General features: G+C 25.9%; 3 protein-coding genes across 3 annotated transcripts in view; 2 read left to right on the top strand and 1 right to left on the bottom strand.

Annotated features, from left to right (window-relative positions):
- The first annotated feature begins 11,016 nt into the window (after positions 1–11,016).
- Positions 11,017–19,157, top strand: LOC145829437 (neutral amino acid transporter 9-like). Its single transcript, XM_082937221.1, has 11 exons — positions 11,017–11,152; positions 11,225–11,293; positions 11,553–11,710; positions 12,708–12,884; positions 13,134–13,226; positions 15,199–15,441; positions 16,156–16,262; positions 16,327–16,431; positions 16,754–16,902; positions 17,804–17,893; positions 18,637–19,157. Exons 1-11 carry the CDS (start codon positions 11,079–11,081, stop codon positions 18,803–18,805), a joined length of 1,434 nt encoding a protein of 477 aa, XP_082793347.1. The 5' UTR covers positions 11,017–11,078; the 3' UTR covers positions 18,806–19,157.
- A 1,021-nt stretch (positions 19,158–20,178) lies between these two features.
- On the bottom strand, positions 20,179–40,471 carry LOC145829468 (guanine nucleotide-binding protein subunit alpha-12-like). Its single transcript, XM_082937271.1, has 8 exons — positions 40,299–40,471; positions 39,874–40,020; positions 39,081–39,284; positions 35,831–35,881; positions 30,933–31,064; positions 28,476–28,580; positions 25,898–26,091; positions 20,179–22,313 (listed from the first exon to the last, which is right to left on the bottom strand). The coding sequence occupies exons 1-8, from the start codon at positions 40,428–40,430 to the stop codon at positions 22,169–22,171; spliced, it is 1,110 nt and encodes a 369-aa protein (XP_082793397.1). The 5' UTR covers positions 40,431–40,471; the 3' UTR covers positions 20,179–22,168.
- Positions 40,472–58,270: 17,799 nt separating this feature from the next.
- The window catches only part of LOC145829597 (organic cation transporter protein-like), a 12,007-nt gene continuing 539 nt past the window's right edge, over positions 58,271–69,738 (top strand). Inside the window, exons 1-14 of the mRNA XM_082937438.1 lie at positions 58,271–58,448; positions 58,954–59,067; positions 61,191–61,320; positions 62,564–62,667; positions 63,118–63,272; positions 63,617–63,741; positions 64,053–64,157; positions 64,501–64,605; positions 64,665–64,777; positions 65,158–65,240; positions 65,549–65,701; positions 66,891–66,999; positions 68,809–68,927; positions 69,052–69,738. The exon at positions 69,052–69,738 is cut by the window's right edge and continues 539 nt beyond it. Coding sequence (XP_082793564.1) covers positions 58,303–58,448; positions 58,954–59,067; positions 61,191–61,320; positions 62,564–62,667; positions 63,118–63,272; positions 63,617–63,741; positions 64,053–64,157; positions 64,501–64,605; positions 64,665–64,777; positions 65,158–65,240; positions 65,549–65,701; positions 66,891–66,999; positions 68,809–68,927; positions 69,052–69,179 — 1,689 coding nt within the window. The 5' untranslated portion in view covers positions 58,271–58,302 and the 3' untranslated portion in view covers positions 69,180–69,738. The remainder of the gene's footprint in view (positions 58,449–58,953; positions 59,068–61,190; positions 61,321–62,563; positions 62,668–63,117; positions 63,273–63,616; positions 63,742–64,052; positions 64,158–64,500; positions 64,606–64,664; positions 64,778–65,157; positions 65,241–65,548; positions 65,702–66,890; positions 67,000–68,808; positions 68,928–69,051) is intronic.

The raw sequence follows: 69,738 nt of genomic DNA, 5'->3' as shown, positions 1-69,738 counted from the left end.
TAGTTTAGCCTAATGCCTTCTTACATGTTTATATTAAAAAAAACTACAGAACTTTTTCAACTGATGATTTCGTTTGATTGAGTTCAAACGTGAAAAACTTTGTTTTCTTAATAAATTAGAAAATTTGAGTAAAATTTATGTATATTAATAAAAATAAGTAATTATTGATTTCAAAAATTGTTTTCAAAATGATACTTTAACGTAGATTAATATTCATTGTTTCTTTATCAAATCATTAATACAAAAGGTTTAATAATCGTCGTTAATTAATACTTTATTGTTTCAATATTAAATTAAAATTTCTATATTTAGTTTTATTGCAATATGTTAATTGCAATATGATTATAAAACATACGCAATTAAATATTTATTAAAGTTACTTAAAATTGTATAGTTCTTTTATATATTGATATTATATCATATTATTAGTAAATTAAGTTTGAGTTGCATTATTCTAATTTAGGTTAACGTCTTAATGTTTTTTTGCTGCTAACGTTTTAATATAGCTAATTAAATTTATATATGCAATTTTCGTTGTTCTAAAGTGATTATACGCAATATGTTGTAAAAAATACATACAATTTAACATTAAATATAAAAAAGTAAAGTTGTCTATTTGTTTTCATATTATTATGTTTTAAATAAAATGATTATATGCGATATGTTACTTTATATTATTTGTATTTTTAAAAAAATAATAGAAATATAAAAATAATACTAATATTAGTGTTACATTATTAGTAAAGAAAATTTAAACTTAAATATTTTAATTTAATCAAATATATAATGTATTATGAAGCTAAAGTTTTAATGTATTTCTCTAAAACTATAAATTTAAATCGCATTACATAAAAATATTAAAATTTTAATAACTTAAAAGAAAATTCAATTAAATATATTTTATAGATACTTTAATTTGTATATTTCTTCTATATATATCAATATTATATTATAAGTAAACTAAATTTGAACTGAAATATTTTAATTCAATCAAGTATATAATGTACCATGCAGCTAAAGTTTTAATATATTTCTCTAAAAATATAAATTTAAATCGCATTATATAAAAATGGTAAAATATTAATAATTAAAAAAAAAGTCAATTAGATATATTTTAAAGTTACTTTAATTTGTATAATTCTTTTACATATATTAGTATTGTATTATAAGTAAATTAAATTTAAAGTGAAATATTTAATTTAATCTAATATAATAATGAATTAAGCAGCTAAAGTTTTAATATATTTCTCTAAAACTATAAATTTAATTCGCATTATATAAAAATGTTAAAATTTTAATAAAAAAAAAGGTCAATTAAATATTTTTTAAAGATACTTTTATTTGTATATTTCTTTTATATATATTAATATTATATTATAAGCAAATTAAATTTAAACTGTATTATATAAATTGCAATATTTAAATTTAATTTTTGTTTTTATTTTATGTTGCATGCCGCTAAATTCTTAATAAAAAAAATTAAACTGAGATGTTTAATTTCCGTTATATTATAGTCATTAAAACGCAATATTTTAAAAACTATTAATACAATTTAATGTTTAATATATCAATTTATTTTTTTAAATCTGTTTTGCATATTATTATAATATATAATAATTACAGTTATATAATAATTATTATTATTACAAAAGATATCCGTCGTGCAAGACGCAATAATCGATAGGTTCTTTGTATCGTATAACACGTCTTAGGACCAAAAATTTTTTCCTTTTTTTTTTGTCGGTTGATAAACTACATTATTAAATTTTCATCTTAAATTTAGGCCCTGGTAAAGATACAATTTGAATATAAGTTTGTAAACATGGATATAAATATCAAAATTATGTAAACAATATAAAAAGGAAATTTTACCTATTCTGAAACCCACTGCGCTTCTACTTTACTTTCCCTTTTCCTGTACTTATTATAATATTTATTATTTATTTACTACCAGGTCCGAATCTTTACAATGTGCAATTAAATAAAGTAAAGTAAAGAGTCTTTTCTTTACTAAAGACATTAATAAGGTACGCTCTATAAGAGGTAGACTTTCTGGTAAAACTAACAACTTTAACCCTACGCACCTGCGTAACGTCAAACTAAAAAACAAAATATATAAAATCAAAACTTTTTAGAAAGAAAATATACTAAAACAATAAAAACAGCACAAATTATTGTCAAAACTATTTTAAAGACTTAATTATTTAATTTTAAAGTCTCTTAAATGCAAATCAACTTATAAATTATTTACAAAACAAATACTCGTGATAAAACACCAAATAAACTAAAGTAAATTTATTAAAACCTAGAATCTAGATATAAAATTGAAACACAACTGAAACAATGTAACCACAAAATAAGCTTTTAAATATATAACATATCTCGATATGAATAAAATGATAACATTAACACACGAATCAAGATACACACTACACAGTTTTAAGCTAGAGGAAACATTTGTAAGGCTTATTAATAAAGTTTAAACATGACTTATACGATTCAAACTTTATAAGCATATACAGATAGACCAAAGTTTCCTAATTTTTTTAAAGACCTCCTTTTAAGAAATTAGAAGAGCTATGGCCCCCCTCAAGAATATCTAGTGTAATTTTCAAATTATGACCTCATGGCCCCCTAAACTTCTTGAATTAACCTCAGAGAAACCCTGATATATACTAAGCTTTTCTAAATGTAAATTTAAGCTAAATTAACGCATAAACACGCAAGTGGAGGCACATATTTTTAAGTAAAAGAAAAACTCTGGCTTAAATTTATTAAAACAACATGTACTTACCACAGGGGATACATTTAAAAACTGTAAAGGAAAGCTAAAGTTCTTTTATATCCAGTTTATAGTACAACTAACATAACTTATGACTAACATTAGCTTCTAAAGTAACTATTTTTAATAAGACATTAAACAACGTTAACTTACAAATTTAATACATACAGTTTAATACTATGAACAAGTTTAAATACTAAACAGTGAAACTTCACTTAACTACTACTTTATATAAAAAAAAAAGTATAAGTTTAAACTTTATGCAACATCAAACGCAGACTATATACAAAGCATTTTGTGTGGGACTGTGGGGCCTAGGACGCGAACATCGAACGATGTAAAACAGTTTACAGTGAAACTTAAAGAAATTTCACCTATTACAATTGAATTTAGCTAAAGCTAATACTTTGTAGGAGAAATTATTCTTAAGCATTTGTTAATTTTTGTGAGTGCTTTTATAACTTCATTACTTTATTATTTTAATTAAGTAAGCCTTAGAAAATTTTATGGTGGAGCAATTTTAGTTGAACATTTAAAAGGAGTTTTAAACTTTAATAACAATTTAAAATATATGTCCAATTAAAGCTTTGGCACAATTGTACAGATGTAATAGGTTTAACCTTATACTTTACTAGTTCACAATTTTATTTCAATTAGTGGTTAAGTTAAAACCTTTGCTTGAAAGAATACTAGCCTGTTTGTTGAAATAACACATAATCCTTTTTTGTGTATTTTTCTAATACTTAACAAACTACAGCTATTATAATTTTGTTTTGTTTGTGCTTAAACTTCAATTTGAAACAAATATAAACCTCAAAAACAGTTAAAAATGTTTGCCCGATTCGTTTGTTAAAAATGTTATGATGTTTACAAGCTAAAATCTTTATACTACAGTATACTACCGCTTAAGTACGCACTTTTTTTGGTACGCACCCCGCCTTAAGTACGCACTTATCAAGAGAGAAAAAATCGAGAATCCATTCTCATTTTAGCATTAAAAATCCTAAAAAGTTCCCTCATATTATCACGGGAGACATATGTTGGCTTTGGTGGTGCAACTTTATATTTATCCTTAGACTTGTTCCATAGAGTCATTTTCTGACGCTTTCCGTCCATTTTTCTAAATTTCTCTAAATTTTTCTAGAATTTCTAAATTTTTTTTATTCAAAAACTTTCAGAATAGCTGCAAAAGAAAGGCTAAGTTTAATGTGACATAATATGAAACTGGTTAACCACAAAAACTAGTTACAAGTTTTATAAAGTCAAAATAAACATATAAAAAGAAACAACAACAACAACAACAACAACAAAAAAAAACTAAAGTTAAAAAAAAATTAATGAGCATCTTATCATTGTGCACTTATACTATCAATGTTTCTACTGATATAAACTTTCTTACAAAAACAGTCCTGAAAAGTTTTTTCTTCAAATAAAAAAAAATCAAAAACTTTTTAGCTAATAAAATAAATGTATTTATAAATTATGTAGAAACTTTTTATAGAAAAAATAAATCATTTTAAAATCTATAAAAAAATTTGCAGATTAGAATTATGTATTAAATGTTATTTAAAATGAAAAGACTTGTTTATTTGGCTTAATTATTTGGTTGCTAGTTGTGAGAAAGAAAGCAAATAACTAAATTTCATATTATACTATGTCGTCAAAAAGTACGCACTACCCGTGCTAAGTACGCACTTTTTGGTCGGGTTCAATTTGCGTACTTTAGCGGTAGTCTACTGTAGTTAAAAAAAGTGTGTGCCATTGGTGTTTCTATCTCATTTAGGTTAGTTATGTTTTTAAAAAACTAAATCTTTAAGCTTATAAATTTTAAATTGTATACTTTATGTTTAAACTTGGATTTAACAACAAATTAGTTAATGCTTGTTGTTTAAATCTGTTTGCCTCGATTCCTATGTTAAATTTAATTTTATGTAATTTTGAAGATTTTAAACTTTTAATTAGAGCTTTATAAATGTATGCTTATGCCATTTTTAGTTTTATGTTTGAAAGGAATTTGTGTATTTACTAATTATAACACATAATTATTATAGATTAATAACTAACGATAGTTAATATATTATTTTAATAACTATATAATATATTAATATTTGTTAATCACTCTCATTGTAAAGTTGAGTAAATTAATGAGCATTGATTATTAAAATCAAACTTTAAGTCCACATATAACATTTTCTTATTATTTAGTTTAAGTTTATTGTATTTAGTTTTATGTTTTTCAGAACTCCTTTGAACTGTATTAGTTGTTTAATACAGATAAACTTACGTCAGTTACATAAAGAAAAGTTTCTTGTTATTACACTAATGTATTGCTCAATTTTTATTGCGTCACACCGTTTCTCTGCAGAGCAGTTCATCAGACACAAAAAAAAAGAAGTAAAATAAAAATATAGAACGATGAACTTAAATAGAAATAGATATAAAACTTATTTTAATTTCAATTTACGACTTACCATTAACATGTTGTTGATAAAAATTGAATTCTTTTTATTATCGTGTATTCAAACGAACTTGTTTCGTTATAATTTTTATTAATCAACTATTAGCGAGTAATTTTCGAATATTTCAAAAGCATAATAGATGTTTATATATATCTTTATTAATTAAAATTAACAATTGACCACTAGCTAACTTTTAAAGTAGATTGAAAAACTATAATATTTAAATACAAATAAAAAATACAATCACTTAAAACTTCTAATAACTTCAAAAAAAGTATTTAGTTTTTATGTTGAAAGATACCGTTTAACTTTAACGGTTAATGTTTTTGGGGATTTTTTGTAATAGTCATCTGTAAATTTTAGTGTCTTTTAACATGTTTGTTTTTAAAAACAGCATTAGAACTAGAACACTAACAATTATTTAAACAAAACTTTAATTTCATAGTTGAATATAAGTTGTCGGATTAGAACTGTCAAGGTTCGGATAGGATAATAGAATAATTATGCATAAATGTTTGTTTGCAGTAATTTAAATCTACTCAAGCATAGCCATTATCCCAAGTACTTTAACACGTTTATTCTAAACCTTTAACCATTTTTAAAAGTATGTAAATAAAGACCAGTACCCACTTTTGCGGTGTGTTAAAACTTCTTAGGTCACTGTCCTAGTTTTGAACTAATTCGAAAGATAACACTTGTTTTACGGTAAAAAGAACGTAGGTAGTACAAAAAGTAAATGACTAGTAAAACGGCTTTACTACTATGCAACTTGCAATTAACTTTTCAAAAACCAAATCAAATATTTCATGTAATTAAAGATACCTAGTATGAAAGTAGTAAGTTTTTAACTTAAAAAAAAAACAAATATAAGTCTTATGTATAATTTGTTTTAGAAGTTTGTTAAATTTCTTATTTCTGTTTCATATTTTTATTATAACTATTTTGTTAAAAGTTTTTATTTCAATTAGCTTAAAATTTTTTAGTTGAAAAATAAATTTTTAACAAACTAAGACAAAAAAAGTATTTTGTAAAACTGGAATAACATTTTTTTATACAATATAACAGTTTTTTAAAGTAACTTGTTCAAGAAAACTAACGATATTTTACGTGCTAAAATAGTGAATTTGGATAGTTTTTTGTCAAAAAAAAAAAGAATTAAAACCAAGTATGTTGAAAATAATTAAACAGATTCAGTAAAAAAAACAGCTATATCAAATTAACCAAAACTAAGATTATTATTTACTAATTTTCTATGGTTTTTCAAAGTTTTTCTTAATAAATTTTTATTTGTCAAGCTTGTCTCGTTTCATTTTTATTAGAAAACATCTTTAACCGTAAGTTTTAAAAAATAAAATTTACTTATGTTACAACCTTTTAATTTATCACTTTTAGGGTCAATTTTTTTTATGTAAACTCAAATTAAACCCGCGGGCGGATTTGGCGGCTTTTTCCAAATTACACAAAAAAACTGCAATAGAAAATTGTTACCAAAAATTGTTCATAATAAAACGTATGTTCAATAGTTGAATTTAAATTGTCGGATTAGAACTGTCGAGTTTGGAATTTAAATAGTAAGATAATCGTTTATAAACGGTAGTTTGCAGCAGTTAAAAGTTACTGATGCATAAACTTTTTTTTTCCAAATATTTTGAGACGTATATTTCTAAACCATAAACTGCTTTTAACTGTTGTTTTTCAAGGTTACAGTGAAGCTAAAGTTTTCTTTAGCTGTTTGTTGAGACTTTTTTTAGGTAATTTAATAGTAAAAACATAAAATGCGATTAAAACCTTTAAACTATTAGATTTTAGTATAAGAAAAGTTTTAAAATTGTAGAAGTTGTTTGTTATGGTTTATTTTTTAGATTAATTTTTAATTTCTTTAATAGTATAGTGCCTCATGAAACAAAAAATTAAATTAAGATGTTTTGCTTTATGAAAAAAGCTAAAACGATTTTTATTTTTAATTGATCTATGCTTCTATTTTAGTGATAGTTCTAAAAAGGTCAACATTGTTTTTAGGTAAAGTTTAGTGATTCTAGTTTATTATAATTAAATAAGAGATGATTTATAGTAATAATTATTTGAAATTGTAATTACAAACGCTTATCAATCTTAAATAACTGTGATTGTTTTTTAGGATTGGATATTTTTCCCTTCAACAAAACCGTTATAAAGCTTTAACAACAAATAAGTTAGAAAAAAAATTATACAAGGAAATAACCAAATTTTTATTTAAACTGGAAAAAAAGGTATAAAAGTTTTATTTACTATTAGTGTTTGTTAATAAAGATTCAAACAAAAAAAAATGTTGGGATATTGAGTAAACTATTTGCAAAGTACTTGATTTATTGAAAGTTGAAAATTTGAAATCATTTTCAACACTAATAGTAATTATTATAAGTTGTTTTATATAATTATTGTTCAATCTTATAAATTACTGTAGTCTTTTCTCATAAATTAATGTTTGTGAATTATAGAATTTACTGTACATGATTAGTAATAACTATTTTTTAATTTAATTTTTGTTTTATTTTGGTTTTATTTTTGTTTATTTTGGTAATGGTTAAGGACATTAGTCACTACCTTTTGCAAAGATAAACATTTCCTAGGAAAAGTGAGTTTGTTACGTCATACGTAACTATACTTGCCTCTTTATTCAACTTTTAATAAGCCAAAATTAAAAAAAAAAATTTAACATTAAAAAACGTTGGTGACACGCCATTTGAAGAATACTCACAAGGCTAAAATCTCAACTGTAAAAACCACAAAGTATGTATGGAAAAAACATGAATCTTAAACCAAATCCCAAAGCATGCGTTAAAAAGCGCTTTAAAAAATAATCACAACATTAATCTAACCATGTGATCACTGACTTAGAAAATACACACCTAATTTATACTCTTTATATTCTATTTTTAGATTGACTTATTTTTTAGATCTCCGCAGAACTGTATTATAAGTTTAACATTGAGAAATGAAACATGAATTAAATATGACTTTAACATGACTTTCTAAAATATTTCTCACAATTTTAGGTTTATAAGCGCTGATGAACTCTTTAACCGGAACATTGTTTGCGGAAAACAAAAAAAATAAAAAATTGAGAAACGACGTTAGTTTTCGACAAATTAAGTTCATTTCAAAATGTTGTAGAAAATCGAAAAAACATTACTAGCTTTTTTTTTTAAATATAATTTCGGCTTAAAATACCTGGTGTAAGTAATAACTAAATACAAAACTTAAAAAGTAATCTTCAAAATCAAAAAACATTTTATGCGTTCAACTTTTTTACTTCTTTAGGTTTTTCATTAGACTTTATGTTTATACATTGCTTAAAATATTTAAAATCACTGTTTTTAGAGCTTATGCACTTTAGTTTAATAATTAAATTGTCCTAGACAAGACTTTAAAGGTATCTAAGAGGTTACGACTCGATAACCGAATGGTTCTTCGTGCACCAGGTCCTAGGATTAAACATTTTAAGCGTCTATTTTGTCGTTCAATAAACTAATAAAACTAATAATAGTACAAAATTAAAGATGCTAAGTGCAGAACATATAGAAAAGACTACTTAAATTAAAAAACTTGTTTGCCAATTTTTTTACATTAAATGTTGAAAACTTTAATATAACAACTAAAAAAAAAAGTTAATTTTGTAAGAAAATCTTGTTTTAAAACAATTCTAAAAGTGTATTTTGCAACAAAATCTATTAAATTAAAAAAAACTTATCGATGAAAGTTAAAAAACCTGACTATGTGTTTCAACAAAAGCCTTCTAGAATTATTGTATTCAATATAATTTTACTCTTTTGTATTTAACCATATTTTAAACTTGTTTTTTGGATTTCAAAAATCTTACAGCATAATCAGTTTGAAATAAACCTCTATAAGTCGTTAACTGTAGAAATTAATCAGTTTAATTTTGCAAGTCTTTTTATTTTTAAAACAAATAATGTGTTTTTTCTTATTAAAGAGTTCTGATTAAACTTAAAATGCTAAAATTAATTTTATTTTAGGTGATTAGTAATGAAAATTAAGTTTGATTGCTTTAGGTATAAGTATTAATAAAAAATTAAGACAGACAAATACTAAAAACACAATTAGAAAACTAGTAAATAAGTTAAATGTAAAACTGAAATTTAGACCTCGTAACTTTTAACACTAAATGTTTTCATTTTATAAATATGTTCTTTCAACGGTTAAAATTTGAATCATTAAACAAACATAACATAATTTGAACTTATTGTTTTTCTTTAACTCCTCAATTAGCTAGTGTTCTTACCAAAAATGTTTAGTTTATTTTAAAGATAAAACTAAGTTGATGCTTATTAATTCTAAATTTTCGTTATGCTATCAAAAATATTGTTCTAAAAATTGCTACCAAGCAAATTTCTTGACTTTGAACAAACTAGCTACAATTTTGATGTGACAGCAGAAGCAGAGGTTAATAATCTCAAAACTGTTGTCGCTGCAGTAAGTTGAGGTTAATGAAATGTGTTTTTTATCAACCTTCTGAAATTGCTGACGTTATTGAATAAGTTATTATTGCGAACGTTGCTTTGTTAGTTTCTGTATAAGCTTGTTATAATTGTAGAAATCACATAACAAGAAAAATAACGTATAAACTAAGAGTTGATTTTTTGTTAGATCTAAAGTGCTTTTGTTTGTTTAAAACAGTTAGAACTTTTTTTTTAGTTTTGTAGAAGTTGCTTAATTTTAAAGTTTATCTACTTTTTATATAATGTGAAGCTATGCCTTTAAACAGTTTGCTGTTTTTTAGCTTGCACTAGTTATATGAATAAATATAACACTAATCAATTTTAATTAAAGTTTTTTAAGATTACATACATTTTTTTTGAAACTAAAGTGATTAATTAAAAATAATTTTCAAAAAATAATTAAATATGTTTGACAGTTTTGATAAAATCAAACCCACAAATATACAAAGCTTATCTGGTATGTAAGACTTCATTAAAAAAAAAGATTTTTTTTTTCATATGTTTTTAAGCATATATTGTAGTGCTAGAATTGTAACTTATATACTTAACATTTAGTTAAGTGAATAAAAAACAACTGTTTTTCAACTTTCTTACAGCTGTTTCAACGCTTAATTGCATCTCTTCAGAGCAATTAAAGTTTTATTGGCAAAATTTTTTAAAGTTTAGAAAAATACACACTATGAAGTATTAAATAAGTTTGATAAATTTAGTTAGCCTATTTTAAAAAACAGTGCTTGAAACAACTGTAAGCAAATTGAAAAGCGGTTGTTTATTTTATTCTAAATTTATCTCTGCAGTTTGCATAAAGAACTTTGACAATTTATATTTAAAAAAAAACAACTTATATTTTTTAGTTTATATGTTTTAACATAAAAGTAAAAAAGGAGCTTGTTGTTCTTTAAACAAAGTTTTATATTACCAAAAACTGAAGTTGTAGAATAGTTTTTTTTAAAGATATTGTATTCAAATAAATTTTTATTTTAGAACAATAAATCGAGAAAAGCTGCAGTAACTACATAAAACTCAACTTTCTTATTCAAATTTAATATTTTTTGAATGATTTCGTTCAGCCACAATTTTTCAGTATGTTTACTACTACAAAGTTTTTATTTACAAATTTTCCATGAGTAAAAGTTTACCGAAATAATTATATGCTGAAATTTTTAGCATTAAATTTTTTAAAATTATATACGTTTATAAACAATTTTGACAACTAAGGAAACGTTTAGACTAAGTATTTTTATAACAGGTGTTAGATTTAAACAACCAGTGTATAGAAACAATTAAAACTGTTCAACCCAACTAAACTGTGACTAAGTTTTTCAAAAGGCAGGTAGAATGACAGTAAAGGATGAAATAAAAGCAGAAGACTCGCCGTTGGTTGCACAAAAGCCGTTCAACGAGAGTTTTGGGTTTTTTTTTTTATTAAAATGAAAGTATATATAAAAACTTTACAGATAAGCTTAACACTGCCACTAATTAAGGTTGTACAAGGATAAGAAGGACGAGGATGATGATAACGAGAATAGAAAGCAGGGCGATCTCATTTCAATGTGAGCAAACTATTTTTATGTTAAAGCGCAATTTGAAGTAGTTTTTTTTGTTTTGAAAAACTTAGACTATGCTACTAAAAATAATGTAATAGCTTATTAAAATGTTGCATACAATTAACGAAATGTCAAAAGTTAAACTATTAATCATTTTAAAAAATCCAAGTCAAGCTAAAACACAGCAAGCTGCATAAACAGTTTTGTATCTTCAATAACTTTAAAACACGCGTTGAATTAGTTAACCCAAGCGTTAAAACAACAGATTCACCACGTGGAATATGATGATGGGGACTTCCCTACTTACGATCCCATGGGCGATCCAGCAAGCAGGGCTGACCACGGGACTGATCATCATCGCATTGCTGTTCACCGCCGCCGTCTACTCAGCCGTCGTCCTCCTCAAAGGCTCTAAACATCTCGGTAATTTGTGAATTAGTTGATAAAAAAAATTGAAATAGTTTTACCGTAAAAATGTTTTATAGTTTTTTAATGTTCGAAGCGTGTTAGTTTTCGTTTTCTAGTTATTAAAATAATGCTGAATGAGTGATAATATTAAGTGGCACCTAACATATTTACCTCTATTTTTTTTTGTAGTTGCATAGAAAAAAAACAGCTTTAGCTTTTATCATCTACTAGACTACATGTTAACCTAATCTACAAGAGTTTATATGAATAAAATTTATCAACAAAACTAATCGTTAGACTAATAGAAACAAAAAAAAAACTATCATACATAGACATAGTCTAGGTATACATAGACAACAAAAATAAAATATATAGTTGAATAATGATATCTTAAAATTATTTTAATGAATACTTGATGTATATTTTGTGTAAACAATGTTTCGCACAATGATCTCATCAGTGCTTAATCTAATGATGATATTAAACACTGATGAGCTCATTAAGCAAAACACTGTTTGCGTAATATAATTTATAAAGAATTAAATTGTATTGATTCACGATGTATAAGTAGAACTTTTTGTTTATTGTTTTTTCAATACATAAGAAAATATAGCTCATTTTGTTTTTCAAATTCTTTAGCTTTATCATTTTTTCTGAATAATCTTTAAAACTAACATTATGTAATTGGTAGTTTATTGATTCTAAAACAAAGTGTTATCAAATAAACTTTAGTTTTATAGTACCTTTTATGCTGTTTAAAGTAGTATGAAATGTGTTTAGGGTAGTAGTTGATCAAAAATAAGTAGTATAAATTGCTATTTATGTTATTTATGTATTAGCTCCTTTTAAAGTGTATCTCTTGATAAACTTGATTGTTATTACGTATTTAATAATAGTTGATTAATACTTGTTAAAAAACTATTTGCAGATTTATATACTGAACAAAAGTTTTTTCTAATGGACTGATTAATTTTTTTCAAACTTTTTTTTACACTTTAATTTTATTTTTTAGACGTGGAACCGACAACCAGACTGATGCCTGAATTCACGTTGTCCTGCCAACGGTTGCTAGGCAAGTGGACCTTGTACGTCAACATGGGGTCCACGGTAATTCTGCTAGGTGGCGCTCTCATCGTGTACTGGATAATAATAGCCGATTTGTCGCGAAACGTTGTCAACTCTATTTACGGTATATAAGTTTACGAATTGTCATTTAATTAATAATTTTTCAAACTAAATATTTGTTTAAATAACATTGCGTATAGTTAGCAAAAATTATATTTTTATAAATATGTAATCACAAAAAACAAGTGGATATAATTAATTTTAAAGTTTTTAGTTTAACCTTAAAAAAATATGACAGCAAAAATACAAATTTCTAAACTAAAATACTTATGGTTAAAAAAATAGTTAAACCAAAAAGATAAACGTTTTACAGCCGCAATCCACAACCCTGGTGAAACCGTTGCAGTCCGTCAAATCAGCACAAATTTCTCCGGTAACTTTACCGCTGGTAGCTACAGGAACATGAGTTAGCATTTTATAAATTTATTACGCAAAAATTGAAAATTAAAAATATGTGGTGGTAAACACCACTTTCAGGTGCTTTAATTAAGTTCACCTTATCTAGGGTTTGTGGCCTAGTCGGCGTTTCAAAGGTTTATTAGTGGTGTTTAATTATTTAACTTAATGGCCTCCACTATCCCGATACATGAGCATCAATGCTCACTAGCAAAAACGACTTTGTAATACAATGATACGTCTATTCTACAAAAACAAAAAAAAAGTACATATACAGACAAGTGAACGTTTACTTTTATTTTTATATTTAAAAGCACAAACTTGGTCAATAGTGCACAACGAAGCATAAAAAGATTTGATAAACACGTACAAACCTTAGATAAATTATTTTTTGTAAGAGTTTGAAAAGTACAAAACGTAGCTGAATGAATATAATAGAAACCGACAATGTATTGTTGTAACTCTTAATACTAAAAGAAATAACTTAAATAAATTTGCTCTTATGAGAAAACTGAATAGTACAAAACTCACTAAACTTCCGCATAAAATATAAATATAAAGTTTCCTAGAAATTTAAAGTTAAGTTAACATAAAGGGTTGCTTACACCACTTCGATCATCAGACCACAAGCTTTCGGTAGACTGATAACCATGTTTCGTTTTTATTGAAACTCGTCAGTCAGGCGCAACTGAAAAACTTTCAGTCGTCAATCTACAAACTGTTTGTCATGTTTTATCACGAACCTAACTTTACATCTTATAAAAGACAACTTTTTTTTTAAATTGCTTACTTTGAAAATTATACGGTTTGTTAAGTTTTAAAACTGTTTTCAAGCAAAAGTTTCCTTATACAAGAATTATAAAAAGATTTATTAAACACGTTTTAGATCTTAGATATATGAAGGTTTTATAAAAACAATAATAGAGTTATTTTTTTTAAGTTAAATATATTGCCCAACTTACTGTAAAATAAATAGCTTATTCAAATGTAATAATAAAGCCTATTTCATTTATTACCCAATTTCAGTGGAAAAAAAAACGACCTTGTCAAATATTAATAAAATAGTAAATTTAATTGTAAAAAAAATACCTATTTTATTGAAGATTAACAAGGTCGGAATTTTTTACCACTGAAACAGAGTAATAAATGAAATAAATAATTTGCAAATTTATATTATTATATTTAAAAGTTTGAATAAACAAAACGTAGTTCAATGAATTTAATAACAAGTGAAAATATTTTGTTTTAGTTTCGAAAACTAAATGAATTAACTTAGTTAAGTTTGCTCTTTTGAGAAAGTTAAAATGTACAAAACTTAATTAGTTTGCGCATTAACTGTTATCAAAACCACGATTTATCTCAAATTAATATAATTCTTAACTGTCAATAAGGTTGAATAATGATACTTTAAAACTTTTATTGCAAATTGGAATTCGAAGTAAACTTAAATAAAATTAAAGAACAATATAACACAAAATATAGTATTTGTAATTTGCATGGTAGTATTATGTACTGATTTACGCTACTTATTTTTAAATAAATACTGGCAAAAGATATTTTCAACTTGTGTAATAAAGTTACGTGTATAACCTAAACTTTGTATTATAAAAAACTAAAAATATATAAGCCATGCTTGAGGGTAGCATTATATATTTATTGTTTATTGAACGACAAAAAACACTCAAAAAGTTTGGTCCAAGGACCTGGTGCACGAAAAAACCTTTTCGGTTATCGAGTCACACACCAGAACAGTTTAACGTCATGTCCAGGACAAGTGTCCAGGAAAACTTAAAATAGTGTGTAGTGTTTTAAATTTGTTAGGTTAACATAAACTTTAAAACTTTATTAAGTCAAACACATTTTTTTAACAATAAATAAATCACAAACGCTTCACGCCATCTCAGGGGTAATACATCTAAAAATGCAGTATACATAAGTTTAGTAAAAAAACGAGTCAGTATTAAATCTAACTAAAAATTAAGCCCTTCTTGGGAGCAGCGATCCTCCGAACACGCTGCCGGAGTGGAGCAAGAAGTTCCTCTTCCCGATCGTCTTCGTCCCCGTCTTCCTGCCCATCCTGCAGATGCGTGACGTCACCTGCTTCTCCCGTCTGACGTCAGCGGGAACGATCAGCTTGTACGTGCTGTTCGCGTTCGTGGTAACCAAGTGCTTCCAGTGGGGGGTGAACGTGTCGTTCGATGTTGAGAGCAGTTATTTTGTGGCTCGTTAGTTTCTACTGATTTAATTAAAATATAAGTTTTCTGATTAAAAACAAATAAATACGTTTTTTTTGGTAGAATTTTAAAACTAAAATAAAGTGGATTTTAATAGTATTTCGATCTAAAAGAGCTTAAAGGGTTTGACAACTACTATTTCGTAGCTCATTGGTTCTACTATGTTAATTTGATTAAAATGTTTTCATTTAATTAAAAAATAGTTTAAGATGCGTTTTTGGTAAAATGCTAAAATTAAACTAAAGTTACCCACTAAAACTAAAATTTCTATGTTTTTTATAGTATTTTTGTTTAAAAGAAATATTTTGACATCGATTGTTTCGTGGCTGGTGAGTTTCTATTTTGTTTGTTTAATTAAAATTCATGTTTCTTTTCAACATCAAAATAACTTTACAACTTTTAGAGATGCTTTTTTGTAAAATGCTAGTGCAAAGTTAAAGCCTTTTTTAATAGTGTTTCATTTGAAAAAAACGAAAGCTTTAAAAGAAATTTAAAATTTTCTAAATGTCTAACAAAGTTTCATTTACTCTCACTTCGTGTAAAGTGAAAAACGTTGGACACTGTTGAATTTTGTTTTAAACAAAATGCTACCACTGCATTTTCGTTTGAAAATATAAAATATTTTTTGTTTACTGAATCACAGTGTAAGTTTTAAGAAGTTATTACTTTTTTAACAGTTTATTTATAAAATTATCATTTACGCAGATTACACGCCAAATTTTCCAGCCTTGTCGGGTCTGGCCTGCATGTCTTTTTTCATTCACAACTCGCTGACCACTGTTTTCAAATACAACAAAAACCAGGGTAAAATCGTAAGTTATTCAAAAGTTGGGTTCATAAAGTCCAAACATAATTTAGTTTTTCTAAAAATTCCAGGTTCACTGCATGGTCAAAAGTTACCTGCTTTCTTTGTCTTCATATTTGCTCGTCGGCCTGGGAATTTTTCTGTGTTACCCGGGAAAAAAATCGGAAATAAGTCAGGTACATTACTCAAAAGTCATTTATTACTTTCTTAAGAAATGAGTATTTTCAACTTCATTAATATCATTTTGAGCAGATGTCAATTTATTGCAATCAACAACACTTTTTTTTGTTTTACTAGTTTAGTTGAGCAAAGCTTTCAAAATTTTATTAGTTTCCATTGCAGAACATAATAAATACTCACAAAACTAATAAATCAGACAAAAATACGAGTTAACTTAAAAAACAATCAATAAAACTAATCATAAAAAGTATTTTTAATTGCAATCAGTTTGTATTATAAAATATGTAAATGTATATCTTTGCATCTATTTTCGAGCAGAACTTTTTAAACAACATTCCTTGGGACGACAAGTTTTCAATCGTGGTTCAAGTTTTATTTTTATTCCGCATGATGACAGTGTTTCCAACTGTTAGCTACATTTTCAGAGTTCAACTTTTCAACGTCATTTGCAATCAAGACTACCCAGGGTTAGTTGTCTAAATTAAGTTTAGAATTTAATTAATTTCATTATTTTACAGACTTATAAGTAAAAATGCAGCTTTTAGTTATATATTATTGTGTATGCTTTTTGCTTTTTACTGATTTTTCAAATAACTTATTTATAATAATAATAAAAGCTATTGCTACATAAAGCTTTAAAACTTAAAATATACCTTTATTTTAAAAACTATAAATAAAACTAATCATGACTACACAGGGTTATTTGTCTATTTAAGACTACAAATATAATATTTCATAGTATTATATTTGTGATATTTATTTATAATAATAATAAAAGCTATTGCTACATACAGCTTTAAAACTTTAAATATACCTTTATTTTAAAAACTATAAAATAAACTAATCAAAATTACACAGGGTTAGTTGTCTATTTAAGACTACAAATATAATATCTTTTTTTAAATATTACCAAAAAAAATTGAATTAACAGTTACTTAACTTTTTGCACGGCTTAAAATGTTTTATTGGTTTTACATAGAGTTTGCTTTTTTTTAATGTACTATAGAAGGCTGTTGCTAAATATAACTTTAAAACTTTCATATACTTTTACCTAATTAAGGTGTAAATCTGTATATACAATCATTAAACTTATGGTTTAAAAATAAAACATTTTGACTTGAGAATTTATGTTAAAAGTTGTTATTAGATATATTTTGATTTAGTTATACTGTTCGTGACAAAAATTATTAACTTAGTAACCGACAAAAAATTCAAAGTTAGTAATTTAACTTGTCTAAACTTCAGCACAAAAACGAATGCATTTTGTTTAGTTTGAACTTGTATATTTTATTGTTGATAGTTTTTACATGAGTCAAAAAAAAATTAGTTAAATATTCTATAGTTTAATGGAAAGTACATTGCTAACAGGAAGAAATTGAACTTCATATACAGTGTTTGTGTGATAACACCTTGTGTCTTGTGCGCCATATTCTTTCCTAATGTTGGTGATATACTCAGGTAGTTTTTTTTTTTAGTTAATAAAACAGGGATTACACTTACTATAACTTAGTGCTTAAAGTAGTAACTTTATCGCTTATATTTAAAATTTGTTTTATTAATAATTAAGTTGTTATTTTTGTATTTATGCATACTTCTTATTTAAAAAATCAAGCGTAAAACTTAAATAAACTCACATACTATATTTTACGTCATTTTCGTAATTACAAAACTTTTTTTTAAAGCATGTATTACAAACTTTTGGTCATTTTTGTCTATAATAGGCAATTATGCTTCAAAAATCTTTGTTAGACTGTTTTTTATCGAAATTTTTGACCACTGAAATAAACATAAATAAGTGTCAGATGTTACAGATTAGCTCAGAAACGGGTAACAATTGCACGGAGTCATTTTTGCACGAGCTTTAACTGTTATACTTTAAAACTTTTATAATCCTTAATTACTTTTTTAAACGTTGTTTTGCAATAAATAAATAAAAATTCTAATTCATAACAAAAATAGACTTTTTTGTTTAAACTAAAGTGCAAAAGAGACGCTTCATGCACTTCTGACACCTACCGGTTGATTTATTTATTCTTCCATTTACGCGTGAAAGTTTCACAGATACGTTGGTGCGATGAGTTTAGAACTTTTTTAAGTGTTTTTAAATATTGCTTAAAAGTTTTTACATGATAAAAAATATTTTCACAGGTACGTTTTTAATGATATTTTCAGAGGAACGTTTTTAAATGGTATTTTCGCAGGTATGTGGGGGCGGTGTGCGTCGTCTTCATCCAGTTCGTCCTCCCATGCCTCACCTTCGTCTACATTAAGAAGAAGAGATCAGAAGTGTGGAAGCCGCATCTCGTCATCGGGATCATTTTGTCGATCATGTCCGTTGTGAACGTCGTATTGCAGTTCTTTGTTCAGTAATTTTCAGCGGTTTTTGTTGCTTTAAGTTAGTCAGAATTTGAAAAATAGTGTTTTTTACTGTACATGATCAGAAACATAAACTGAACATATTTTATATATATTTGATAGCATATATAAAATTATTTCTTGCTTTATTTTGCTGTTTTTTGTTAAGTAATTCAGCGTCTTCTTCAAAAACACACACTAAACGTTTTTCACATACCTTGATGTTTAATTGTATTTAAATCACAAAATACGGTTTGCATACCAGGACGATTTGAGAAATTTAAATGTTATAATATTAGTACTGTTATTTAACTTGGTATTCCTTTGATGTTTTATACAATTTAAAAACTATGAAGTGTTGTTTTTAGCCCTATAAAAATCGTAACTGTTCAATTAAACGCTAAAAGTTTTATTTATGACGACTTTTTTTTTTTAATTTGAAAGAAAAATGTGTCTTGCTCTTTTCAATTTTTAAGAGCTAAATTATGTTTCTTATTGTTTTCTAGAAAGTTTATTTTAAACACATAACGAACTTTTTGTAATCAAACATGAAAGTTAATTATAATATTGAAACTTTTTATTTATTAATGTTGTTTATTTTACCATCAACTATACAGTTTAATGGCATTAAACCTTGTTTGGTATATAAAAAAAGTTTTTAAAAACTTTTTAATCAAATAACATGATACGGGTTCACAGAAAAAACATTAGTCTTTAGAAAAAAGTTTTTAGTGAGAAAGTATTAAGACTGTAAAATTTTGTTAGTATATTCGTATTTAATTAAGTACCGAAATATTAAAAATAACTTAATTTTTTTACCCTTCTCTTTATTAACCAGCTTTTAATTTTTTATTTAGTTGTTAATAAGATGTAACTGGCTTATAGTAAATTCTTATTTTTCATTAGTTAATAGATCAAAGTCAGTTTTAATCAAACCTAGGTGCTGAAAATTAAAATGTAGTTGAACTTGTAAACTAAAAGCAACCTCAACTTAACTTTGTGAACTCTGTATATATCAAACATAAAAAAACATTACCTTTAGTATATACATACCAGCTTAAAATAACTATAGTTTTAAAACATCAGCTATTTGTTTTATTGATAAGCTTAAAAGATTATACTAAAAGATGTAATGCATCATTAGTAAACATTGCATCAATAAAGAAAAAGTTTTAAACTTAGTTAATTATAACTTTTTTATAAAGGTTTTATTTTGTTTGAGAGTTTATTATTGAAAACAAAATTATAAACTATGATGGCAAAGAACAGTTAAAGATTTAAACGCAGAAAATATTTTTTTGAATTTATTTCCAAAGTTTGCTAAAATTATTTGTATGTAAGATATACCAAGTATCCAAAAAACTATCTAAAAAATAATACTTTACTGTAAACAATTACCAATATTAGTTTGCTTTTTTTTATTTTGTCACACAAATATTACATAAATATTTAATCATAACTATTAAAAAAAATAGTTTGTGAGAAAAAAATTGAACTTCGTTAAAAAACAACTTTAAACTAAAAAGGCTTTTAGTAACATACAAGAAACTTGATACAACTTTAATGTAACCATTAAATAAATACTGACAAGTAAACAAATTTTATGATAATAATTTAACAGCAAATAGTATAAGTAAAACTTATTTATTAGAAAAAAACGGAAAGAATTGTTAAAATCCAAGGTAAGTTGTTACGAAATCAGGATGTATGTGGTTTTATTAAAGAAATACTTTAGAAATATTTTTGTTAATATCTAAGCTCTACTAGACCACTGCATAAAAAACAGCAAACTAGGTTATTAGTACATCGGAGTTATTAATTAAAGTATCCTGATATTTGTCTTAATTTGTATCAGTATATAAATAAATGCCAAAAGAAAACAGCAGCATTAAAAGATAGCATAAAATAAAATTTGATAAGAAAAAAAAACGCTGATTGTACATAAAATACCATCTCAAAAGTAACATTTAATTATAAAAAACTTTGATAACAATACACTTTTTTCTACTATTGCTTCCATGACACAAAAGTTGTACATTGAAACAAAACTAAACTGACCAAAGAAAGAACAAGGAACGCTTCGTATTTGTCGTTTGCTTCTTTATAGGTAGGACAACATAAGGTAAGCGTGATACAACTATGTACTTAAGTCTTAAGAACTAGCATTTATTCTGTATCAAATGTGTTTTGAAACAAAACTTCTGTAGTTGAGATTTGTTTTGACTTCAAAGCACAGTGGTAAACTAAAAGCTTCAAAGAAATTAAGAAAGTTCGGAGAAATTAAAAAAAAAAAAACGTAAAACACTCGAAAGTAGATAGTCTGTCGAAAAATGCAGAAAAATTTATAAACATTTATAACGTTGAATACTCGGTAAGTAAAAACAGGATTGCCACTTCACGGAGCAAAGAAAAAAAAAACACAACAGCCGGAATCACCAAAAAAGAAGTCTGAAATATTTGAGTGTTTAAAAGAAGCTTGAGTCACCCGGAGTTTTTGGTTTAAAAAATTAGTGTCATGAGCTAGTATTAAAAATCAAATTCCAAGTGCAGTAGTAAAAACCTGTTTGTTAAGCTTAAACGTTTATTACAAACAAATAACTAAAACACGTAAAACAATTCATAAAAGAAGATTAACTCAAGGCCATCTAAAGTAAAACCAGTTCAAAATTAACAAAAAATCAAAATAATTAAATGTTATTTAACAATTTCTAAATATTGAACTGGCCCGAGTCGTTATGGCGTTCCTATGGTTTCAAGCTGGCCCAAATGAGTGGCAACCCTGCAACAACTATTAAAAAAAAGAAAAGGAAGCAACATTGTTCAGTTCAAATACTACTAGTTCAACGTGGTGCTGTTCATTGAAAAGGCTCTTTGTTCAAATTGTCAGCACTGGTGATTTTCAAATAGTCATGATTCGAAACGAGCAGAAAGAGTTGGTCGTAAAAGAGGAGATTGATAAATAAAAATTATTTAGGCTTTGCTTGTTTTTTAAAATAACGTGATTGGTCGAAATCGAACGAAACTGCAGCAGTTCCAAAAAATCTTTGCAACTTTCCGTTGGTACCCGTTAAAGTTCGATTTATGATTAAAACATTGAAAAAAGGCTTAAAACGGTGTAGAAGGCTTTAAAGAATGTGTTCAAACTACTTATAATTGAAATTAAAATTAAAATAATTCTTTTCTTATACTAATCTTAATCAAAACTAAATAATTCTTGATTGTCAAAAAATTTAACGTTTTCTTGATTACGATAAAACTTGGGTCCGTTTCAACCGCGAAAAAAATGGTAAAAAAAATCTCCACTCATAGTGCCAATTTTTTCTTCAGAACATAAACCGGAGCGTCACTATGACGTCACAACTGATGTACGACGTCACATCAGTTGAGCATGAGGTTCTGGAGGTTGTCGTGGAGTATCGAGTCCTTGACGTCGTCGAACACCCTTCTGATGTTGTTGGTGTCGATGGCGGTGGTGAAGTGGTGGAAGAACGGCTTGCTGTTGTTACGCTTCAGCGCCTCGAACCTGTGACAAAATGGCTCATGTTAATTTTTGCTCCGCCATTGGCGATAGAGAGTTTTTTGTTTTAAGAACGTATTTGATTATTGGGTCGTTAGCTTTGTATTGAAGTATAACTTGTTGATTTTAGACTTCTTAGATACTAATTAGAGTAAAATATTATCTATTATTATTGTAATAATCACATAAACATATTATTAACAAATATATAAAGTAGCACAACATTCATATAAAGCAATCATTATGAATCAGGGAAACTCAAGAACGACTCTGAAACGTAAACGCTCAAACAGGGTTGCCAAATGTTTTTTCGCAAATTTATTCAGTTTTTAGAAACTTCCTCAAGTTTTTGAAAGTACACATTTTTGGGGCTATTTTTAGTTTAAAGTTAGTTTAAGGTAAAAAACTGTGTTAAATAGTATAATAACATTGAACAGATATCGTTAAGCTTCTTTAAATGTGTTCTTTAATTAATTTTTTTTTGATGATGACAAAAATTTTTAATCTATATAAAAGATTTTTTATGTCAAATCAAAATTTTACTACTGAACTTGATAAAATTGTTAAAAAATTTAGGTTTTTCCAGGTTTTGTGGAAACCCTGCTCAAAGAATTTAGCTGAAAACAGCTTTTGTTCCTCAAACAAGTGAATTTATTTAATTTGAAAAAAGCAAAACTTGTTTTTAAATAACTATTTTGTATTACTAAGTGCTTCTAAAAAATAAACTTAATAAACTTATCGTCATATACCGTGTTTTTACAAACGATAATCATAAGCGTTCTGAAATTGATGTTGATAAAAAAAGTACGTTTAAACCTACTACTTCTATTATAAAAAACTAATTTCTTTAAAACTTGCACTATACGAAAATAAGATGTCTTGATATACTTTTAGTTTAAAATATTGGTAGACTAAATAAATTAGTGAATTCACCATGATTGATTTATACTTAAATTACTTAATTATTACATTCATTTCCTAAACTTGGTTTATTCTTGTTTAATTTAGCTTTCATATTTTTGTGTATATGTTTTTACATGATTGTTAAATAGTATTTTATCTTTTTGTTTCAAGAACCTTTTTTCTACCACTGAACGGTGTATGTAAAAAAACTATTGTAATAAAAGTGCTTTATAAAAAACTTTTACACGAATATACAATAATCAATATGTACAAAAAAAGCAAAAATTTTAGCCAACATTCTATTAAGAAAGCATACACACATGTGTTTACTTAGAGAGTATGTAAAAAAAAAGAAGTTATGTAAAAGTAAACATGGAGACTAAAAGATTGAAATAAATCTTTCGCAGGTAATTAAACGCGGATGAAAAACACCTGTGAGCGTTTAAAGAGCTGAAAAGTCGAAACGTCAAAATAAAACCGAGATTTCAGCCGAATTTCAGTCGGTAATTAAAGCGGAGACAATATTGGAAGCCAGACATTAGAAGTTGCCATAAGACGTAATTAAGCTTTGAGCATAGAATAATTTCATAGCGGTTCCACCGATAATTGACTGAATAAACAGTTTGAAGGTTAAAAATAGAAACTTTTATACTGGAAATTTTTATTGGGAAGAAATAAATTCGTATGATATACTTCATGATGTAAATGTAAAAATTCTAATAGTAGAAAACACGGATGTTATTTCGGGACGAACCCCATATGTTGCTTTTTAGTACCTAATGTGTTTTAAGTATGCAAGTAACTAATATAAATTGTATTTTTTTTAGTGGAAAATTTATTTAATATTTATAGTATATATTAAGTTCAACGAAATTATTCTTATTGAAAATTGACAGTAGTACTAATTTTAAAAAGTATTTTACTTTTTGTAATAAATCAACAGCTAAATTTAATTAAAAACGGTATTTTTTTGTTCTTTTACGACTTTGATTAATAAACATTATTATAATTATTGATTTTGAAAGAATATTACAGTGTTATTTATTTTAAAAACAGTACATACTAAACTCGACAAAAAAATTTCAACTGAATTCTATTTCCGCCGCGAAACTTTATTTTTCGAGCATAAACTGTACACAGCAAAAAACAGGCTGCCAGCGTTTAATTGGAATTGTGGCCAATTAACATATTTCGGAATAAAAGTATCTTTTTGCGCATCTCTTGATTTGACACCAGATCAAGTTTTAATGCGCTTCCGAGGTTCCACATTAGCTGATTAATTAAAAGGTCAAACAAAAGAAGAAAAAAACCGTGTAGTCTAATTTCTTCAAGTTATTTTTAAATTTTATGACTGGGATTTGTTCTTAGAACTATTAAACTTAAGTAGTAGGTGGCTTTGTCATCAAAAAAGGAAACCAAGACTTAAAAATGCATAAACAAACTGTACTTACAACTTTCTAAAAACACTAAAAACAAAACTTAAATTTTTAATGGAAAACAAAACTTAAATAGGCTAGCTTTTAAAACTTATTCTAAATATTTATCACAATACGTTTATTTATGGTATTTAAACTTTACGTATAGTCAGTTAACCATAAGTACTTGCATATAAATGGATCAATTTAAAACCAATCACAAGCATGTCAAAAATCATAAAGTCCAATTTAATTTTGTTGGTGGTCTGAATTTATAATTAAATCTGTTCAAGCAACTGAAGTTAAGCATTAAGAGGCAAAGTTATGGTAAATGCTGACACGGTGGTCTCATCAACAGATACTGTACTTACAATTAACCAATCAAAGTATTTTCTAACATTTGTGAGTTTGCAATTTTACACGGTGTTTGTTTTTTATGCAAACTATGTTGGTATGCAGTAAAGTAAAACATATGTTTCGTCTACATAAAAACATTTTTAATTTGAAAAAGTTGTATTTGAAAAAAATTAAGATTGATTAATTGCTGATTAGTTATGTTTAAGAGAGAAATGTTTAGTTGAACATATGGAAAAAAATAAAAACAAAAATAATTATAACAAAATTTCAGAAATTTAAAAATACTAAGAAAAACTGAGTTGCGTAAATTGATCTTTAATACGCTTGCCTTGGATTTTTTCGATAATTACGCTTAAAAAATCAGTTATCAACTAAATCCTAAATTAAAGAAATACATTTTGTTGTTGGTTTTATATAAAAGAAGTTTTGTAGAATGTATAACTATATATACATATATCAATTTAATTATTAAACTTATTCTAATTATTATATAAAACACATATTTTTCTAGTTTTTACTGATTTGAAAAATAATATAACATAAAGGAAACTTATATGAACATCATTTTTAAACTTTAATATTCATGGAAAGTATGACTAAATAAATAAATATCAAAAGTCAAAATTGCTAAACATGAAATATAATTAATGATATACCATATAAGCATTAAAAATCATTTACTGTAGTTTTATACCAAATGGTAATAACATTTTTCTGCTTATACAACAAACTAATCTATAAAACTTTTTTTATTTCAGGTTTTTTAGTAATTTTGTTCAAAATTCCAGGTTTTCAAGGATTTTTTTTTCTCAAACTCCAGGTTTTTCCAGGTGTTTTTATTGCTTAAATTGTCAAATTCAAGGTTTTTCTAGGAATCCGTGTTTTTTGGCAACTCTGCTTATCAATTAAACTAACTTGTGCACGAGGAATCTTTTTACGTCGTTTAAGTTCAAGCTGTCTCCCTCGAATTCCTCAAAGTAATCCCCTATTTTCACTTTGCTCCTCAAGACCTTCTCCTCCAGTAGATCCGTCTTGTTGAGGAAGAGGATTATGGAGATGTCCACAAAGTACATAGAGTTGACAATCACGTCGAATATGTCCAAGGACTCCTAAAAAAATCATTTTATCAATTACAATTTTTTTTTTGTCTGAAAAACTGCGTTTTTTGTTTTTTTTAATACGTTTCTGAGAAAAATTATAATATATTATACATACAAAAAAGAGTCTATAAAAATATTGGAGTATTTTATTAATATATTGATAAAGTTACAGTAGGCATTTCATTAAACTTATTTATTTGATTTTGATGTAATTTAAATAAATTAAACACAAGTTGATTAAATATCACGTTTTGAATAAACAAAGGTTTGAAATTAGCTTGAAACTTGAATATTTTGTTTATAACTACAGTGAGCTTTTATCAAGATATCTCAAGAACTTTATCTCAAGTTGCTAAGAAATTGTAAAAAATAAGAATAAAAGAAATTATAAACCTGATTTTATAGCTATTATTTTGGTCAATTAAATATTTGACCAACTAAACTGTTTAAAAGATGTATTCAAACTAACTACCCATGACTGTTTTTAAGCACTTGAAAAGCTCAAAACCAATATAAATATCTTATCAGAAAAATATTTAAAACGTTCAAAAGACCATGAAATAAATTAATCACTTGTTTTTTTAATTTTTTGACGACAACAAAAAATTAATCGCTCGGCAAAAACTTACTATCGTTTTCAATTTTTACTTAAATAATTTCTATAGAAAATATCTTTGTATGCTTTTTTTCAACTTTTTCAACAAAAATAAAAAAGTCTAACTCTCTCATACAAGTCAACCTATGTATTTTAAATAAGTTTGTCCCTTTAAGCGGAGTAACAACTTAAAAAAGAAACAGAAAAAAAAGTGATAAAGCTTTAAAAAATAAGTAAATATACTATACTGTATAGAAAACCAAACAAATCTTAATTGTTTGTAAAATAAAAACAAAACCATTAAAGTCATTATTAGAAAGTTATAAGGTTGTTATTTAGCTATTTAATTTTATTCTATAACTACATTCATAAGCCATAATAAAGTAAACTTAATAGAATTTAATTATTATGGCCGCTGGCTGTTTTGTTACTAAAATTAAAAAAAAAAAAATACCTTGTATTTGCTCTATAAAATATCTTATTTTAAATTACTACTTTTTTCGTATGATATCGGATAGTTTTACACGTATAAATGTTTAAACAACAATGTTATGTAAAACAATTTGGAATATCATAACCTTATTTCACACATATTATAAGATAAATACAACGAAAACTAATTGATTTTACAAAAATTATGGACGACTTAATATAAGTTATGAAGTCTATTTATATAGTGGTAACCATGCAATTTAAATCGTTGTTTTTTATTTTAAAATAATTTTGAAAAGTAGAAAAAAGTGAGTTATTAGTCAAGTTTTAGAATAAATATTTTGTTTGCAAAAAATACAAAAGTCAATATTTGATAATCATCTCAAGTAAATAAAGTTAAATTCAAGACTAAATATATATTCACTTGTTATTGATGTTGACTTTCTGAAAGCATATAAATTTGTTTTGATGAGGTAATGTATAACTGTTAATAACAATCTAGAGCTTAAAATTAAAATTGTAAAAATTATTAACATAACAATTTAATCAACAAGTACTTTAATTGGAGAGAAAACTGTTAAATTAAGTACTCAAACTTTCTGAAATTTGCCTTTGCTCGAATTGCTACTTAGCTACAAACTGACATCAGAAAAACTAATCCTTTTTGTAATTAAAACTCACTTTGAATGCCTCGAAAGTGCACAGAAAAGGCAGTTGAAAGACAGATATGAATTATATCAGCTCGCATTGGCACACACAGACCGAGTTTAAATTACTTTCCGAGAAGCAAAGCGTTTCCAGTCAATCACACATTGATTGAATTCAATTTGCTCTGAAAAAAGTTCCCACAAGTCTTTCGAGGCATTAAGGCATAAAAACCCGAATTCTTGTGCAACTGCTGGCCTCTCAACGCAAAGTATGCCATGAATTCGCATTAAAATTCCAGCTCTTGCTGTTGTTTATGCCTTTGCTTTTAATTTCCATTCTTCGCCTCGAAAGTTAGGTAATGCGGTTTAATTAGAGAGGAAGATGAAGGCACAGTGGATCCGCTTGCTCAGATTTTTCAAAGTCAAAAAATAAACTGTTTTCAATAAACTTTTACTGCGTGTTTTCGATGGTTTTCGACCTTTCTAATTTAACTTTTTTAAGTTTTTCAGGATGTATAACTCATTTACAAAGTAACTTTTATGAACTTGTTTATAAAACAACTTTACTAAATAAAAAATCATATTCCTGAGATCCTTAGTTACAATAAATTTCTGAAAATCAAAACAAACATCTATGTAGACATTAAAACTACATTTAAACACATAACGGTTTTTATATCTAACATACAAACTTAATTTGTTCAAACTTAAAAACCAACCCTGAGCCTGTTGGTCCTCCTGTCTTCCATCAGAACCTGATCGAATTCCGACGATGACGCGAGGAACATGATGGAAGTGACGTCATTGAAGCACATGTGCCATTTCTACAAGTTATTTGTTGTGTCATTACTAAAAACATTCAGAACCATAAAAATTTATGTTATTGTGTGCCATTGCTATTGAAATATTTGTTGCTTCATTAAAAAGCTTTTTAATGTTATTAAAAAAATTTCATAGTTATAAAAGTATTTGCTATTATGTATGTGCGCCATACCTGTGGAAACTTGTCATTAAAACTTTTCATACTTATTAAAACTGTGTAAAATTTCTTCAAATATTTGTTATTAAATGTTTAAAAAATTTATAATTATAAAATACTTATTATCATGTACGTGTGTGAGTTTTTTGCAAAACTAAAAAGGCTTGAATAAACGCCTTTATTAAAAGATACTTGGAAAGTTAAAGACACTTATATTTTCTGCGGTGAAAATATTTGTTTTTATCAAAAATTAATAAAAATTTTCACGCGGTTTTGTTGATCAAGGTTGGCTGTTTGCAAATGTTGATAATTGAGTTGGTAAAATTTGCATTTAATACTTATTTGGTTTTATTAAAACACAGTATCCAAAGGTTTTTTGAAATTATTTTCTTAGTTTTCTGAATTTCTTCCAGGTTAAAAAAAAAGTGTTTTTAACCATTGTTATAGCTATTTAAAATATAAAATTAAGCTTAAGGTAAAAAACTGTTTTAGTTAGTATAACAACATTGAAAATATATTGTAATGCTACTTTAAATGTATTTTTTAATAAAATAAAAATAATAACAACAAATAAATATGACAGATATGTTGTGTCTAACCGAAATTTTAATACTTTAAATGTAAATTTTTTTCTTTAATTCAAGGTTTCTCCAGGTTTTTTAGTGATTTTTGTTCAAAATCTCAGATTTTTTCAAAATTTCTCAATTTCCATGTTTTTTAGCATATATTGTCAAATTCCAGGATTTCAGTTCTTTTGTCAACCCTGTACTATAGCTTGTTTTATTTTACAGAATTAAAGATCTGATTGATGTAAACTAATGAAATATTTAAGTCGCTTATAAATTGAAACTTATAATAGAACAATTTTTCAAAAAGGAAAAAATGAGCTGTTGATCTGTTGATAAAAAATAAATTTCAAACCTTTCAAACTGCATTCAGTGTAGTATATTGGGCTAAAAAAAACGATAAAAAGTTTTATTTTACACCTCACAGCTCAACGATGCAACATTCAGAAGAGAAACCAGTTTCATAAACAATCCCAATCGTTAGCAAATGTGCGGCACGCGTGAACAACTTGAACTAACGGCTAAGCCTTCACATTTACTATTTCGCTTCGAATGACCGGAGACATTGTGGCAAAAAATCCTCACTTATTATATTTACATACAAATTCACTTTTTTTTAACAGTTGGCAGATTAATATCAGCACAAATGTGTAGCAGCGTGAAGGTATTAAGCAGTAATTGATCACCAGGTCAATTTAAACCGACTGAGCAATGATCGATCGGCTCTCGACAGAAAATAAATGCTTTGCAACGAATGAAGTGTGTGGGCAGCCGCTGAAAAGAGTAAAATCAGTTCGCGCTTGAAGCCGAGTGCTTTTACGAAAAATTGCAGACCTTCTCAAGCTAGTTCGCAGAAATTCAATCAAAGGAGCCTTTTGTCTCAAGCGGCCAACGCGAAAAAATTAATCAAAATAAAATTGCAGCGATTTGACAAACGCTACCGAGAAATCGCACCTCTCTCAGAGCATCTGAATGTTAATAAAAACAAACAAAGAGATTGTTACACTAAACAAACAAGCGGTGAGCTGTGCAAACGTCAACAAAGTGAAAACTGCCAATTGAGCAACTGTAGTCGTTTTGATTTACTGCTGCACATGCAAAAATAACTCAAAGTGCAATTAATTCCGATATTTTTCTCAAAATAAACTTATTAGTTTATTTTGAAAAACTCCCGGGCAACTATTAGTTTTGGTTAACCCACTTTGACACTTTTTTTACATTTAGTTTTTTTTTTCATTTGCTTTCTGCAGCCAGATGTTTAAGCCATTAATTTACACCAACAGAGCTAAGTATAAGACAAGAAGAATAAATTTAAGCAAGTTGTCTCTTGATACTAATTTGTTTACTGCGCGGTGACAACTGGGTGAGTCATCTAATTGCACCGAAGCAGTTTAAAGCGAAACATTTTTAAAATTTAACTTTTAAAAAATTAAAAATTGTCTAAAACAAAATCCATACAAGTCATACGTGTTAGGGGACAAAAAAAAAACGGCTTCCCTATACTTCAAACAAAATTGAGAAGATAAATTAAAACCTTATTAAAAAACATACATATTTTGAAGTTATGTTAAATTAAAATAAATATATTACTTTTGACAATCAAAAATATTCAAATCAAAATAATATTTTACCTGCCGCTGGCTGCGCTGTCCGCCGACGTCGAAAAATCTGAAGGGGATTTTTCTGATGTTGACGGTGTACTCGAGCACGCCTCTAGTGGCCTGCCTGGAAAGAAGCACGTCCTGCTGGGTGGGCACGTAATCCTTGAAATTTATTATTTGATAAAAAATGATCAATTAATCGTTGTAAAAAATTAATTGTTAAAATAAACTATTTAAATATATTATGCTAAAGTAAGATATGTTGCATGGACGACACGTAATCCTGGAATATAATTTCAAAAAATTAAATTAAGTGTATTTGCATATAATTAATATATTGTAAAAACATGATTGCCAAACGTTTTTGAAAATTTCTTCCGATTTTAAAAGTAACAACCTTTGGGTATATTTTTAGCATAAAAATAAGTTTAAGGTGAAAAACTGTCATAATTAGCATAACAACATTGATAAGAATCTGTAAAGCTACTTTAATATATTTTTAATGAAAAAGTTCTTTAATGATTAAAAAAGATATTTATGTGATAGATTTTTTGTGTCAAATCGAAATTAATTACTTTAAATCTAAAAATTGTTTAAAACTCCAGGTTTTGCCAAGCTTTTTAGTTATTTTTGTTCAAAATTCCAGGTTATTTTTTATTTCTCAAATTTCAAGTTTTTCTAGGTTTTTTAGTCTAAATTTGCGAATTCCAGGTTTTCCAAAATTCTAGGTTTTTAGGCAATCCTGTAAAAAATTGAAATAGAAACAAGATTTGTCGATTTAAATTTCCTAATCCTAAACAAAATTAAATATAATTTATATTTTTCTAATAGAAAATAATTTAATTTAGCTGTGCTCATACAGAATATACTGTAAAAAGCTAAAACAGTAATGATTTTTTTTTAATAAAAATGTATTACCAAACTAAATGAACAACTTAAGAAATAAGAAAATAAGAATAAAGAAAATTACTATATATTAGTGATCAAAAAAATTAAAAAATAAATAAAGATAACTGCATTCATATAAATTATATACTGTAGTAATCTGAAATCTAAAACAATATTTATTGTTTTAAAATTTAAATATGAACAAATTAAACTGAGCATTCGTTGTATAATGTGTACCAAAAATATTCTAAAATAGATACATAACAAAAAATATTAGTTTTTATTTATAATTTATCATTATTTTAAATCAAAAGTTCTTTCAATAGTTACAACTTTTATGAAACGTTTTACACGAGCATGTTAAAACTACAACTTCAGGAAGTACTATATTTTAACCGTTGCATACAAAAGTTGTTCAAAACTAATCTTAACTTAGTACATTATACAATTTGTTAAACTATGTTTTTTTCAACAATTTCAACTCAAGTAAAAACAAGCTAATATAAGCTAAACTACATAAAATTATAATAATCTTACTTTTTTTTCAAGTGTAAAGGCAGCAGTCACTTACAGAACTGAACTTGAACAATTCTGTCAGGAATGTGTTTGTTTATGCTAAAAATAGATTGGTAACAGATAGTAATTGAACGTGTCAAGCAGAGAAACTGCTCGAGTGCGTGAATGAATGCGCTAGGAAAGTGATACGTAATACGCATAAATAACTTCAACAATAAAAAAAACATACAAGTTTCTTGTGGCTAGACTGAAAATTCCCAATAAGCTAATCTTAGAATATGCACATTGAATTTATTCGAGGCATATTAGTAAGTTATTGTTTGCTGTATGCCAATTATTGAAATTTTTTATTTTCTCTTCAAAGAAGCCAGATTGTGCAAAACAAACACAAAGTTAAGTAAAATACTAAATATGTGTCTCTTTACATGTTACTAAATGTCTTATGAGGAACTAAAGTAAGAAAAATTTAGAGCATAGTAAATGAAAAATTAAATCATCTTTGGCCAAGTAAACATGTAAAACTTAAAAAACTATTATTTGCTTGCAACATAATCAAAAAAGCAATAACCACTTTTTAATAATTAGCGTGTGACTTAAATACTTTATTTGTTTATTGAAACTAATAACTGTGTGAAATAGGAAACACTTGTTTATTGATTTAAAAACCGATCAAACATTTTTTTGGAACGCAATTCCCACAAAACGCATTCAATTTGACTCGCTTCCAATCTTAAACGATTCTGACGACAGGTTTTCGCGAAAACAAAACGATTTCCTATAAATAGCCGCTTGTCGAGTGCCAATTGGCTTTTCATAACTCACATGTACACAGATACAAACTCAAACCAATACTGCCGTTTGAATTGCGCTTTGATAGGCTATTAAAAATTAAAACAAAGAAAAGTTAATTATTAACAGTAGCAAAGATACCTTGTGTGATATCTGTGTTTGAAACTAAAACAAACAACTTTTACTAAACAGCATACTTGAAAGTTTAGTATTTTTTATTACACAAAATAGCACTTTTGTGAGTTTTAAACGCTTAATACTTTTTTTCAATATGAAACAACAACTTGTACTTGAAAAAAAAAACACAACTATTTTAAAAGTAGTTCATCAGACGTGTAATAATTTTCACAATTCAATTTTGCAATTTTTTTTTCACAATCGATGTTTTGAATTTAAGCAAGTTTACTAATCCGAAATCCTGAATACAAAAAGTTACTTAATTACATATTTCACCAGGAGCTGTTTTATGAATATATCAGCTTTCAACATATCAGAGCCCTTAAAACCAAAGGCAAATCTTTTCAGTACAAAAATATTTCGCACCAAATGAAACTTACAATAACAAAAAGTGCAGCTGGCTTTGAAGCTCAAAACACACACAAACCTATTTGAACTGCAACATTTCATTATAACAATCTTAAGTCTATTGTTAATGTAATGCATTAGAGTAATGAACTTGTAAAAATATCAAACTTTTATAACTAGAAAAAAGTGTTGAGCTGCTTAGCGTAGAATGTAATTGTATTTTAATTTCATTGCACTTGAGTGGTGGATAAACTTTTCAAACTTTTTACTATGTTACAAAATAGACTGTGGCAAGTAGGACTAATAAATAGCATTTTTATTGAAAAATAATTTTTATTTCAAATTTAGAACAAAAAAGCGCGTTTGAATACTGTAAAATTAAAATTCAAACAATATATTTTTACTTTTTACAAAATCCCCAAAAGATCTTCATATTCCAAAAAAGTTCCCACAGAAACACCACGAAACTAGCCACTTTTAAAAACCATGATCTGGCTTATTAAAAGTTTAAAATTAACCGCAAACGCCCAGCTCACTTAAAATACAATTAAGCTCTCCAGAGGTTTCATCACCTCAGGATGGAAAAGCGAAACGAATTACGGATTACCCGACGCGCATCGCCGACCGCTGATTGTGATGTCATGATTGCGATCACGTGCGAGCAACCGTGACGGGGAGAAAGGGGCCGAACTCGAAACTTGGATTAGTGGTCGTGACAACCCAAATGTATTGGGAACAAGCGACCCTGACCTTGCTTGTGCGTCGAAAAAAGCTTTGACGGTTGTGACGTCACAACGAAAGAAAAAACAAAGAGCTCGTTTGTCTTTGCGAGGTCAAGCTCCGATTAGCTTGAAGTTATCAGTTCTCAATTGTATGCCGTCTTAACGACACTGAAAAAATGAGCTGACTTGCCTTGAAAAATTGCCGCTTAACCGGCCGCAAGCTCAAGGTTTCGGGGCATTTAAAGCTCGTTAGCAACTATGAAGGCGTTTTCGATGATAATCGCGTTATTTGATGTAATTTGAAAGGTCGCAACTTATCTCAAACTCTCATCATAAAAAGTACCAGCAAACGCAAGTGTAAGTTGCATTAAACAGCGCTTAAGCTCAACTTCGCAAACGGAACTTCCACAACTTTTGTTTACTGCCTTGCGAAAACCTCCTCGCATTTTTACGAACTTAATGAAAATACGCCGCTCATCGGAAAACAATTACTTCCACGCGTGTCATCGCGTGAAAAGGATTTACCTTGAACGCTCAAACTTGCCCACATCACATGATTTCGAAACCCCAACTGCGCAAATCGCACAACTTCAAATCACTTTCTCTACAAAACATTCATACTTTCAACGGTCAAAAGGCCATCAATCAAAATAAATCAGATTTGCCTCACACGCTATTTCTTAGCATCACCTCTGGCTGCGAAAGGTCACATTCAGTTTCTTGTGAAAACATGTTTTGGCAAGTTAAATTAAAATAACTCTCGGCCAGTAATGAGGTGTCAAAAGCAACTGAATTAACGTGTTCAATTTTTATTTTGCTTGAAAGTATTATTAATTTGAGCGGTCCAACTAAATGAGAAATTTTAAGTAAATTTTAAAAATAATTTTACAACACTTATAAACTCAATTCTAATTTTATTAACACTCTAAAGAGTTTATTTTAAACCTTGTTGTAAAAAACAACATATGTTTTGGAGGTATAAAAAATACCTGTTTAACATTGTTTGTTAATTAAATACGTGGGAGCTATTATTCAAGAGCTGTGTTAAAATTTCACTTAAATTTATAAAAAGAAAAATAATATTAAAGAGTTGAATTTTGAATTTATCTTTTCTATAGAAAAAAACAAAATAAAATCATGAATATTATTCAAAAGAAGCCCGTAGCCCAAATGTATGCAAACTTGTAATTGCCTTAATCAATCACATTGAGGCTCTTAACTTAATTATATTCTCACTGTTCATTAAAACACATTAAGAACGAATCTGGCCAATTTTCACTGTAAAAAAACTTCAAATCGATTACAGCGATAAAACAATTCACTCGTGAAGCGGGTGGAAATGACTAATTTTATTTTCTAAACTTTGAGGTAAGCTCGCGTAAAGCAAAACACAACGGGGAAAATTTACAAAACAAAGAGAATTCGGTTTTAATCTTAAGGACTTAAGAACGGGTAATTGTGTTTGACAACAAATAAAAAAAAACTAACTTGCTTTCCGATGCGATCCAAGTTCTCCAGAAAGTATCTCACTGACTCGCCCTGTTAGAAAAATATTACGTTGCTAACTTTTTTTTCAATCGGAAGACAGTTAAAAGCTGATAATTTTAAAGCTTAAGCATTAATTTCTTTATTGTTGTTGTAGCAGTTAATCTTAGTTAATTGTACATGATGTTCTCATACCTTTATACAGGGTTGCCATAGGCTTTTCAAAATGTTTTCCAGGTTTGCTAAATTTCTTAAAGTTTTTTGAAAATACAATTTTTTGGGTCCACTTTTAGATTAAAAGTAATTTTAAGATATAATACTGTGTTAAATAGTATAACAACATTGGAAAGATACTGTAAAGCTACTTTAAATGTGCTTTTTTATTACTAAAAAATTAATGTTTTTTTTTCTACATGATAGATTTTCCTTTCTAATCGAAATTTAATTACTTAATAATTAAAACTCTTTAAAGTTCCAGGTGTTTTGGCAAGCCTGCACATAAAAAACTGGCAGCACATTAAAACGCCAAACGAAATAAACAAAATTTCATTTGAATGAATACAGTAGTTATGCAACTTATAAAAACTTAAGTGTAACAATATTTTCAAGTAGAGATACATGCAGCAGACGAACAAAACTAATTACTAAATTGGTGCGCGAGTTTTTGTACGCGAACACAAATCAAGAATACATGTTTCGTGTGATGAGTGTTCATTTGAATGAAAGTTCAATTTAGCTGAATTTATTGCATGTAATAACGAAATTTTAGAATTTTATGAATCAAAATAAAATTACTCAATAATTATGTTATAACAAAAACGAGCTTATTGCAAAAAATTTGAAAATTTTGACTTAATAAACAATTACTGATTTTTTTTATTTACTAAATTATACTGGTTATAACAATAATCAAACTAGGTTTTACTGGATTTTATGACTAAAAAACATATTTTATTTATTAACAAATGGAATAAAAAACTTATTAAAAATAATATATGTCTTTTTACTTTAACTTTTAGATTTAGACACATTTTTTTTAACATCTAAAAATTTTAACTTAATTTTTTTTACACAACTTATTGCAGATATAAGCTTTTTATAAAGTCACATGACATACCTACTATGATATTAAGAAAGCAAGTTATAATCAATAAGCTGCTTTGCTTAATTGCATTGCAAATTCTTAAGAAAAGTTTACAAATGCTTTAAGAGGATAAACATAAAAAAGTTTAAATCTAAAAGACAGTGTATAATAACTGCACTATCCAATTTTTTAAACAAAACATAATCTTCTTAGTGTATATACAACGTTTTGATAAATTTATATTGTAACATAAGACTTAAATTAAAAATGTGGTCATTCTTTCAGGATTAGTACAAAAATAAATTTTCAAGTAAGATAACAAGCTGTGTTTATTACAATGTAAAATCTTTAAAGTATACTTTAATTTGATTTTTTTTTTCTAAAGTGTAAACTAGCTTAAAAGCAAGTATTGAAAAGAAAGTATTATTTTTTTGAATAAAGTCGAAATAAAATTAGAATGAAAATATAAAACTATTTTTATTTAAAAACTATCGATAAAATAATAATTAAACAAACAAACTAATAATTTACTCTGGAAGAAAAATAGAAAATTTAATTAAGTATATTATCACAATATATTAAACATGAACTATAAGTTGTAAAAAAAACATATGCTTTAAGTAAAAACAAGTGTTATAAATTACAGTAAGCGTTGTAAGTTTAAAATTAATATGTTAATATGCTTCTATTTTAAGTAACAATCATTATATTTTGGTAATTTGTCTCTAGTATTACTATATGCCCTAGGGTAAATTAAGATAAATCTTACACTACTGTATGAAGTAAATTCAATTTATTATATTTATTATTTTAAAAATAAAAACAAAGAAATGAGGACTATTTATTTTGATTATTTTTTCGGATGATCTAAGTTATGTAAATGTTAAATGAAAAACTTCAATATAAAAAACAAATTAAAAAAATCAAAACTATTCATTAAACTTAATAACTTTACTTTATACTTAAAATGAAAGGTAATTACTGTTTCGGTGGTTAATTCAATTTGATAAAATTTGTTTTAATATTAATTTAATGTTGTAAAAAAATAGTCCGAATTCCGAAATAGCAGTATAAATTTAATTCTATTTTACTAAAGAGTAAATCTAATTGTGATCAAATTTTGGGCACGATAGTTTAGATTTAATAAATCACTTTGTAAATTTCAAATAAATACTTATGTTCAAACTATTTTTGTTTAATATAGACAATAGACAATTGTGATATTTATACAAACAAAAGTATCTAAAAATCAAAATTACCAATTGTAATATACAAAATATATAATCTATAAAAAAAAAATAATGTCATACTTTTTAATGTTTTAAAATAGAGAACAATGTTTCGATTGTAAAATTAATTAAATTTTACTCAAACTTTTACTTAACGTACACTTTTGTGTTATTTAGCATAACAACCTCTTAAAAACATGTGACTAATGGAAGATTAAAAACTATAGTGATGTTATACTATAATGATGTTCAGTAAATAAATTAATCTAATATAAAACCTAAAAGATTTAATACACTACTACAAAGTAATTAAACATATACTTTTCACTAAAAGAAATGCTTCTATGTTATATGTCGAAAAATATTTGTTAAAACCAAACCATAAGAAATAAACTTAGTGAAATTGTTTTCGCAAAAAAGTAGAATGCGAACTCTCATTAAAAGAGGTAAAAAAATATAATCAAATAACTGTGGAAATGTTGACTTTTCCTTACTTTTTTATTTAAACAAACACTGGTCATTACCAACTGCCAATTAAAAATAAATTTATAACTCAAAACAACTGACTGATTGTTAATAAATATTCTGAATGCTAATTATAAATCTAAATTAATTTAAAACAAACACTAACTATTACGACTTTAAGTTCAAATCAAACATTTTAAAATATTGACTTGACCAAGAACAACCACTACTTTAGTACCTACTACCAGTTGAAATCAAACAAATGCATGTTAAACTAAAGCAAGATTGAATTAAAACGAATCAGTTGAAACTATGAAATATTTTAGTTATTTACTATTTATTAAAAGAAAAATTGATAAAAACTGAGAGCTATCAAAGCTTGAACTTTCGAATTCGAACTGTCAACATTTTGAATAGTTGTGAACCCAAATTAAATATATAAACATGAAAAATTATAAAACATCAAACTAATTACCAGCTGAAATTCCCTCCTTCTGTCGTATGCCGTCTGCACCGATTTGTCCTTCCACAGCTCCACGATGGAGGGCAGGTACTGCAGGAAGGTGGGAGGGTCCAACTGGGTCGACCTGCCCTGGAAGGACATGACGTGGTTGCTGGCTTCCTGCCTGTCTGGGTCCTCCCACGGGATGCCAAGCTTGTCCCTCGCGTCAACAAGGACCTGTTTGGGAGAAAAAAATTGTTGTTTTGGTGATTAATTCAATTTAATAAACAAAAAAAAAATATTTAATTTTGTAAAAAAATAATCTAAATTCAAAACTACTAATATGGATTTAATATTATAAACTTTGTTGTAAAAAATTGGTAAGGTTGTATTTGCACATTGAGGTTTTTCAAGTTTTTATCTTCCACAGGTAATTAAAAAACAATTTATTTGAAAACTAAAATTTTCTTAACAAAATCTTTTATAATTTTTTATGCAAGAACAATCCATAAAAATGCAATAAAAAGAGTCGTGATTAAATAAATAAAAATTTGAGTGTAAATTTTAGACAGTAAAAGTTTTAAATATTAAAGGTTGAAACAATAATAATAATAGTAATAATAATAATAATAATAACAACAATATGGTTATTATCTATATAAGTTTTTAGGATCAAAACAATAAAAATACTTTTCTTAGTTAACAAATGGAAAAAACATTTAATTTCAAAAAAAAATCAAGCATATTATAAAAAACCTAATCAATAAGTTAATTTTATGTTTTTTTGGACAATATTAAGGGAACGCATATATTTATTCAAACTAACTTTTACGCCTTTTACAATGTTGGAGTAGACGGTAGGCCGATATTTCACGTAATCCTCATTGCTGAAGCCGACTCCATGAAGTATCCTCATCTGCTTCAGAAATGTTGACTTTCCACTTTCACCGGCGCCAAGCAGAAGCAGCTTCACCTGTTTCAAATTGAGTTGTTAAGTTGAACTGGCAGGTAAAACAGTTAAAAAAATATAAAAATACTGACTTGGCAGTTCAGATTACTAAGAAGCTAAATAGAATTAACTACTGACTTCCCAACGTTTGTTATTTTAAAATAAAAAAATTAGTATAAAACGTTTTACTAACAAATATAAGTGATTAACTTTGCTATGGTAAATTAAACTGAATGATTCAAGTAAAACTTAGGTGTTTATCAGTAATATTTTTTTGTAAAAATTTAAAACCAAGAAGTCACCTGTCTTTTAAATAACTTTTTGTGCTTGTTGATACTTTCTTCAATTTCCTTGTTTCTCTTAGCAGCGGGGTCTTCCATGCATGCTGGTCTGCAGGGACTCACGCAAGCTTTGAAACATTTCTGGCCCATCATATAAATTGTTGAGTGTTTGGTAACTATTATTTACAAAAACCTTGAACTGTATTTTTAAAGTCTGAGTTCATGTTAACTCTTATATAATTTTGCATTTATAAGGTAAACATAAAATCAAACACTAAATTTTGATTTATGAAAGAGCAAGATTTAAATGAGCTTTAAAAATATAAAACTATTTATAGATTAGATTGTTTAAAAAACACAGCTCATAAAATTAAGTATATACTATTTATGAAAAAATTAAGAAATATATATAAACAAAAAAATGTTTGATGAAAATTTTCAAAAAACCACTATTAAAATATAATTTGATGAAAATTATTTTTAAAATACTTTATACAACAGCATATAATCATAATATATTTTATAGTTTAAGAAACTAGTCTTGACAATTAAAAGTTTTAATGACATTTTTAATAAGAAAATGGTTTAAAAATTACAGATTTTTATTGATAGTATAAAAAGAACAATTAATGATACTATATGCACTTTATATCAAGATAAGTTTTAAATTCAAGACCAGAAAAGCATATTTGTCAAATAAGTCATTTTTTAATTTTTAAAATATTCAAATCAGTTTGTAACTTATTTTAAAAGATTTACCCTGGGATTTTAAAAGTAATATTACTAAGTAAAATATACATATATATTAATAAAAGTTTGATAACAAAAGTAGAGTATATCAAGGATCAACTAAATTAAAAAGAGGTATGTTAGTATATATTTTTTTAAGTTCTAAATTAATCAGTTAAGATGATCAAATATTTACATCAATACAGTATTTCAAAATTGTTTTCACATAAAAAATAAGAGTTTATAAAATTATTGCTATGGTAATTGATTCATCAAAAAAACATAATTAAAATATTTTTATAGCTACAATTAAAAAAAATTCAAAGCTAACACGAGTTTTTTATTTTATAAACTTTTACAAAATGTATTTCTAACTCAGAAAAAGAAATTTGTTTTACTTAACATATTTTCTGCTATCAAAGTATTAAAATTAAAATTTTTTCTTCTAAGATTTAGTACACTTTAATGTTTGATCAAACTTTATAGTTTTATCAGAATGTTGTATTTTGATAGCTTTATTCTTACATGTAATTTTTAGAAACACAATCTGTTTGATATAAAAATTTACAAAATTCTAAACTTCAACCATATAATTCAATTACAATCATCTAATTAAGATGTTTTTCAGCTATAAATACTAATAGGATATATATTAAACAAACAAATAAATTATTATGCCATTTATCTAAACAAAGTTCATTATAATATATATGTATAATATAAATATATACTTTTGATTAAATAGTTACCCTGTTCAAGTCACTTTAAGGTAGTTTGTAAATTGTAATAAAATTGTTGATTTGAACTTGGCTACTTTTTATTTAATATACCATTTAGTTTTTTTAAATATGTTAATAAAATAACTTAACAATTTTCAAATTACCTACTAGATAAAAAAGGAGGAGTTTTTCATCAATAAAACTATTCTTACTTCCTTAAAAATATTCGAGAAAATTGGAGGAAGTAGGAAATGACTACTGATAAATAAAACAAAATAAAAAACTTTAATTACATATTTATGATATTGAAAAAACTATAAGTTGTATATGTTACTTCATAGATAATACTTAAAAAAAAAAGAAAAAATTAGAACAGTTGGGAAAAGGAATACAATATGCAGCATTTACAATGTTATACAATGGGAAATATTAGTGTTTGGAACTCTTTTGAACCTAAAAATAAAAGTGATACAAATTGACAAAATAACTGAGGTCAATGTTGTTATAAAATTATAAAAGGACTTGAAACTTAGTATTTTTGTATTTAAAGAAGAGTACTTATCATTTTAAAACAAATAAGTCCATCAAAAATCTCAACTAGCTAGAGCTAATGAGCCTTGCTGTGTTTTCAAGAAAAAAAGTGAAAAAATTAACCTGAGGATAAGAGTTAGTCGATTAAACAAGTCATTTTGGTGTTGTTATTTTATTAACAAATTTAAACAAGTTTAAATTATGAAAAAACTTTAAGCTAGCTTGAAATAGTTAGAGAAAAGGGCAATCATTGTATATAACTATTATTGGTAATAATAATGACTAAACTAACTTCAAAAAAACATCTTATGTATCAAAATCAGGTCAACTTTAAAAAGATAAAAGTAGATTTTATCAAACAAAAAAAAAGTTCAGGGTGGCCACTAGTTTTTTAGAAATTTCTTCTAGGTTTTTAAAATGCTTTTAAGTCTAGTTTTAGCTTAAAGTCAAGATTGAGATTTAAAAAAATGTCTTAAATATTGTAACTTCATTGGTGAGATAATATAATGTAAAGCTACTTTAAATTTGTTATTTAATAAAAAAGTTTTTTGATGATGACAAAAAAGTTTGTATATATGATAGATTTTTTGTGTAAAACTGAAATTTTACTAGTTATTGGTAAAAATTGTTTAAAATTTAAGGTTTTTACCAGATTTTGTGGTGATTTTTGTTCAAAAATCCAGGTTTCACAGTATTTTTTTCTCAAATTTCAGATTTATTTAGCCTAAACTGTCAAATTTCAGGTTTTTCCTGGATTCCAGGTTTTAAAGCCACTCTGAGAGTTAAAAAACAGAGCTTTTAACATAATTTTAACGAAAAGCAACTATTTTCTTTATAATTTAAATAATATAAAAACTTAATTATTTCAAAAACAGCAGTCTGAATGACCATAAACTAACCTGAGTTTATGAGAAGGATAAAGTAAATGATTAATATGAGCAAAAAAAAATAATAATAATTAATCAAGCTTAAATGTTTAAAATTACTAAAATAATGACAAAAAGGATTAAAAAAACACATTAAAAAAAATTATGTAAAAAAACTAGCTTGATATAGGAAAAATAACCAAAATAATCTGAGTTTTGTAAAAGATATTAAACAAGCATGAATTATCCTGCAACTCTGGCAACTCTGTTTTATTAACTATTGTTTTCTATTTAGAAATTAACTGCACTAAAAATAACAGGAATTTAAAATACTTTAATTTAAAAAGTTTTTTTCTTAACTATTCTCATTATGAAAAGTATAAAACAGTAATATATCTGTAGTAAAAAAAATTACTACTAAAAAAGCTAACATTGAATCACCCAATAAAAAGGGTTGTATGAGTTGTACAGAGATTTTAAACTTGTCTGATCTCTGAAAATGACACATGCTGCAGTTTCCAAACTTCTTTTTAATTAAAATGAGGTTTAGCTGCTCCTGCTGTATAACACACCCTAGAACGCCACTACAGGTCGCTAAAGACGACTTTTTAGCATTATGAAAAATAATCTGACAAATAGAAGGTTAGGTATAAACTAAATTTGGTTCATACTTTTAAAGAAACTTTAAATAACCATTTTAGCTAAACAATTTTGTTGTTTACAGCTCAAACTATTTTAAAGTAAACCTTCTTCTCTTCTTGACACTTAAACACTTTGAAACTTGTTTGTTTTTATGTAAAAACTACTAGTTCTTTCTTTGCCGCCTTAGTATTCTTAAGAAAGTACGTATGTGCTTTAAATTAACTATTTTAAAGCTAAAAAAGACATTTATATGACCTTGATTCTTTACTTTTTTGGTCTTTAATTCTGTTTTACCTGTAGAGTGTAAAATATACTGTACAGTTAAATGTTTGTTTGTAAAACATTATCTTTAGTTAATACTAGACACATATAAGAAATAGTTACATTTAAAACTATAAAAAGACATTAAAGATCGTACTAGGCGTAACATAAGATAAACTGATATTTAAATAGAATAAAAAATACTTTATTCATTCAAGAAGTTTAATACTTTTTTAAGTCTTAGATTTAAGAGTTTTTTGTAAAGAAAAAAAGAATATAAAGTTAATAATAGAATTGACAACAAAACTTAAATAGACGAAATATGAGTTTAAAGATTGAAACTTTCTTTTTAGAATGATTTAAAACGATTGCGATAAAATTATAAATTACGAGTTTTAATAGACAAACAATTAGTTTGTTTTACGAAAATATACTTTTAACAAACGATGTTTGGTAAATTAATATTTTTTATCATTTCAGTTGCAGCTTAAAGTTTATGTTGTTAAAGGTTTTCATTTAATAAATATATATTTTAATCCAATTATAATTTTTTTCGATTTTAAAATGGTCAATATGACAAGCATTGTTGAACAAATGTTTATTTTTATATCATAATTAGAGGTTATAGAGTATAACGAAAACTTTTTCCGAAGGTTTTCAATTTTAGATAACGTTTTATTTGTAGTAGTAACTTTAACATATTTAAATCAAATTTACCGAATGAAAAACAGTTTAAAATGTTTTTACCACTGTTATACTTTTAAAAACTATTTTTGTAATTTTTACATTAAATTTAATTTAAAAATTAGAGTTTAACAATTAAACATAGAAACTATTAGAAAAATTAGAAATATACTTTTTTATTTTAAAGTAACTTGTTTTTTTTGCAACATATTGTTTAGTATTTTTTTGAATCTTTTCCCTAAAAATTCATTGTGTTGCCATGACATGTTATAAAGATTTTCTGAGTTTAAGATCTGTGTTTAATATCATAATCATAATTAAATAGTCAAAACTACAGCAAATATTTCGAATAGTTGTTAAAAAGCTTAAAATAAACTTCAATTTCTAAAGAAAAAAGTTACTTGCAGTCAAAATTAAACAATAGTTTAATAATAAAATATTAAATATGATCACTCTTTTTAAAATCTGTTTTTCTACTTTTCTTACAACAACAAAGTTGCTTACATAAAATTGTTGTATGAAATCCAAAATTGCTCTTTTTTCGGTTATCTATCTTGAAAAACTTGAATATAGTTGAAAAACAAAATTTTACTGAAATTATTTACTGAGGTAGATAGAGAAATAAGACTACATTCATAATTATATATTGTTTATTGAACGATAAAAAAGCACTCAAAAAATTTTATCCGTTAACCTGGTGTACGAAAAAACATTTTGGTTATCGAGTCGTACACCACATGCTTTTATAGTTTCTTATGAGCTAAAAAAATAAATTATTTAATCTAAACTTTTAAACCTTAAGAAATAAAACAATCAATAAAATTAAAGGAGAGAAAGAAAAATTAACTAAGTAATGTGTTTACTTAAAAAAATTTATTCAAAGTGTACTTAAAAACTTTTCTAAAAAAAGTTAAAATACAGTCAATGCCTAAAACTTAATAATTGAATTAGAATAAAAATAGAATTAGATTTTTTCTAGACTTAGAAAATGAACTTTAACTTAATTTATAAAAAGAGATAAACAATATTACTAACAGCTGACATAAAAATACTTAAAATATAGATCACAACTTTTTTTAAAGAAGGTAAAATTGTAATAAGCTGAAATACTTTTACGTTGAATTTTGTCAGTATTTTATGCAAAAAGTTTAACTTTTCTTTTGATAGTTGATTGAAATACTTAAAGAAGTTTAAACATAAAAAATGTTTTATATAATATTGATAACATTTTAGAGAAGTGATTTTACAATAATTTCAACTCAATTTTTATAAATAATAATATAAAATACGTGCTGTAACATTTACACATTATGCATTTAATGAGATAAAAAGAAACTTTAACAATGAATAACAATAACAACAAAAAACATATTCTAAAAATTTTTTGAATACTTTTCTAAGCTCGAAAATGTAACTATAAACAAGCAAATAATGTTTGCAAACATAAAAAAGAAAGAAAAAAAGATTTTCTTAGAAATTGGATTAATTTTTTGTAAGTTATTTTGAGACAGTAATCTCAGTTTATTATTTATTTATATGCTTAACTCTCTGTTAAAAAGTAGATGTATCACTAAACTTTTATATGAGCATACTAGAGAAATAAATAAATATATATAGAAGTTTGTAAATATTCTGAAGTTAGTTTAATATAGTAATCTTAATAAAAACTCCAAGGGTTAGCCAAATAGAAAATGCTGCAATTTAGACTGAATCACCGTATTGTAACCAAACAAATCAACTTTTGAACTAAAGTTTTTGGGTATTAGATGACAGTTGTTATTAACTCCTTAAACAAAAGTAAATAAATAAGTAGCAATGATCACTTAAGACTTTGATAGTCTATATTTAATAAATAGTTTTTAAGTTTATGCTTGAGCTTTTCAAAATGACTTAGACTTTTCAAAAATAGTGGTAGCTTAGTCCATAAATTACTACCTTGGTGAGCTAGCAATTTGTAACCTATCTTGTTGTTGAATCTAGGTATTTTCTTCTGATAACTTCCTATGATAATTACGAATATTTTTAATACTTTTAATGTAACCATTAAAGATAGCTGGTAACAAATTATTGTTAAATTTAAACATAAAAACACGTAATTCGTATAGACACCGACTTTTAGCATTTATTTTATTTTTCTGTTTTTAATTTTTAACACTATCATCATATTTCTTATAATGTATGCACTTAAGTGCTCTGTTTATAAGAACATTGGTATCATGTAAACTTTTTTCATTAGCTCTTTCCCAGCACAATAAACCATATCTAACATTTTTATATTATATAAAAGTATTAGTGTTATATTTCTAAAAGTATTAGTATATGCAAATTGAAGGTCCATGATAAATGGTTAATCGTAAATAAAAAAATTAATAGTTTTTACTACAAAAAAACCACCATACATTAAATACATAGATAATATAAAAAATATTGCTTTTTTGATCCAAGAAAAGTCTTATCTTAATATCTTTTTACATAAATCGTGTAGTTTATTTATTTTATTTTTGTATAAAACTATTAAAATAAGACTTTTCTTAGATTAAAAAAGCAATACATTTAAAGAAATGTAACGCATTAACTGAAAAGTTAGTTAAGGTGGTTTGTATTTATCAAAATTTAAAATAACATAAACTATCACTACCATAGCTTATATAAACGAAAAAAAAAGAGTCGAAAAACGTATAGATTTTTCTGCTGTTAAATTTGATTTATATAGAGCTGACACCGGTGAACGTGTACAACTAAAAACAAAAATTATATTTTTATTGTAAAGAATAACTATTTTGGAAATTGTTTATTTAATACGAAAACAAATAAAAGTTAATCATTAGATAACTCTACAAAAATATTCAAGTTTCAAATATCTAAAGCCAGGGGTCGGCAGGCAGTTGGTGCTCGCGGGCCAAATTTCAAGTTTCCAAAATCTTCGCGGGCCGCCGTTTTAGTATTAGTGACAATAATAAAAAATCTTTTATTTTATTCAGTTTATTATTTTTAATGACTTTTAGCTACACATAGAATACCTATTTAAATTATACGTATTAATGAAACAAAATTTTCATAGACTAATACACTCAAGACTTAATAAACTATGTACTATCTTTAAAAGTTAATTAGATTAACTTAATGTATTTTTTATTTTACTTACAACCTAACTCTCTATAAAAACCAAGCTTGAAAACCATCTATAAGTCGCTTTTATATATTTTTTATATTGTCAACCACTACTTTTTCATATTTTAAAAAATGTTTACTGTTGGCAATAGTTTTTTTTAAACTTGCTTTAAAAAAACAAAAGCTTTAATACTTAATTTTAGTATCATCATAAAAAAGTACAAAACATTTAAAACGACAAGTAAAAAAATCGTAATTAATAAACTTCACTACAGTCATAAAAACTATTCTGAAAATTCAAAAATTTATTCAAAGTGCTTGTAATAATAATTTCACACGTACACCTAAGTTTTTCTAAAATGTCTTAAATAGTTTTAACCAAGTGTGAGTTTTTCAACTAGTTTGTTCGTTTGTGGCAATCCTGTTTTATATAAAACTCACGAAATAAAGAAATAACGAAGTTCTTTTTACAGTGAAATAAGTATACACAGCAAAAAATATTATAATAAGTCAGCTTGAATGACAGTTAAGTTTCTTAAATATTCTTAACGAAAGTATAAAAATATGTTAAGCCATTAATGAAGTAGAAAAACTTATTTATTATGATAATTGTAGCAACAATTTGTTGCTGTATCTGCAATGAAAATACTACTTATAAAAAAGAGTAAATTAGAAATATAAAACGATTTATAAGAATCACAAAACGTTAATTAGGAGTTGTTACGATAAACGAAAAATACAAATCACTTTAGTCAGTTTTAACAAAGCACATGATTATCTTTAGTAACTACATACTTATAAGAAAAATTTGTCAAGGTAAATTATAAAGTAGCAAAAGTAAATACTTAAAAGGAGATACCGTTTACATTTGAAAACTTTTTTGTTTAAAGTGTTGGTGGTAGTAAAAGTATTTTGTTAATTTCTTCAGTGACAACAAAAAGTCGCTTTTAGGCAATTTCTGATATTTCAAAGTCTAATAAATAAAATTAGGACTTTAATCGATCTATTAAGGTGAAACGAACAAGAAATACTGCTCATCTGAGAATATTTATTTGAGGTGTTTTCACTAACTTAAATATTATTTAAAAATGTGGTTTAAAAATAAGCATCTCTGTACATTGGTGTGCGTAAAAAAGAATTTAAAATACACAGAAAACTTCTAAAATAATCAAAATGTGTCAAAACCAAAATGAAACAAACACTATTTTTTGTTTTTGTGTTATTTTAAATATTTTTGTGTACACTCAAAAATAACATGTAGTGATAAAAATTTATAAGAGAAACTTAGGTATAAACTACACGTCAAAAAAAATAAAAACCTAAGTTGTAATGACATTTTAGTTAATTACTGTGATTGAAATAATAACTATGAAAATTTCTGTATAAGGTTTTACATACATTTATTAAGAAGGTTAAGAACATTATACTGCGAAATCATATGAATCTGATTACCTACAAGGGATGTTAAAGATAAGAAAATTGAAATAATTGGTCATTACACTAAAAACTACCATTAATACTTGTTTTGTAAAAAAAAAATTCCTATGTTGTATATACATAACATATGTCAAACAAAAAATATTTGTGCTATGTTTAACTCTTAGAAAGAATGTAAACAGTTTCAGGGTTGCCAAAGGTTTTTAAGAAATTTTTCTAGGTTTTTTGAATTTCTTCCATGTTTTTAAAAGTGCAAGTTTTTTAGTCTATTTTTAGTATAAAATTAAGTTTAAGGTAAAAAAAACTGTTTAAAATAGTTTAGCAACACTAAAAAGATACTGTTATACGGCTTTAAATGTGTTTTTTAATAAATGAAATTGTTGAGAACAAAAAACATAGTTATGTGATAGATCTTTTGTGTAAAGTCGAAGTTTCTTTACTTTACATGTATAAATTGTTTAAAACTCAAGGTTTTTTTTTGAAAATTCCCAAGTTCCAGGTTTTTTTAGCCTAAATTGTCAAATTTCAAGTTTTTTTTTCAAAGTTCAAGGTTTTTTGGCAACAATGATTGTTAAATTCATATGTAAACTATAATAAAAATAGTATTTCCAATTATAGCAGCTGCAAGACTTAAAACTTAACATATATCATAATTAAAACCAAAACTGTGAAATGAACAAAACATACATCATAAGTTTACTTTGCCACTCTTCTAAGCAAAAAAAATTAAGTCAAAAACTGAAAAATGCCTAAGTTGTCCTGATATTCGAAAAGTTTATAAACTAGCCTGACTTAGTCTAAGTGTGTGGCAATGTTAAGTTGTTTATTTGCTTAAATTTAAACTAATTTCATTAATAATTCACAGACTCAACAAATTTATCATCCCTAAATTTTGTTCGTATTAAACAGGTATTTCTAAAAAAGAGCATCTGTGTATATAAGTGTGCAATGCAAAGAAATTAACTTAAATTGCCAAAAAGTTTCCTTTGTAAAATAATGTATACTGAACAAAAACTAATTTAATTATGTCATATTTATTGTTTTAAATGTGTCTGTACACTCTTAGATATTGTATGTAAAAAGAATTATAATCGAAAATTATGCTTAAATTGAGCTTAATCTAACTTAAATAATGTTTTTAAAAAGGTTTTAAAATGAACATCTCTGTACATTGGTGTGCATAGGAATTAACTTAAAGTGCACAGAAAACTTATACTACATTCAAAATGTGTTAAAATCTAAATAAATTTAATCTTATTTCTTTTTATTATGTTATTTTTAATTCTTTTGTGTACACTTAAATATAATGATAAAATATCTTAGGTACAAGTTGCATATTAAAGAAAATATATAAACTGTATAGAAATGACAATTTTGTTAATAACTGTGCACTGCTTTTGTACCTAGGAGAAAACATTTGCATTTTGTTCATTAACTTAATAGGTGTTATTTAAATAACTTAGTGTGTCCAAATACTTTTAAGACTGTTTAAGACTTCAGATCATAATTTGTTGTTGTAAAAAAAGTTATTATAAAACTGAGAAAAAAACACAGCTCGAATGCTAATCTGTCTTTTTAACATTTTCAACCCAAAGCAGTGAACCTTTTATTGTTTCAAAATGTTATACAGGGACTTAAAATGAAACTAATCAAATTTAAACAAATTACAGCATTTTTACCATAAAAAAAAAATTAAACTTAGAATATATTTTTGCTCAACGGGCCACATTTACATGCTCGCGGGCCGCAGAATTTTCTCTCGCGGGCCGCATTCCATTCAAAAAAAATCGTGCTTGCAGGCCGCAGATTTACCCTTCAAGGGCCGCAGTTTGTCAACCCCTGATCTAGTTTATCTAAAAATCAAAGCTTTTACACTACACCTTATATAATATATCATTTTGCCTTGGGACGGGTCAAATGTGGATGAAGGGTAATTTTTGCACAAGGCTATAAAAAAAATAATAATAAATAAAAGAGTTACCGATCAGGGGTAAGGGTTAGGGGTAACAGTGATGGTATAAAAATAAGAAAATGAAAATTAAAAAAATATATATCGACCAAGGTTAGGGGATAACAAAGATAGCAAACCAAAATGAAATAAAGCAAATAAAAATTAACTTAAAAATAATCAACCCGTGCAAGAATGACGCCGTGCAAGTGTGTTGCTCCTTGCATACTTGACACATACCCACCTAATCTATAGTCAAGATGAGTTTGTCATTTCAAAAAAACGTTTTTTTAGTGTAAAATCTCGCAGTCCAAACCTTTAATTGTATGTAAACTTAAACTAAAACTAATTTTTTGTTTACCATTAAACTTTAATGAAACAGTTATAAGCTTACAAAAGTGTTTTATTAAAAAAAACAGTAAAACTACTTTTTAGTACACTAATAAAAATTTTCTATTGAATATACTTGCAAAAAAAAAATTGTGTTGCACAAATTTTGTTATCTAAAAAATACTTTAGAACAAGTGTCTTAAAAGCTTTTAATTATTTTATAAATGTGTTTTGTATTATTTTCTATTTTTTTATTTTTAGCAGAACTTGTAGAAGCTTTATTTCATCATTTTTTTCAATTGGCGGAAATGACTTAAAAACGGCTTATTAGCTTGCATTTATTAACTTATAAATAAAACACTAGCGAGTTTATCTAAAACTTAAGTTAATCACATTAAAACAATCAAAATGTTATATACGTTTTTACCAGCAAACAAGTGCATCTAGTAAGTGAACTTTCTTTTTGATATTTGGTTGAAATGTGTTGTACTGTGATTTGTATAAAGCTGTATTCAAAACAAATTTGTCTGTAACAGTATAAAACAAATATTTATGTAATCATAAAAAGTACGTATAAAGTGTACTGTACATAGTCAAAATTAGATAATATTTTTTCTGGATAAATTTTATTAATGAATTCAAAAAAAAGTTAAACATTTTAGTTTAAATATTTTCAAACTTGAAAAAAACACAGTTTCTTATTTCTAACTAAACTTTTTAATAATTTTTACAAACAAAATAATCTTGATAATTATCCGTCTGTAGCTGAAGTCGGCCGTTTATTGCATGCTAACTGGGTTTATGTATACAAAAACCAATGAACTCACAACAAATTGAACACACAGTAATTAGGGAAAAATCTAAGAAGGTTTTCATATTATTAGTTATCTAATTTGATTAAAAACAAATGACTTTTTAATTTACCTAGTCTACTGCCAAGACGAGGCGGTCATCTATAGAAAACTATTATTAAGTAAACTTACGCAGTCAAAACCTATTATATTATGCAACTCAAACAAAAAATAAAATGTGTGGTTTACCATTAAACTTTTTTATTGAAGTAGTTATAAACTTACAACTTTATTGTAATAAAATATTTTTTAGTGCCCTTACAAAAGATATTCTTTAAAACCTTAACAAACTTGGAAAAATATTGTGTTATACAAATATTATTCCCTCAAAAAATATTCAAGAACAAAAAGCTCAAAAACTTGTAATTCTTTTGTCAAATGTATTTTGCATTTTTTATTTGCTGTTTTTGTAAACAGCTGCATTTGATCATTTATTTCATTAAGCGGAAATGACTTAAGCATAAAAACGGTTTCTTAGCCTACATACATTTCTTATAAAAAAACTTGTATTGATAGTAATAAGTATAAAATTTTAAATTATTACAAAATAAATTAAACTTACTTTAAACGTTTTTACCTGCAAATATAGGCATTTAGTAGGTGAATAATTGCTTTTTAATGTTTTATTGAAATGTTTTGTACTGTGAATTGTTCATAGCAGTATTTAAAAGAAGCTTGTCTGTAATAGAATAAAACAAATATTTATGTAATCATAAAAAGTACGTATAAAGTGTACTGTACATAGTCATAATTAGATAATATTTTTTCTGGATAAATTTTATTAATGAATTCAAAAAAAAGTTAAACATTTTATTTTAAATATTTTCAAACTTGAAAAAAAAACACAGTTTCTTATTTTTAACCAAACTTTTTTATAATTTTTACAAACAAAATAATCTTGATAATTATCCGTCTGTAGCTGAAGTCGGCCGTTTGTTGCATGCTACCTGGGTTTATGTATACAAAATCGAATGAACTCAAAACAAATTGAACACACAGTAATTAAGGAAAAATCTAAGAAGGTTTTCATATTATTAGTTATCTAATTTGATTAAAAACAAATAACTTTTTAATTTACCTAGTCTACTGCCAAGACGAGGCGGTCATCTATAGAAAACTATTATTAAGTAAACTTACGCAGTCAAAACCTATTATTTTATGCAACTCAAGCAAAAAATAAAATGTGTGGTTTACCACTAAACTTTTTTATTGAAGTAGTTATAAGCTTACAACTTTATTGTAATAAAATATTTTTTAGTGCCCTTACAAAAGATATTCTTTAAAACAGAGTTTCCCAAAGTGGGCGATATCGCCCCCCTGGGGGCGATTTTAGTATTTTGGGGGGCGATAATTAGTAAGGGGGCGAAAGAGTGGGCGATAACTAGTAAGGGGGCGAAAAGGGGGCGATTTTAAAATTTTGAGATGTCATAAGATTTTTACTTTTTTTCTTGCAATTTTACTATTTTTAGCTTGCTATGAAATTATTTGACCCTGAGGTAAAACTTAAACAAAAAAGTTTATTTTATTTATGAAAAAAAAAAGAAAAAAAATCTAGTGCTTATGACTCCTACTTTCAAGTAAATACTACATTTTCATTTATATATTTCCATACTTAACAATTACATATTTCATAGACGATTGGAATCCCTCTCACTATTTTACAACCTGACATATATGTTATTTAGGGTTATAAATGGTTTGTAAAAATCTATGTTATTTATTACTAACTATCACCTCATAATATTTCCAGTTGCTTTTTGAAAAGTCAATAAGTTAGACTAAGAAATAAAACTATACAGGGTTGCCAATTTACCTAGAAACCTGGAAAAACCTAGAACTTGACAATTTAAGCAAAAAAAAACCGGAAAAAATTTTGAATTTTTAACAATTTTAACATATTAAGTAGTAAAATTTAGATTTGACATAAAAAAGCTATCATTTAGATAAAAGTATGGATCCCTTCGAGGCAAATAATTTTGAAGTATACGACTTACAGAAAACCTTCTCAGACTTACAAACTGACCTTGAACTTAAAGTAAATTCTTCCAAAGAACGATATGAAAGCTTTTGAGCTCAACAAAAACTAAGGCAAAAGTATCCAATCATTTTAGAGGAATTTAGATTGTTGTTTATAGTTTTTCCTTCTAGCTATGTTGTTGAGAAAGCTTTCAGTTCAGTTATCAAGATCTTGAGCAAAAGGTTAATCAAGATATTTATAAAGGAGGTGACTTAAGGCTCTATTTTACTAATTAAGAATCAGATTAGAAAAACTTGCAACCAGTCATATTCCTCATCCTTCACATTATATTAGACTTCAGTAGCAGACATTATTTTATGAAAGTTTTTTAATTTTATTTGATCTTTTGATGTATTTCTTATTTAACCTGGTTTGTATTGTATTTAAGTAGTCTTTTTATAATATCAATTTTTTTAAGCTATTTATTCTACAACAGGTTTGCATAATGCCTAATAAATATTATTTACGGTAGACTTCCTTATGAGTTCGCACTTTTTACCCAAAAAAAAGTGCAAATTTATATTTTCTTAAATTTAACTAAAGTAAAGTCTATTACTAACTAAATATTAATAAAACAAAATATATATAATATTTAATAGCTTATATAGTTTTTTTTTTTTTTTATGAAAGTTTGTTTTATGTTTTAGTGGATTTCATGTTTATGCATATAACATATTGAAACTTGTCATTTTGTAAAAAAAATATGGTAATAATTTTTTGAATTTGCACTTTTTGATTTTTTTTAAAGTGCGAACTCAAGAGCGGAAGTCTACTAAATTTATTAAATGGTTTATGTTTTAAAGATTTTAATAATTTTATTTTGACCTGGTTAATTTTGTAGTTGATATTCGTTGTTTTATATTACACTAATAGTTTTTATAGCATAGTGATTAAAATATTTATTTGAAAGACCTTTATTTGACAGGTTTTTGTTATCACTAGTTTAATCTGTATACAACTTATATCACTATAAAACTATTATCTGATTGTAATATTTTGACAACCATTAAAGTTTTTATTTCGAAAAAGATTTTTTTGGTTTTAAAAGAGTATAAATTTGAGGTCTCTATTTGAAATGACTTCTACTTTTTCATTTAAAAGTTTCTTAAACACAATTTTATTTTCTAACTTGATTTATTATTGTTCAAAAGTTTATTATAATACAAGGAGTTTTAAACTATTAATACAACTGTTTTTTGTTTTATCTTAATTCAATATATATTAGCAATTAGAATATACTTAATTTATTTTAATACTTCAACACTAGCTTTTAAATTTTCACTATTTTCCTCTGTTAAATTATCGTAGGCTAATAGCTAGAAAAAAAAAACTTTTTAAACAGAATTAAATAAGCAATCAAAAAGACTGCTACAGTACAAAACAAAATTTAAACCTAGTTAAAAGTCTTTTTTAATTGATTACTTTCTGTTCACAGAATTAACTGTAAAACATTTATTTTTTTTTTGAATTTAAATAAAGAAAAAAAATGTTAGAATTAAGGTTTAGTTCCCTAAAGATTATTCCAAGTCAAATGCTATTTCATGGTATTCTCCTACAAAACAAATAGTTTAAAAAGTTAAAAATTTAATTTTTAACTTTACAACTAACTTGCTTACAATATATCTTAGCATTGAAATTAGTAAATTTACTGCATTAACTGAAGCTGTTGATGAAACCACTTTTCATGTGAGATAATCAACCAGTCGGTCAAACTTCCTTTAACTAGATCAGAAATAATGTTTTAATATTTATTTCATTATGTGTAAAATAAACTTTTAATTCTTTTATAGATTTTTAATCTCTGGTATAGATATTTTAAAAAAGCCTATTTATAAAGTAATTTATGTATTTTGTGCGGCTTAAATAAGTTACTTAGTATGAACTTTTAAATGTCCGAAATTTGTTATATAAGATATTATTAAAATGTCAGGTTTAAGTTAAGATTTCAGGTGGGTAACGTATGGCTCAGATCCAGTCGAATTTCGACCCGCTAAGTAAATTGAAAACCACTTGTGCAAAATAAATAAAATTTAGTTTTTTGATATTTAATATTTTGATATACGCTTTCATTTCGTTTTCAGTTCACAAAAGTATTTTCTAGATCACAATAATACTAAATCATTTTATTACAATTTTGCTCGAGTTTTTTAATTTTCTTATTTGTAGTTTTTCTAAATCATGCAGCCCGCAATTACATTTTCTAACGAGTTGAAAATAGAAAATATTTTTTAGTAAATATGAATTGCTGACTACAAAAGTTGTCCACCACTGACCTAAAAGTTTCAATAGTTTCAAAACAGATCATATTTAAACAGGATTGATTACAGATTACTCAAGGCTTTTTAATAATTAAGTATTTTAATACACTTTACTGGGCTTCTGAGAAAATAACTGTAAATTATTTTCTCAAGCCTTGTAAACTACTTTGAACACAAAAGTGCGTGCATAAGAAGTACAAGACTAAATTACATTTCGAACACAACTTTTTTTTAGCTCAAAAGTTTGTACTCAAAAGAAAAACTACTTTGTAAAATCGTGGGGGGCGATTTTTTTTTCAAGTTACTGAAAAGGGGGCGATTTAGTAAATGAGTTTGAGAAACCCTGCTTTAAAACCTTAACAAACTTGGAAAAATATTGTGTTATACAAATATTATTCCCTCAAAAAATATTCAAGAACAAAAAGCTCAAAAACTTGTAATTATTTTGTCAAATGTATTTTGCATTGTTTATTTGCTGTTTTTGTAAACAGCTGCATTTGATCATTTATTTCATTAAGCGGAAATGACTTAAGCATAAAAACGGTTTCTTGGCCTACATACATTTCTTATAAAAAAACTTGTATTGATAGTAATAAGTATAAAATTTTAAATTATTACAAAATAAATTAAACTTACTTTAAACGTTTTTACCTGCAAATATAGGCATTTAGTAGGTGAATAATTGCTTTTTAATGTTTGATTGAAATGTTTTGTACTGTGAATTTTTCATAGCAGTATTTAAAAGAAGCTTGTCTGTAATAGAATAAAACAAATATTTTGTAATAATAAAAAGGTGTGTATAAAGTATACTTTACATAGTCGTAACTAAATAATATTGTTTCTGGAACAAATTTCATTACACAAAGTTAATTTTAAAACTAAAAGTAAACATGTTACTCAAACTTTGTTACAACTTATAAAAACACATTTGATTTTTTTTATCATTTTTTTCTTTTCTTTTATATAAAACAATATTGTTAATAGCCCGTCTGTATAGCCATATGTTGCATGCTCACATGGTTTATGTATGCAAAAACAAATGAACTTAAAACGAAGACAATACACAGTAATAATACAAGGCAGTTAACTTGAAAAAATATTAAATAAAGTTTAATAAAAAAGGACAAATTAATTGAGAGGTATTAAAATAAAAAGGTACATTTAAAAATGTTCAATAATATGTTTTTGTTTTTTTTTTGTATTGGGTCTGCTAAACTTTTTCTCTATCTCTTTCACTCAGTTTCTTGCTGATAGATATTGCTAAACATTGTGATCATCAGTTAGCCTTTTCCACTTATAAATTCCAACACTTAAGCTTTTCAGGTGGTACTCAGAAACGAAATTGTAGTTTAATTGGCTGAAGGAAAACTGCAAAAAAATATGTACAAGTTGGTAATAATAACTTTCATTCATGAACTAGTGAGGCCAAAAAACTGATAAGTTCAATAATATTGTCCTTTAAAAAAGCTTGGAATGTAGCTAGTACGTCTCAACAATAGAGATTAAGCGCTTGAGCGAGTTCAATCGTGACGAAACACACAAAAACGCGTGTCAAATGAGAGAAGAAAAGAAAAATAAGCTTGCCGTGCAGCAGTGCACTCGCGTTCGAGGAGCATTGATTTTTGCACGCCGCTCAGCAAGATGATCAAGTTCGAAACAATTTTAGACCACATTGGCAACTTTGGAGTTGCTCAGATACTCATATTTCTTTCACTGTCTTACTACAGAGTGTTTTCAGCGTTTCACGCCTTAGCCACCGTTTTTATTGCCTATCAGCCGAGTTTTAGGTGAGAAAATGAACTTTGAGTAAAAAGTTTGCGAAAAACAAAAATGCTTCTTAAGTGCTTGTATAACTGCTGTTTATTCGACAAGCAACATTTTTTCATGATTTAAACTTGACATAAATACTTTTTTGGTTATGTAAAACTGACAATTTATTTTCAAATTTGAAGCATAAGTAGCAAACTTACTATTTGGTTTTTATTTTATTAGCAAAAAAATTTATACAACTGAAATCTGTTTTATTAATGGAAAAAGTAATACTTGCTTATATATAAATTTTGAAAAATTAGGAATTTGTAGAAAAAGTGTACTAAAAGTCTAACTTAATAAACTGACTACTCGGAAATCTTTTATTCTTTTTGATATTAAAAACAAACTAGCTTTGAAAGAAATTATATCATGAAATTTTCTACATTAAAAAAAAAAAGAACTTTTTTTTTACTATAAAATGTTATGAGAGTAAAAAAAAATCTGTTAACTACTTTTTCAAAAATATTTTAAATAATTTAGATGCAAACTAAGTGATGACATAGAAGACAAGCTTTTAAATTATTCACAACAACAAGCTATTGAAGCTTCTACTCCGTACGATCAGCTCAAAAAAACATACGATGGTTGCTATCGGTATTTTTTTTTTACAAAAGTATTTTTCAAGGAATTATTTTAGTTTTATACCTTCTTAATCTATTTTAATAAAGTTAGCAGTCAGCTTTGTTTTACAGAAAGTAACCGATAAGCTATGAAAACAAAGAAAAATTTAACAGTGTTTTTTTAACACCTTAAACTGCAGTAAAGTATGTACATAATTGGAAATACTTTCAAACAAAACTGCACAAAAATTTGTTGTCTTTTATTTTTACTAGTGTATTACTCACTGCTAGTTAATCTATATAAACCAAATTTTCAAATGTTTTAAGTTTGCACTTTTTTTCTTTGATTACTGTAGAATGAATTAAAACTTTAACTTAGATTATGTTTGAAAATCAGTATGTTGAAAATATAATTTTATTTTACAATCAGCGTTCCAACTAACAGTAACTTAGTTTATATTAATTTTATAAAAACTGAGAAGTTTAAGACGTATTTAAATTAAAAGTATGTCAAGAAAAGCTTCTAGATAAATTTTGATTCTAACAGTTTTGATTTTACAAGAGCAGCTAAAATATTTACTAATTAAAAAAAAATAGTTAAAAAAGTTCTTACTTTAAGACATCAAACTTTTTATAGCATTTGAAAGTTAATGCTTTCATAAGTTCTGGCAGAAATAACTTAAGAAATAAATATAGGGCTTAGAAAAACACAAAGAAAAAAAATATGTATACTAATAAAACTTAGTTTTACTTTTTTGATGAAAAGAATACCTGTGAGTATGCTTGTTATGCTAATAGTATAATGCATCATTTCCTTAATAAAAAGTACGTAGTTCACTCTATTGAGTATATTTAGGTTTGTTTACGGTTGGTAACTTAACACTATTTAGAATCTTACTTGACATGACTACATATAAAAAAGTAGGCTACGTCAAATGTATAAATGTTTAAATTTTAAATTAAAGCAGGTTGTGACATAAAAACTATTAGTTATGCAGTGTGCACTTATTATTTAAACTCACTGTGGACTTAAATGCATAACAGCTTACAAAAAAATAAGCTATCATTTACTGTGGTTGTTCTTCATAGTTTATTCACATAGTTTAGAAATATTAAGTTTTGTGTCTGTAAAACCAAATATCTTAAGTATTTAAGTTTAGCTTAATTTTATTTCTATAAGTTCAATGCTCAAAAATTTTATTTAATTAACGTTCTTTTTTTTTATTAATTATTTTTAGTTTTACATTTTGTAGAAATATATACATTTATACATATATTATTTTTGTTGCTATATAGATATTTTATATAAGTTTATATATAAGTTTAAATTATTTCCTTAAACATTTTTAATATAACACTTATAAAAACAGAGATTTGACTACTGTGAAAAAAATCGTTTTTAATAACAGAACGTTTTTTTGTTTCCGATTAAATAATAGTTTGAATTCGTTTGATTTTAAATATATACTTAAGGTTATAAAAACATAAAAAGCTAAAATTTTGAATTAAAACTTTGTATCATAATTCAAGTTTGTAATAGTTCAAAAATACTTAGCTCAAAAAAAAAGGGTTTTAGAATATGTATTTACTTTTGATATTTTAAGTTTGAAGCAACTAACTTGAGTTTAAAGTTGTTAATTATTAATTTAAAAACATTTAAATTTTACTTACCAATACACAACCAAACAAACAAATGCACATGTGATTTATAACTTATCTAGCTTTAATAATTAACATCTTTATTAAAGAAACAGCCATTTTGTTAACCTTTACAATAATGTTTTTTTTGAACTACAACTTGTAAAAAAGGTTGTCACATAGAATCTGTTTATATATACTAAATATGATAGTTGTTAAAACAGCTTGCAGTGTATAAGATTGGCTTGATATATTTTAAATTATAGAAATTTATTTCTCACAAACATGAGCATTGTTTGAATATGTTGACTTTCCAAAAACCATAAAAAATAGAGACGCACACTATTAAACTAAACTTAACAATCATACAAAATTTTAAAACAAAACATAAAGTGCTTAAACTTTAAAGCTTTTTAGCCTGAAAAAAATATTCATATACTTTCGTTACTTTAAGCTTAAAACTACTGACTTAGGGTTTATAACTCATCAAGTGTTAATTTCAAAACGTTCACGTTCCAGATACCAATACACCAACAACACAAGCAACTGCACAAACGAATCGTGCTTCGATGTATCAAAGGATCCTGTCAGATGCAGCGACGGATACGTGTTCGATCAATCCTTGTTCACTCAAACTGTTGTGACTGAGGTTATAAAATGATTTTATCTATTCTAAAAGGCTATTAACTTTAGTTTTTTAATTGTAAATTTAACTTTAACTGACTTGTAACATTTCTTAAAAGCTTTTGTGATATTAAAAATAAAGGTTATTTTGATTTGTTTTCTAAAGTTTTAAAAAGAACCAATTGTAAATTTAGTTTCAGCATAAAAAAACTCAAAGTATCTTAAAAAATATTTTATAACTTGTGCTACATAAACTTAATTCAATAAATTTAAGTACATCTTTCAAACTAAAACTTACTTTAACTTTTAGATAAAGATAAACCTTTAAAAAGTAAGTAAAAACGCTACACAAAATAATTATCTAGAGTTTTTATTAACTAAATGTACTTAAAATTTATGGAAATTCATTTTGTGACAAACTCTAAGTTTTTATAACTTTTAAAGATTTAGTTACCCGAAAAATAAAAAGTATAAAGATAATTAAAAATAAAAATTCTACATATAGTGGTTATTACATAAAGTTTTTGTTATGTGGAATTCTAAGTAGAGGTTATATCGATCAAAGTACAAGCCACATTGAAATAAAAGCTATTATTATAGGTTATGTAAAATAAGCATATTAAGTAAAAACAATATATATGAAAAACAATATAGTTAAAATAAACAGTTGTGTACGAAATCGTTTAACTTACAGTTAGATTAAATTTTTTTTAAGTAAACTTAATAAAAACTTAAGTTTGTAGGTATTAAGCCTAACTTAATTAAGCAAGAGATTTAAAAAAAAACTTGTGCTTACCTAACAGTTCTTACAGCTCATATAAGTAAAATAATTAAAAAATAAAACAAAGTTATGATTTCAAAATTTTAAACTTATAGCTATAAAAGTTTAATTTTGAAAATTTAGACCGCTACAACTTAGATTAAGAGTACATTGAAGTTTTTTTAATACATTTTATTTTTTACAAATAACAAAAAAAATATAATAAGTAAAACTAGTGCAAATTTAAACTCCTCTAAACTAAAATAAGTAGTTTTCAATGAACTATTCTGTAACACGTTCAATAACAATTCATTATTTTTTCATATGGTAATGCTGCTTGGTTTTATTTCAGTGACCAACTAGGTATATTTTAAAACTAAAAAAAAAAAAAGTATTTTTTATCCTCTTAATTTTGTCGCAGATTGAAATTGAAATTTGTGTTGCAGTAACGTAACAAACAAACTGGTTAATTGTTTAAATATTTTTGAAATCAAAATATTTTTTTCAGTACAGTCTGGTATGCGACATGTTTTATGTGAACGCAATAGGGACGAGCATGTACCAAATTGGCAATTTTGTTGGATCTCTTGCTTTCGGAAATATTGCAGACAGGTTTACATCTGATACATAAATTCCCAAATCTTGAAAAATATTGTATTTCAAATATTCAGTTTGTTTCCTTAATATTAAAATATACTACATATGTTTTTACTTATTCCGACTAACGGCGTTTCACTGCTCTCACATAAATTTAAGAACAGATCTACGGAGTCTCAAAAAATCTCTAAACGTCGGAATAAATTTATAACATAAAAACATCTGTGGTATATATTCCGATAAGCTTAGCTTATCAGGATCTCTAGGATTTAACGCCTTTTAATGTTACATCTTATTAAAATATATAGATGTTAAAATTTATAAATCTAAGTAAGAGCTTGATTTTTCTTGCTAAAGTATTTCCCTTAAAACTGATTCAAAATCTGAAGTTTTCAAAAAATAATTTTTTTTTAGAAGCATATGCGATTCGTGTCTACAAAACTTAAAACTTAAACAAATTTGCAGATACGGACGTAAGATTACTTGCGTTGTAACCTTTGCACTGGCTTTAGTTTCCAGTTTTGTTCTTTCATACAGTACTTCTGTCACTACGTACATCATTACAAGGGGCCTCGCTTCAATGTTTGCATACGGAACTGCAATTGGCACTTATGTTTACGGTGAGTTTGAAAAAAGTTATTAAAGGCTTTAGCACTTTTGAATATTCGATACAAAAGTTTTTTGATTGTTTGAAATATGGTTCGATGTGCTTAATAAAATAAAACTTTTCACTTTATTTAGTGCATTTAGTATTTTTAATTACAGGTGAAATTTTATTTAGTTTAACTTGTTTTTTTTTGAAAGAGTTGAAATTTAACATGATGATGTTTTAATTTCTTTAAATGTCTAAATATTGAAAAAAAATGCGTGCCTTAAACAAGTCATTTTACCAAAACAAGTCTTTTTAAAACCATGAAAACTTCAGTTTTTAGGTTCAGGAAGGTATAACGAGTTTTACTTACAGTAACGGAGATTGTAGGGGTGAAATACAGAGCCTATGTCGCTGTCGGGTACCATCTACTTTATCCGGTCGGAACCATAATGCAGTCTCTAATCGCTTATTACTGGCGAGACTGGCACCAAATAATGGTCAGCAATTTTTTGGATAAGTTTTAAAAACAGATTTTAGTGTAATTTATTGTAATTGAAAAATTAATCCTAAAGGGTTTTACATTCCTAGACAGAAAAAGAAATTTTAACTTGTGTGAAGTTTTATGATGACGTAATAAAACATTTTCGTAAGCCTATTATCTTTGCTATAAAAATGCTTTTAAATGAACTAATTTTTATAAAACAGAACTGTAATAGTTCTGAATTAAAAAAGTAGTGACAGTCAAATATTAACCTTTAAACAAAATTATAAAGATACATATAAAAAACAATAAAAAAACAATTTACAGCTGATTTGTACGGTTTTAAGCGCACCTTTGCTTATTTTTTGTTTACTGATTCCGGAATCCCCACGATGGTTGTTCGCCACTGGTAAAAACGAAAAAGGAAAAAAAGTAAGTGAAATTTTAAAGTTAAAATTTTTGAGCTTGTTATTTTTATTTTTAATTTTTTTAATTTTGTTGTTTTTTTGCTTGTTTTTTTAATTTATTTTTGAAGTTGAAGAAAAAATTTGTACCTAAGTGTAAAATTTGAAGCTAAAAAAGTTTTTACTACCAACTTTCGATTTTTTATAAAGAATTTTTTATAAAACTACTCTTAGATTTTTAGTTTTATTCAAAACTTTGCCTTTCATACTAAAATATATATGTATTTTTTATTTGGTTTTTATATAACAAAACTTAGACATATTTGTATAACAACTATGCCTAGCTATTTTTTACATGTTTTACTCCACAGGTTGTAAAAAAACTTGCGAAACTTAACAACAAAACTATTGACGAGGACTTGTATGTAAAAGCAACTATTCAAACCGAAATTGAAAATAAAAACAATGAAAATGAGGTTTTTTACAAATTTCTTAATTTTTAACCAGAATAAAGTATTTTTTTACATCTTTTAAGAAAACTGGTGTTGATAATGAAACTGATAACGACTCAAAGACGGTTTACACGACATTGGATTTATTTAAAACGAAAAACATGAGAAATATGACTTTGAATGTTTTGTTTCAATGGTAAGTTTCCTTCAATTTATATTTAACAAAATATTTTGATGTGTAATAGATTGAAAATATGTTGAAGTTTGTTGTGCATATTGAAACTTAATTTTATTTTTATTTAATGTTAACATAAAATACTGAAATTATACACTACTGTAGCACGTTTTCTTTAAAACAAATAAACTATAAATAACAAAAAATTCCAAAATTTTCTATGAGAAACCTTTGGTTTATAGCACAATGCTTTTTTATACATAAGGTGTTCAAACTTATTGGAACTAAAATTAAAGTAGTAAAAACTCTACTTTAACTTTTTGATAAGTCTTTAATGTTGCTAAAGTGTTATATTAAAGAAGAATATAAAATAGCAATAGTTATTATTAAAATATTTTCAGGTTTACCGTAAATTTACTTTATTATGGTATATCTTTGAATGCAGACAACTTATCTGGCAGTGTTTTTGTGAACAATTCGTTGAGTAAGTTAAACTTTTTTTTGAATATTTTATCAATAATAAATATTTCTAAAGTGAATGTTGAGTTACTTTTTTACTTTTAGAAATATTTGAAACTTTATATCCTAAAATATACTTTTTAAACATCTCTATACCATACTTTTAACCTAAAAACTAAAACAACACGACACTTTGCTGCTGTTAGTTGAGTGCGCTTACAGATGTGCGCTGTTAAATTTTATCTCACAAGCGTCAAGTACTACAACTTATTTAGCTTAGGTAAAATTTAAAAACTAGAAAAAGGTTAACAATTTTTCGTTCTTCCGACGCAGACGCGGTGATGGAGATATTCGCGTACACTTTCACCTTGCTGCTGATGAACAAGCTGGGAAGAAGAATCTTCCTGTACGGTGGATCCTTCCTGGCAAGCTGCGGCCTCCTGGGATTGTCCCTCATCGTTGAGCTCAGCCCCGCAAACTCGCAAAGTAAACTGCTTGATTGTTTTTGTACTTTTTTGTTAGTTTTAGCTGACTTTTAATCGGTTTCTTTTAAACAAATAATTGATTTTTTTTATTATTTTGAAAGTCTAATTTTATAACAGTATTGTTAAATCATGACTTGCGTTATCTTGTTTCAAGATATCAAGTTAAAAGTTTAATTAGACAACTAAAACAATTTCTAACAAACATATTTGATTAAACTACTCAAAGTAACGGTCTGATTGTTTTTATTTCGTTATAAGTATTATCTTACTTCTAATCAGTGTCAAATCGATAAATGTTATGTGCTTAATCTAAAGTTTAATTTCTTTACAAGATTGTGAAATCAAGGCTTGCGTTTTCTTGTTTTAAGAAACGAAGTTTACTACAGAACTAAAATTATCTTTGAAACATAGATTAAGCTGTATTGAATTAATAGTTCTAAGCAACATGAAAAACTTACTTAAAATTAAAGCTGATTAATTGATAAGTTAACTAAACTAACTCCTAAGAGTAAAGGAAAAACAAAAGTTATAATTACGTTATTCTATGACTTTAACTATTTTGATATGGATATAAAATAAAGTGCTTTTGTATTATAGTAGTCCTACACTCGAATCGTTTTAATATACATTATTCGCTTAATAACAAATTTTTATTTATAATAACAATGAATTTTTAGCTAAAAGCAAAACAAAACTTGTGTAGTAAAAAACTACAACTAGAAGCTAATGTTTATTAACTACTGATTTTTTTAACGCATATTTTTCCAAATTTTAGGTTAAAATCAGTACTTTTTATTGATAACTACAGCTACTTTAAGTAACCGCGGCCAGCGAAAGACTTTTTTCTATATATTACGGCCCGTGAACAATTTTTCTTAGAAAGTTTTCCCGTTACTCATAAAATGTTGCTGACCCGAGTATTAAAAGCTATACTAATAGAAAAACGTTGATAACAATAAGCTAGTTTCTAAAAGTAAATTATCAAGTTGCAAATATTTATTTTTAACGAAGCAAACCGTGTTTGATCACGTGTTTAATTTCTTAACAACTGTGACGTAAACATGCTTTTATATTTATGACCGATCATCAGTTAACCAATTTGACCAAAAATTGAAATTAATTGTTTAAACAGACTAAAATTTTGAACGCAAAACTCAAAACGCAAACTGAAATAACTTTAATTCAAACAGCAATGAAAATCCTGAGCGTGGTCTTCGCTTTGCTGGGAAAGTTCGGTTCTTCGGTTGCATCTTCGGGGATTTACACCGTTACCGTCGAGTTGTTTCCCACAGTTCTCAGGTTGGTTACCGTAGAGTTGTTTCTTACAGTTCTAAAGTTTGCGATACCAAACTTTGTGAACAGTTTTTGAAACTTGGGGTTTTTTGTCGTAAATTGAAAAAAAAAGTTCTTTTGTAAATAATTTCAACTGAATAGTTTAAAAACCTAAGCTGTAATGTGATTTTAAATCTAAAAATAATTAAATTTTATTCAGCCAGTTAAAATATTCTTTATCTAAGTCTGGTATAAGTAATTTTTTTACAAAACTGATGCTTTGCTCTTGTGAATTATCAAACATTTTAATTAAAAAATTAGTTAATGGAACTTTAGCTTTCAACTTTAAAATGTTCGAATATAAAAACTACATAAGTAGAATTTTATTTACACAACTTCAATATAAAAACTTCCAAAGTAAGTACAGCACTTTTAGCTTTATTATTTTTAGAGTTTGATAACAATAACAACACTCCCGTAATTTTTTGTGCTTTGATAAAATTAAATCGTTGTCATAACACTTATCATACAGCAACAACAAATTTCTGAACACTTTTAGTAACGTTTTTATTAAATGTAAAAAAAAATGTTTTTATTCACATTTACTACTGTTTACAACAATTAAAACTTTTAGTTTTTCAGTTTATTTATTACTAAATGATTTTAACTTTGTTTCAATTTATTCAAACAAAAATTAAACAAAATATTGTAGATTTATCTACTAAATTAGTTTAACTTTTGTTTGTATAACTATAACCTAAAAAAAGATTTTTTTCTAGTTTTAAGACTTATTAGAAAAACTCTTAAAATAAACAAATCTGGGTATTAATTTAATAATCTAAATAATATTTGGTGTTAGTTTTATATCTACTAACCCTGAACTTAAAACAAAGAAAGACTCCGCACTTACCTTTTTTATAGTTTTTATCTACACTAATTTTTATAAAAAGTTGGGTTTTTGTAATTTGTATTATTGTTATGGAATAAATCATTTTTTTTTATCAATTTTTTATAAATTTTTGTATATTATAAAAAAAAATTAAATGTTTAAAGAATTGAATAAAGCGTTCAAAGCAAAAAATAATGTTTAGCTTTTTTTTTAAATAGTTTAAAGATGGTTGTTTAAAGATTACTTTATTGTTAGATTTCGTTCTTGATGTACAAAAAAGTCGTATTCTAGTAATACTTACAGTTCAGCTTTTTTATCATATACTAATTTAAACTCTCTTTGCTTTTGATTTTTTTGATTTTTTAGCTCACTCATTTTTTACTGATATTTAAAAAACTCTAAATCTATTGATGAGTAAGCAAAAGCATAAAACTTTAATAAAAAGTATAAACTTTAATTTTAATATAACTGTATGAATTTTTTTAAAGTCACAAAAATTTAAGAAGCAACAAATTAGTGAATTCTTTTATTAAAAAAAAAAATTCAGTAAAACACTACAATTTTGTTTACATTTTAATAAACATACAAAAAAAAAAAATTTTCAACAACAAACTAATAAAATGCAACACAACTTTAATAATTAACTAAATTTATTGTAGTTAACATTAGTTAAATACAGTTACAGCAATTTTAACCGCAAGGTAAATACTAAAGAGCGTTGTCGAAAAGTACTTCTATTTGTGTTTTTGTTTTATAAGTTATTAACAATACCTAGTTGTGTAATATTTTAACGGAAAAACAATTATTTCCAAGTCTGATATAAGTTTTTCAAGAAAGTTAAAAATATTTCATAGTACTCTCAAATTTTTCAAATAACTCCAACATTTTTTTTGATTCATCAAACATTTAAATTTTACTTTCTTTAGTTCATCTTTTAACTTTTTTAGGAGCAACGGATTAGGATTGGGATCGGCTTCTTCCAGGGTCGGAGGAACCATCGCCCCGTTCGTGCTTCTTCTCAGACAGTACGTCAGGTGGCTTCCCAACGTTACGCTCCTCGTCATTGGTCAGTTTATGACGTGACAACCAATAACTAAAAATAGAAGAGAAGTTAATTGACAAGTTACTTTAACTTTAAACGAACTCTTTTAAGTTAAGATAAATGGCTATGATGGTCGTTTTTTCTGCAGGCTTTTTGGCTTCGTTTTCCGCTTTTTTCAATATTCCTGAAACGAACGGAAGAGAAATGCTGGACAATGTTGAGGAAGCTGAAAAGTTTTTGGGTGAAAAAGAAACTAAAAAGAGTGTAAAAGTCTAGTTTCAACAGAACTTTTTAAATTTGTGTACAAGTAACTAAAAATTTGTTAAATGTGATTTAATTAAACATCCGATGAAATCATACGAGCTTAATAGTTAACCTAAATTTTGTTCTAAATATAAAAGTTTTTCTAATAACTTTAAAAACTATTATTCAATACTTTTGTTTTTAATTACTCAAGATGACTTTTTTTTTAAAGTTTTAATTTTCTTAAAGTTTACAAAACAAAACTGTGAGGAAAAAGTATTTGACAATTTAGGTCAAAACTAAAAACTAATACGACTTGCTAAATAAATAGTTTTAATAATTTTAGAAAAAATAAACAAATCTAAAATACATAAAGTTTGAAATGTATTATTTTCATAAACTTGTATTAAAAACTGAACACATTTTTATCTTCAAATATACATTTGGAAGTGTCAAAGTTTTTACCTTAAAAGTTTAAGTATTAAAGACATGTTTTCAAAAGAAATGTTTTTACTAAAAATGAAAAAAAATGCTTAGGTTAAGTTGCATATTAAAAAACGATAACAGATTTTTCTATAACTATTTTTTAGCA

The sequence above is a fragment of the Thalia democratica genome, chromosome 2 (assembly GCF_965202585.1).
Source record: "Thalia democratica chromosome 2, ktThaDemo2.hap1.1, whole genome shotgun sequence".
In the NCBI taxonomy this organism is placed as follows: domain Eukaryota; kingdom Metazoa; phylum Chordata; class Thaliacea; order Salpida; family Salpidae; genus Thalia; species Thalia democratica.
This window is presented reverse-complemented; position numbering and strand designations above follow the sequence as displayed.

Coding starts and splice junctions, on each gene's coding strand:
- LOC145829437 (XM_082937221.1), top strand. CDS start 11,079: ATGACAGTAAAGGATGAAATAAAAGCAGAAGACTCGCCGTTGGTTGCA. Junction 11,294..11,552: donor CAGGGCGATCTCATTTCAAT/GTGAGCAAACTA, acceptor TTAAAACAACAG/ATTCACCACGTGGAATATGA. Junction 15,442..16,155: donor GAGCAGTTATTTTGTGGCTC/GTTAGTTTCTAC, acceptor TCATTTACGCAG/ATTACACGCCAAATTTTCCA.
- LOC145829468 (XM_082937271.1), bottom strand. CDS start 40,430: ATGATGGGCCAGAAATGTTTCAAAGCTTGCGTGAGTCCCTGCAGACCA. Junction 39,285..39,873: donor ACATTGTAAAAGGCGTAAAA/GTTAGTTTGAAT, acceptor TCTCCCAAACAG/GTCCTTGTTGACGCGAGGGA. Junction 28,581..30,932: donor GACAGCGCAGCCAGCGGCAG/GTAAAATATTAT, acceptor AATAACTTGTAG/AAATGGCACATGTGCTTCAA.